Source organism: Lotus japonicus, chromosome 1 (genome assembly GCF_012489685.1).
Source record: "Lotus japonicus ecotype B-129 chromosome 1, LjGifu_v1.2".
Taxonomy (NCBI): domain Eukaryota; kingdom Viridiplantae; phylum Streptophyta; class Magnoliopsida; order Fabales; family Fabaceae; genus Lotus; species Lotus japonicus.
In genome coordinates this window covers 98,751,651-98,822,903 of record NC_080041.1, presented here as the reverse complement: position 1 = coordinate 98,822,903, position 71,253 = coordinate 98,751,651, and the positions used below count along the sequence as shown (strand labels likewise).

The following is a 71,253-nucleotide window of genomic DNA, read 5'->3' as shown; positions in this document are numbered from 1 at the left end:
TTCTTTAGACATTTTTCATTCAATTAGGTCTTATTTCATGCATACTTGTATTTTTTAAGTTAATTTATCATTTTAATAGATTTATTAGACATTTTTATGGTGTTTATTTTGTTTTGATAAAATATGAGGAGATCAAAAGAAGATTGAAGATGGACTTCAAAGATAAGGATATTTGAAAAGAAGATCAAAACAAATTTGAAAGTTAAAGTTATTTGAAAAGAAGATAAAATAGATTTAACTCAAGAACGTGGCTGCTACTTTCGTGAATTGTTTCTCTTATCACATACATTTGATTGAAGATCCGACGAGTCATATTCAATATCAATATGAACATATCAAAGTTTCAGCCCGATCCGACAGTTAACGTGTCTGCACCAGTCACTTTACGAAAATAGGTCAAAGTTGTTAACTGCATATATAAGCTTGGCTTTTGCGGATTTTATCACATCTTTTCTGTTGTTCCTTTTTTTTCATGGTTGTCTGCATTTTAGCTAAGGTATACTTGTCTGTGTCAGCATGTCGGACACGATGTTGTAACATCTTGACTATGACATGTGTCCCTGCGGATCTGATATGAGTTGGCTGAGTTTTCTGTGAAGCTGTGCTTTGATTACGTGGTATTCAAGCTAGGGTTGTTGAAGAATCTTCTGTGTGCTATCTGGAATATATTATAGTGGAATCAAATCTGCTGAAGAGGATTTGATTTGGTTTAAATTGTGAAAGTTGTTATCTTTTGTTCAAATCTTATTTGATAAGATTTGTTACTGGTTTAAAAAGATTTGTTCCAGATATGTTTTGTGGACTCTATTTCGTGCAAGCCCATTGAAGATCAAGGCCTGCAGAAGAACGAATATTTAAGGAGGCTTAACCCTAGTTGCTAAGGGTGCGTTGGGCACCCAAGGATGGTGTTTTAGGGTTTGTGTTTGTGAGTCCTTGTTCTGTGATTTTGTACACCACTCTACTGCCTCCATTGATAAATCATATGGCTTAGAGTTGGTTTGTTTTAGTTGAGTTGTAATCTCTTCAATTGTTGTTTGATCATGAGATCTGTCTTTACTCTTGTGTAAGTTTCAATCACTGTGGTTGTGATTGTGAGAGAAAGTGAGAGGGGGTTCTCATACTTAGGGGGAGACCTAAGTAATAAACCACAGGTAGGAATAGGTAGAAAGGCTGGGAACTGGGGCAATTATGTTAAGACCTTTTTGTACTTGATTCTCTATAATAGTTGATTATCTTTCTCGGGCTGAAGCCCTCCAGATGTAGGTGATGTTGCACCGAACTGGGTTAACAATCCTCTGTATTCTTTACTGTTTTTTGTTGATTTAATATTGTGCTGCACTTCTGCTGTTATCTGTTGTACGTTGTGTCAGATGTCTCAGACATTTGGTTCGACATCCGTCCTGTGCGAGAACCAGAATTTCATTTTCACATGAGAACAAATTGAGACTTCAAGGGAGGCCGTAGTGGAGATATTGAGGCTCTTCTAGAGAAATGATTTCACCGTTCCAGTTCGGTTATGAGTTTTTCTATCTCTTTTGATTTGTTTTCTTTGTTTGACATGAGCAGCTAAACTCTCATCGTACTACAGATTGATTTAGTTTTCTCTCAATATATGTTTTGAACTACATTCCAGTTAGATATATGAATTAAATTTCCGTTCATGAATTCCTTCTCCGTTTAGTTTGAACCTATTGCGCATAGGTTGTTTTGCTAATTTCTTTTCAATTGAAAAATTGGTAGATTTTAGGGATTTTGGGAAGAATTAGATATGGATCTTTGCACCTTAGGGGGTAATGAATTGTTTGTGTTGGCCTGAAATTGAATTAATTTGTAGTTAATTAGGATTATGTCCTAAGAAATTAACTATCACAAATTAAATAGAAGGGACACTAATGTAAGGAATTGGTAAGTGGACATCTAGGCATAACACCTTGACATAATTAAATGAATTCATATATACAACTGATGGGGAGAGATATAGAGAAGGTTAACGAAATTAAAATCCCTAGTGCATTTTCTCATTAATTTCGCAGCAATCATGTTCTTTGCTTTATTTTATTTTATTTCAATCAAGTTACAATCAGTCAACCAATCAATTAATCTTTTTATTTCGTCCTCTCACAATGAATTCAATTAGTTTAGAGTATAAAAGGATGCAACCATGCAGTTCGATATCGTTTATCGTACACTTGTAGAGAGGATATTAGTAACAACATGAGTCTTTCCAGCACACTTTGTCCCCACTCACACAGTTCCTTGGAAAACTCCCAAAATGTCAACCATTCCAATATTTCTCCAAAGCAAGCACACTTAAACTTGGAGTTTTTATGAGTCGAAAAAGACGATTCACCTTGTTGACATGAGTAGTACCAATCAAATGTTTTATCCCATTCTCATATGTATAGTCTCATACCTTTACATGAGTAGTACCTCTCATTCGGGTGCGAGATTGGTTGTTTCATGTGTCCCTTCGCCTAGAAGCATTGCCAAGAGCCGCTTCTTGTCCATCCATTCTCATTGCACAAACGATTACTCCTTGCCCTTGTCGGCTCCAGATGTTACATGTTCAGTTAGGTATATATATTCGACGTACAACTCTATTACATTTGGCTTACGAAAGCTTTTCAGAATATCAATTTCCATAATCTTAGGGGGAGAAAGGATTTTGGACTTTGGATAATAATCATCCACTTTTCATGGACTCTTCCTCAAAATTGGTTGGTTGTTTTGCCAGACTATATCCTAGTTCTTCTACTTTTCTTACTCACTCTTGATGAATGTGTCGAGCGGGAGATTTTTCCGCATGCTAGTTGCAAGTTGGGATTTGAGATACATGGATGGAATTTTCCAAGCTGTGTATCCTCTTTTCATTTCGTCGAAGCACGTTCTCAGCATTATCAAATTATAATGCTTCTAGAGGTGTTGGTTTTCTCAATGAAGAAACTCAATGAGAGTGTTCCCTTGTAGTATTTTCTTTGGATGGTGATTCTTCACCGGAAGGTGGTCGTCTTTGCGTTCGAACCACTGTCTTCGTAGATTTTCCCACAAACGATGCTAAATATTCTTTTTGAAATGAGATTGTTGGATTCTCCTTGTCTTAAGTGGTGATGTGCGGTTTTGTTGGCTCGGTTGATGCGATAGAGTTGTGTTGACACATCGAAGGGTGTACTGCAAAAGACACTCCGACGCTCAAGTCACTGTTAGAGCAAATAGAGAATCTCAAAGTATAAGAAGAACTTAAAGTATAACATTATGAGCTAAAGTTATGTAAGTCAACGACTATATATATATTATATATATTTAGAGGGTTGGAGTCCATCATAGTCATCTCTGAAAGGTTTAAATTTTCACAACTTCCTATTCGACTATCTTTATATTATTCCATATTGTAAAATGAAATGAATTTTGAGTTGTGATATCAAGTATGAGTAAGAAGTCCCACATTTGATGAAGAAAAAAATGTGTTGAGCACTTTATAAGTGAGAGGACTCATACACCCAATGTCTTAAGATATTGAGTTAAAGATGTGATGTTCAATACACTTATGATTTGCTCTTTATTATTGAATGTGGAGATCGACGTAGTCTCTTGCGGTTCAACAATGATATCTTAGCTGTTGGTTGGTTTGACCAGACGAATTTGGTGACCGAACAAATTTGTCGATTTTAACCCAACAAATGTGCAAGTATTTGGATGCTCCCGCTTCTGTTTGAGATGGATTGACACTTGACTGAGAGATTGTTGTAATGTTAAGTGTGAGTAAAAAGTCTCACATCAAATAAAAAAATGTGTTAAACATTTTATATATGAGTCTTGAGACTCACACACTCAATGTCTTAATATTTTAACTAAAAGATACAGTATTGATCCACTTATCATTTATTATTTAGTGCTTAACATGATGGTCCCCGAAATTTTATGTCTCTCCCGCCCAACATTTTGCCCCCACATTGCACATAAACTTCGCTTTTACTTCTTTTTCTTGATAGCACGTGAATTAGAACACTTCTTTTACGACATAGTAGGTAGAAAAGAGAGAGCATCCAACGCTAAACGCAGTAGTTGGAGTTAGCCTACCCACTATTATTAGTCAATAAATAAAATGATATTAATTAATTAATTAAATAAATGATAGAAGTGACGCTAACTGCTTGCAAGAAAGATGACAAAAATAGACTAACTTCTATAGTTTCAATGTTTTATAGAAGGTTTTAAAAAAACTTAACTCAGTGAGTGTGGATAGCATTGATTAAAAGTGTAATTGTTTATAAATTCCTAAGATTGTAAGTTCAATTTTTATGAGACCCATTCTTGGGGAAATTATTAACATTTATCATATTTACGAAGTCGAAATTTTTTGCTTTAATAGAGGATATATATGATTAATTAAACTAAAAAATAAAATAAAACGTGCCAATTGTGGCGGTTAAAATGTGTGAATTACGGCGGTTTTCATTGACGTAATCAACATAGACGTCGGTTCAGGCAACCGGCGTAATTATATCCGACGTTTGGTATCAAATGACGGTTAATAGGAAACCACCACAACAACCGACATATTATGCAAGAAATAAAATGGCGGGCATCATTTGCAATAAACGTCAGCTAGAAACGCCACAATAAAATCATCGATTTTCAGCTTGCTAATAACGTCGGTCGAAACCGACATAATGTTTAACATATACCGACGGTTTCAACTGCTGCAATTTATTGTTGTCGTCTGCAATTTGTTTATATTATAAGCACCCCATCCCATGAGATAAAACGTGAATGCACAACCCTTAACAAAGGAGAAAAGACCATCCAAAAAGGTAGGAAAACCGAGAACAACACCAAAAAACCAACATATTGAATAATTAAGGATACCTAATTAGTAATTACTAGGAAATCTCATTTGTGTAAGCACACTTTGCAAAATGACCATTCGGCCTTATGATAAGTTTTAAACATATCCAATTTAAGGGTCACTATACTCGTACTATTTGATATTTTATTTTTTATATAATGAAAACACTCAAAAGATTAGCGCATTATCTGTTATCAACCAATTCGAAACGAAAGCACTTTAAGTTCTCATATCAAATCAGGTAAAACAAATTTTAACTTATTCACAATGGTTTTAGTAATGATCTTGAACACACGATTGCAGAGGCTAATGGTTTTGGTAAAGATTTTGAACACAAAATTGCAGAGGCTAATGGTTTTAGTAATGATTTGATCCTTCATACCAATACAATGTGATAAGACAAACCAAAGTACAAAGATTGATCTGCAAGCTATGGCACTTTTTTCTTATTAACATAATTGCAATTTGAATGAATCAACCGTTCTTCAGTCTACCGCCTCACCCACCAAATAAATAAAAGCAGCAAGAAACTTGATTAAGTGGCACCAGAAAACATATAACTAGAATAGTAGTTAATGATTATTAATATCCCTATAGCTAATCTCATGAACAACCTAAGCATGTACATAGATATGTTGTCATTTTCTGAGGCAGAGGCAGTCACAACTTTTTACCAAAGTTCTTGCTTCATGTTCAAGAATTGGGGGATGCAAGTCAAAATTTCTCAATATGTTATTTGCATGTAGGATTGAAAAGTTAGTATGAATATTGATTGAATTGGGAGTAAGTTAGTTCAGTAGTTCTATGTGGTCCTCAATATGTCATGCACACCCCCACAAGCCCCACTCATATATACATTTATATGCCTTTGAGGTCAAGCCATATACTGAAAAGACAATATGTTTCTCAACTGTAGTAAGTGATTAATTGTGTTAGGGAGAGAAAAATGACTACATTAAAGGCTGATTTTATTAGGTTTAAATACTTTAGAGGTTCCTGATCTGAAAAGGAATTATATTGGGTCCTTGAAAAAAAATAGTCGAATTAAGTTATTATGTCCATGTATCGTCAATTTTGACCAGTTAACCATCCATGTGGCCAGCCTAATCAGCTGAGGTGACCATGTAGACTTATTCGTATCAGTTTTAATTCCTCTAAACTTTTTTAAATCACATCTAATCATTCCTCATTCACGTGATAGGTTTTTCATTTTGGGAGTTTTTAATCTGGGTAAGATTTAGGAAGATTAAGGTGAAAGAAGAGGATCAGATGGTTGAAGAAGAAAGATTAGATGTAATTTAAATTTTTTACAAGAATAACATCTAAAGAATTTATTTCACGGACTCAATTTAATTACTTCCTCTCACAAAATCAAAAAGAAAAAACCTCAAGCATATTTAACCATTTTTAATATATATACACACACAACACAAGGTATCCCATCCCTTTCTCCTAGTCATAATTTCATAATATATGAGTTGCATATCCAATATGTAATTAATGATGATTTAGATATAGAATTAGATTCCATGTCTGTGGTCCCAAAGATGTGACCCTTGAGACCTTTTGCAATTACTCAAAACAAAAGTAAGTGTTGATGACTCCAATAGATTCCAGAACTATGAGACAACTGCTACATGTAAGAACAAAATATATATGACACATAATTGATTGCTTGTTTATATTATAAGTATCCAATCCATTTTTAATGTATGATCGACTAACGACCATGCATGAATGAATTACAGAAAGTACAACTAGAAAGGAATAAAAACTAACAAGCTGGTTGTTAGCTCAATTGGTACATATTTAACTTTCTTAAGTAAGAAATTAAGCTTGAGTTTTGTATATGAGAAAAAAACCATCCAATAACTTTTTTTTGGTTTCAACCATTTAGTGAGGTAATTTTTGAGTCAGGTGTAATCTTTAGTGGCAACAAAACTCCTTCTACTAAATATTCAATGCACTTAAATATTAAAAAAGTGAACCTTTTTTACTAAATGTGATTAATTTTTTGTCATTATGAAAACCATGCCAACCATTAAATGAAGTGCCACTGCCTGCAGTTTATTGTCTTGATATAGATAGGGGGCATACCTTTTGTCTCACATATAGACATGAATTAGACAATAAATCACCGTTTGAGTTTAGGGTAGGAAAAATGTGGACCCAGCTGAACTATTTCTTGGCCTAACTGCTTCTCACATGCATGTAGTACAGACACAAAATTTAAAGACATGTCCCACTTGGTAAATTAGTGTATGCTTGCTTCTGCAACAGAAGCAGTATTGTTTTTTTGTTAATTAAATAGAAGGTATACGAGGCTTGAACATAAAATATTTCTCTTTCTACTACACTTGTTAATTGGCAATTGAAGTTTTCTTGTTTCCTATCTCTTGCTTAATTGGAGTATTATTTATTGGTTTTTGGTGCATAACGTTAATTTACATGTTACAAACATTAAATTTCTAGTTTATTACTCTCTTAAATGTGTAATTGTATAACGTTAATTATTAGTCTTATATGCTTGTGTTCAATTCTATTCTCGTAGTATAACTTATCATAGTACTAAATATATGTGGAGTGGCAGCGTGGATGTGTGGGGAGGAAGAAAACTTGATAAAGGTTAAGAAAATCCGAGAGAGAGCAAACTCCTGGGAGGCCTTTAATATACACAAGTAAAAACTTGTGTAAGGTTGCACAAGCACCTTTTGACCTATTATAGTAGGTTTTCAGGTTTTTTTTTAAAAAATTCAAAAAACATATTTTATTAATCACAATATTTATACTAATCTTTTTCATTATCACCTTAACAACTAAAACCCAGAAAAAAAAATTATTTTCATCATATCATCCAACAAAAACCCTTAACCATCAGTCCATCAGAGCAGAAGAAAATTCTCCATCTTCACTACAAGCATAAAACCCTAGCTGCCACCTCTTCATCTCTCCTATGGCCGTGCCGCCACCACCACCTCCTTCTCCCTCCTGACCTCATTTCCTTCCTTCTCAACCGCACCACCACCTCTTCTCCTTCTTTCCTCAACAAAACCGCGCAGCCGCCACGCGCCACGCTCCTCCCTCACAAGGTCCGATCCGACGTTGTTTGGTTGTGGAGCTCCTCAGATCTGGGTTCCATGCGGGTCTGCGGTTTGGTTGTGGAGTGGTGACCGATGGTGATGGGTTTCTGGGTTGTAGATAAAGGCTAATTTCAGGTCTGATTTGGTTGCGGTGGTCTCGCGGTGGTTCTGGTGGATTGGGGGAGCATGGAGGCTTCCTCGATCTGGAGGTTTACGAGATCTGGAAATGAAAAACCCAGATCAGTTTTTGCAAGGATTGAAGAACACCATGTGGTTCCTTTCTTATATGATTGTCGTTGGTGAGGGATCTGTGGAGGAAGAGGGCTGTTTAATGACATGGGTGCGTGTGTGTCAACTCCCCAAGGTTGTGTTGGGGGAAGGTTGAAGAGGAAATTAACCGCAAGAGGAGGAGAGGAATATTATGAATGAGATGTTGGTGAGGACTGCACAAAAGGTTTACCATATGGGATAACAAATTGCTCACGTGCCAGCATTCAAAAAATATCAAAAGTTGCTTTGTTAGTCTGAAGTTTGTATGACTCATTGGTTTTCCATTATTCTTTTTAATTGCTACTGCAGAAAGCATTAATTGCTGAACGGTGATAAGAACTTTGATCAATACAAGCAAAAAGCTGAAGGTTATGATGATTTTGGAGTTGAAGGTTCATGTGTTCATGCCTAAAACCCCACCCCATATCCAGAAAAATATTTCAAAATCCAGATCCAGGAAATGGATGATTGCAGAGGTAGAGAGCAATTTTCATTCCAGAGGAAGGAACAATGGTGATAGGTGGGGAGAGAGGAGAGAGGAGAGTGAAGTAATTAGGGATAATTAGGTTAAAATAAAAAAAAGAGTTTGATGGGTTAAAAAGCTTGAAGCTTTGTCTGAGGAATGAAGAAGTTAAATGATGAACATGAATTTGAGGATGAAGATCAACTTAGATGTGATTAACCTAAATCCATAATTAACTAATTCACTAATAAATATATTTTTTGTTTTTCAATTATTTTTTTTTAAAAAAATTTAAAAACTTACTACCATAGGTTAAAAGGTGCTTGTGTAACTTTACACAAGTTTTTACTTGTGTATGTTAAAGATTTCCAAACTCTTGTATGATTGTTTGAGAGAGTATATTTTCATTTTTTTTTTCTTTATTCCTTATCTTAAAATATGTTCCCATGACCAATTTAATAGAGTTGTTCTTGTGTAGTTCGGTTAATTCACGTGCAGAGTTAGTTGGAAGTGACTGTTGTGTAGACTGTAGAGTATTTGCCTTGAGACCATATGCATAAGTAATTCTGTAAGTTTGTTGAGAAATTTGATAAAGATGATTTTTCCTAAAATGAAAAAAAAAAATTACTGTTTACATTATCATTAAAATGTCTCTTGAGATGTTATCTAAATTTTACCATATGTTATAAGTTGAAACTGAAAAAAGCAATAATGAGTTTAATTACTTGTTAATAGATTGATATGTCTTGTTTTAAACACTTCCTATCTCAATAATATTTAAAGAGCGAGTTTTTTATAACGAAAGTAGTTAAGACTAGACTCCATAACAAAGTCGAAAGATATATTTTCAGAAGTTCATCAGTTGCATAGTTGCATTATTGAGAGAAAAAATTGCTGACAAAATAAATTGTTGATACAATAATAAATAAATTTAGGACTACAAAAGAATAAAAAATTGTATTTAAATAATTTTTTATTTATGTGAAGTATATTAATGTTTTTTATTTTATTTTAGTCCGAGAAGAAAATATGGATGTCCCTTTGTGGCAGATTAATACATTATAAAATTGGTCAAATAATGGGAAAATTATATTTAATTAATTAATTAATTATATCTGCCTCCAAGGAGAAGTCCACATATACCTCGAGAAAAACGTGCAATATGAACAAGACAGATAGTTTCCTTTTTTAAAGTTGTGTATGATTTACGAAACTGGCAATAAATTTTGAAAACATTAAGTTAAGAAAATATTTTTTTATTCTCGATATTATGTTTGTCATTATCTGTGAATTTTATTTATTGTACTATATGAATAAAATTAACGGATAACTGATTAAACTTTTAATTAGTAGTTAAATGAACTCGGCTCTGCCCCGCCAATTAAAGAAAGTAATTAAATGAAATTATTTAATACTTTTTTCACTCTGTTTCTATATTTTTTTTTAAACTCACTTTGTTTCTATTTAACTTCCCACTTTCATTTAAAAAAAAAAAAAAAACTTCCAACTTTTTTACGTTAAATAAACAAAACCTTCCCACTTTGAGAAAATTGTTTCTATTTAACTTTTACTTTCAAGATACTCATATTTGACATTTTTCCAATAGTACCTTCTAAAAGATTAGAAATAAAGGAAAATATAAATGATGAGAAATTAATGATGAGAGATAACAGTGAAAAAAAATCGTATATATAAAATAGGAAAAATTATTTATTTTTCTGAAAATAAATAAAGCTTGTATGTCTCTTCTCTTTTCGGACGGTTTATATAAGAACAACGTATTTATTTTCGTCCCCGAATGATAGTCCAAATGGTAACAATTGTGGACATATATATAGAGATCAATATTTAAAGAGTTTAATTTATCTTTCCGATGTAAAAAAAATATTTATTTTCTTTTACAGTTTAACACGAATTTATTTAATATTCAATTTAAGAATAAAATAATATTGTCCAGTTTATATAAAGTTAAGTAAACATTGAAATAACAAGCAAACCATTATAAAAATTGTCTAAAATACTGAATGACGTCTTGAGTTTTTAGTTCTTTATGAAAGTTGACTTTGATTTGATATATGGTTTGTTGCGTGTGAAGTCTGAACTAATGGTTGATGACTTGATGCGTGGTTTCTTTTCTTTTTTCTTTAACTAATTTGTAGTACATTAATATAACATCACTGTAATATTTAATTACAAAACTCCATGAGTCATGATAGTTTATAAATTTTGTTTGATAATAAACTCCATTAGAGTACCTTTTGTGTAGATTTCCTTAGAATGAAAACTCGTACGTCTTTAATAAATTCAAACTATACATAAGTACTTTAATTAATTTTTGCCTTAAAGTTTCGGCATGATGATGGCCAAAAACTAAATTTGAAAATTGAAATTATCATCATGATAGTGAAGAGATGAAAGGTAAAACATTATGATCGACTGAGTTAATTATTTATGAGAAAAAAGTGGCTTAGTCAATTAAAACTCAATTACTCTTTCATCAATCTCCCTATATTTTGAATAGATAGATTGCTTCAGAATTTCTTCAATGGATGAACGATGTAGAGTATGTACTTTTAGTATACTTTATGGCATATATTTAAGTATACTTTTACATGGATGACTGTAAAATAGTTTTATACAAACACTCAATTAAACTATATAATGATATTGAACCACATTACATATATAATTCTAAAATTAGTTACATTCATTTTTAATTAGACAATTTACACTTACATTCCATTTATTATTTTTATTATTACACTAATTTATACTCTATTTTACGAAAGCACTGACCTCTCTTCATTCATACACCTCTTATAATAATGGAGAGATATAAAAGTATCTCTAATGCAAGGTTCTAGTTTTTATTTTTGAATTAAGAACTAAGAACTGAGTTCTTAACCATTGGAGGTGCTGACATGGAGTTTTTAGAGCAACTCCAACCCCAAAATTCTTATCTGGTTTCTATTCAGCACTATTCAGCACTATTCCTGTGGGCCCGTACTGCCACATCAGACTTAAGAAACTCCTAAGAAACTGAAGCAGATTTTGCTCCAACCCATGGTTTCTTAAATTACTATTTGAAGGGTCACATCCGTGTCCCACCATACAACATAAATTAATAATATTTATTTTCACTCAATTTAGATTTAACATTTAATACTAAATCAATACTTCAACTTAAAAATAATTTAATTAAAATTAATACGAAGTTAATTTAAATTTAATTTTACTTAATATTTAAAACAATTAAATTTAAATATCGGCATTTAACTTGAAACAAAAATAAAAAAGTGCATTGTGTTTTTTATAGCAAAAACAATTTTATTGAATGATAGAAATAAAGACGAAAGAAAATACATGACAATGAAAAATAAGCAACAATACATTTGAAATGAAATACATAATAACACTTGAAGGTTAATTTTCATTATTCTCGTTTTCGGGAAGCTGCCAAATATGCTCCACCAAGTCTGCTTGAAGTTGGTAATGAATTGACCTATCAATTTGATGTGCTCTTCTTTCCAAGATATTTCTAAAAGCGGGAATAGGATCACTTACTACTTCAGCATCCAATATGTCATTATTGACCTGATCATAAACAAAATTACCTCGGTACGTGTTGCGCTCATCTTCAACAATCATGTTGTGCAATATGATGCAAGCATACATTATTGACTTCATCTCATTCGGATGCCAAAAGCGTGATGGACCACGAACTATTGCAAACCGAGATTGGAGAACGCCGAATGCACGTCCAACGTCCTTTCTTGCTCCTTCTTGTCTTTTCGCAAATTTTTGCCTTTTTTCTCCTTGCGGCATTGGGATGGTCTTCACAAATGTAGCCCACGGGGGATAGATACCGTCTGCTAGATAGTATCCCATGTTATACATTGTTCCATTCACGCTAAAGTTCACCGTGGGAGCATTTCCACTCAAAACCTCATTAAAAACCGGAGATTGATTTAGCACATTAATGTCATTGTTAGAACCTACAATGCCAAAAAATGCATGCCAAATCCACAAGTCTTGTGATGCCACTGCTTCAAGCATGATTGTGGGCTTTCCATGATCACCTCGGGTGAATTGACCTTTCCACGCAACTGGACAATTCTTCCATTCCCAATGCATACAATCAATAGAACCCAACATACCTGGAAATCCACGAGACTCGCCCCATTGAAGTAAGCGGGTAATGTCTTCTTGGTTCGGGCGCCTCAAGTATGTTTCACCAACTACTGCACACACCTTTCACAAAATTCTTTAAGCACTCAATTGCAGTACTTTCACCAATTCGAACGTACTCGTCAACACTGTCAGCAGGTGATCCGTACGCCAACATACGAATAGCGGCGATGCACTTTTGTAATGGTGACAGGCCTTGTCTTCCAACTGCATCGACAGACATTAAAAAGTACGGGTCATGAGACCCAAGGGCCCCTACAATTCTGAGGAACACATGCTTTCGCATTCGAAACCTTCGTCGGAAAAGCTCTTCCGTGTTCACAGGATTTTCTGAGAAGTAGTCATTCCACAACCGCTCGTTCCCAGCTTCACGATCTCTCTCTATCACCTTTCTTGTTCGCTTGGGCCTAACGGTGTTGGCACGTCGTTGATAAAACTCCATCTCCTCCTGCATCATATCTTCTATAGTCGTGTCATTCATAATATCGTCAATAATTACGTCGTAAATGTCCAAGTCGGCCATATTGTTTGGATCCATTCTATGACACAATGAGAAACTATCAGTGTAATTGGATAGGAGGAAGACAATATGAGAGAACAAAACAACTCTTGAATGTTGAGATGAATGAAATATGACATGTATAAATAAGAGAAACAACAACGGCTATATTCTCCAACGGCTATATTCTCCAACGGCTATATTCCACAACGGCTATATTCTCCAACGGCTATATTCTCCAACGGCTATATTCCCCAACGACTATATAGAACACATAAGTAGAAACGCAGTACACATTAAGAAAAATTCAAATACTGAAATTACAACATTAATGCAGAATACATAAGTAGAAATGTTAAAATTACAACACTGATGCAATACACATAAGTAGAAATGCTAAAATTACAACACTAATGCAGAATCAATAAGTAGAAATGCTAAAATCACAACATTGACACACATTAAGAAAGACAACAACAAGAATTAAGACATTCCTAGTTCATTCATGGCGAATTCAACTAGGCGCTGATGCGTTGCTAACTGCACCTCGTTCATTTCAGATGTGTCCTCCATAAGGATATCTTTGTATTCCTTCAATAACCGCGCCTTATGAAGTTTGTTTTTTTCCTTTCTCACCTCCAGTTCTTCGGTCTTGAGCTTCTCAAAACTCGCCAGGAATCCCAGTTTAGCTTTCCCGATGGCTATCATCTCGGAGTTAGGAACATAATCAAGATCACTTGAAGCTGTGTCTCCTACTTTGGCTTTCCTTTTCTGGTTCTTTTTTCCCAACGGGCGGGTTGCTGGTTGTGTGGCCTCATATTCGTCGCCCTCGATTGATGCACTCCAGTCAGACGATGTTGCATACACCCCATCTCCTGACTTCTTCTGCCTCGTTGAACTGGTTATCATAAATGTTCCCTTCCACTTTGGTTCATCCTTCACCAACCGCCATTCATTCTCATGTTTGAAATCTTTACCCGTATCTACATGATATAATTGATGCGCCGTAGCCATGATGTCCTTATCTGAGTGTCCACTTTTCCAATGATTGACGGCTTTAGTGTGGCAACCGACAAATTTTTGAAGATCAGCATTCAATTTATTAAAATGAGATTTCAGGGATAACCATGTCCTCGAAGGAGAGGCATCGTCGCGGTTCTTCTCATATTGGGCTTGGATCTTATTCGAAAACAAATCTGACTTTTGCTCATTTCCCACGATCCGATCGGTAGAAACGTTGAGCCATGATTGAAGAAGAAGTATATTATCTTTACCACTCCATTTGGTGCGTTTCTTTCTGGATTCTTCAAGATCAATATCATCTAGACCCCGTTGAGTAGAAAATTCAGGCTCATCGGGCATAGCCTCACATTGTGTACTTGAGACTTTTGAACTACTGCTGCTACCAGTAGGAGGTGTTTGGTATTGTGGTGGATACATGCAATATTGTGGATTGTTTGGATAAGGCATTTGTGGTGGATATGGTCCCATTTGACCCTGAGGTTGGTTTTGATGGTAGAACGATTGTTGAAACATTTGATACGAAGGATTTTGAACATTACCATCGGTGTGAGGAGGTTGGTTTTGAGGGTGACACATCTGCGGATGTTGGCTTTGTGGTTGATACATTTGCGGATGTGGGTTTTGTTGTTGGAACATCGGCATAGGTTGGCTTTGCGGGCGAATCATCTGCGAATGTTGGTTTTGTTGTTGGAACACCATCATAGGTTGGCTTTGCGGGTGAATCATCTGCGGAGATTGGTTTTGTGGCGGAAACATAGGCGAAGGTTGCAAACCTTCACTTGTAGGAGGTGTTTCATTGTCGAGCAGTGGATAATATTGCTCATAAGGATTAGACATTTTGAGAAATTTGAGAATTTTTGGACAAGAGAGAAATTGTGGGAGTAAATGCTAGTGTTTCAAATGGTCTACTGCACTATATATAAGGTAAAGAAGCTGGGAATTGAAGGTTAAATAGTGGTTTGGGCCAATGAATACGATACTTGTTGTTGTTCTTGTTATTGCTAATACTATATATAAGGTAAAGATGCTGAGAATTGAAAAACGGTAAGAAAACCGGTCAAACTGGTCAATTCAAAAAAATTCAAAAAAAAAAGAAGCCTAAACGGGCAGAAAACCGGCTCCAGCCGGTCTAAACCGGTCTGGACCGGTCCATAACGGTGGGATGACCGGCTCAGCCGGTCACCCACTATAAATACATTTTCTTTTCTCCCATCCTTCAGAACCCTAGTCGCTCCTCACCCTTCTCCTTCCTCCTAACCCTCAAGCTCTCTCCTTCTCCTTCTTCTTCCTCAAGCTCTCTCCCTTCCACGCCTCCAACCCTAGCCGCAGCCTCCCTTCCACGCCTCCAAAGCCCCTCCAAACAACCTCCACCGCCAACAAACACCCACCACCGCAACATACAACCTCCACCGCCAACAAACACCCACCACCGCCATCTCCACCTCTGTCCCTCCTCTCTATCTCTCTTTCTCCTCTCCTGTTCCTGTTCGTTATCTCCTCTCTCGGTCTCACTCACGCTCGCAGGAAGAAGAAGAGTCACGATCCACCTCAAAAAGCCAGGCTCCGCCACAATCCGCCGCCAAACAGCCATGCTCCAGGCCTAACGCCCCCAACCCGCCACCCTCTGGCCACGATCCGGCAACCACTGGCCTTGTTTCATACTATCAAGGCCTTCAATCTCGCAAAGAAGCTTCCTTTCCTCACATGCAAAGTGATCTGAGGTGAGTTCGTGTTGTTTTCTCTTTGTTTTGTTGATTTTCGTATGTTCATTACCCTTCTATTGAAACTCTCTCATCTCTCTTTGCAGATCAGAGCTTCTCAGTCAAGATCAAGATTATGTTTTTTGTTTTGTTTTTTTTTTCATGTAAAAAAAACCTCTGGTCTGTAAATTTCAGGTTCTGTAATATGCAAAAAAATTATGTTCATGTTCAATTTCATCATCTTCTTGCCTTCTGTTTTTCATTCTGTTGTTTTCCCACTGAAATCAGTTGGGTTTCGGTGAGAGAAAATATCATTTTTTAACTTAAGAAACCAAAAAGCAGAGTTCCTTGTGCAAGGAACTCTGCACTGTTGCTAAGAACTCGAAATTGCCAACTAGGCATGCTCCAACGCTGCCAGAAAATAAGGACAGTTTCTTAGCAACTCCAGCTGGGTTAAGAAACCAGCGTTGGAGTTGTTCTTAGTTCTTAAAAATAAGAACATATAAGGAGTTTTACTTTATGAGTTCTTAGCATAAAAAAATATTTTTTCTCTTTCATTTAAATTACTTTATTACTTTATGAGTTTTGTTTTATTACTTTATGAAAATAAAAAATATAAATAATGTGGTTGGTGGGACCAAATGAATAGTGGTAAGAACTAAGAACTCATGGTTGGAGCAAAATTGCTAGAGAGTAGCTTAAGCACATGTAGCAATACGGACTCACATAAATATTGCAAAAAACTAAGAATTAAGAACTAGCACTGGAGATGCTCTAAGTGTTATAATAATAAATTATAGAAAAAATCAATGCACTAATGATAAATATGCTATAGGTAAGTACAATGTTCCTAATAAATTTACACACCATTTAGAATACTGGAGAGATGTTTAGTATTATAAGAGTATAAATTTTTGAAAAATTCAATGATAAAATTCAGTGCAATGTTCATATAAAATAATTATGGTTATGCTCTTTAATCTTGTGCTTGATTTTGTATACTTTGTCTGGTTTTTTTTTTTTTTTGATAAGCCAACACATTGCATTTAACCAGCACAAGGGGTGCTAACCCAAATACAATGAGAGAAAAATCTGTCAAAAAACAGAGAACAAAGGTACAATAGGGAGAAAACAGTAAACCAGAAAATGAAAAATACATGAAGACACCCCGCAAAAAGGCTACAAATTATTGTGTCTTCACAGCCTATTCCTAGAAATCTAGCAGCAAAGATCCACCGCTGATTTATTGCCTCCATACCATCCCATTAACAAACCGCAGCAATATTGTGTGCCACCATCATACATAGCCCGCCCCAACATCCAGATAGTATGTCCAACCACTATAAAGAAAGAATGCATACCCCTGGATTCTCCTTCCACTCAAACCATGAATACATAAAGCCATCCACCTTTGCCCTCAGCCACTGCCATGCTCTCAACTGAGCCAATTCTAGAATCTGGTTAGGATCAAAGGCACCCCCCTGAAAAATTACCTTGTTCCTTGTCAACCAAATAGACCACACCAGTGCCATCCAAATGGCAATTTCTCCTGCCTTCTGATTTTTGTTAATGCCAAAGAATGGGAATTGCAACATCTGATCCCGCGGTGAGGCCGCCACAGCCGAGAAGACACCAAGCCAGGCAAAGCAAGCATACCAAACTGGATTTGAAACAGCACACCTGGAGAATAAATGCATACTTGTTTCCTCCTCTTGTCGACATAACGGGCATGTAGACCCCTCTCCCCTTGTCAGAACCTGCCTCTTGCAAAGGTTGTCCCTGGTTTGGATTCTATCCTTCAGTAAACGCCAAATGAATGCTTTGACATTAGAGGGGACTGGTGCTGACCAAACCAGTTTCAACACTGGGTCTTCTTCCTCCAAGTTTTGAGCCTGCAGAAATAAATAAGAAGAGTTAACTGTATAAATCCCCTCCCCATCCTGCCTCCAAGTCCACCTGTCCCGTCTACCCTCTGTTAAACATTTTGTCCTCAACTCCCCCAACATCGCCTCTAACCACCCCACTTCTCGCCCTCTCAGCCCTCTCCTCCATTTGAACACCCATTCCCACTCTCCATTTAACCAATGGCCCATATTCTTGACATTTTCACGTTTTTGCTGTGAGAGATTATATAGTCTCCGATAACTAAGGTCAAGAGATCCATTCCCAAGCCAGTTCTCAGACCAGAACTTAGTAGCATCTCCCTCAAGCACTGTTTTCTGTATACAAGTTTCAAACCAATTCCACCCTTCAGAAATACAACTGGCCTTGGCATCTCTCCACCATGGTGAATCCCCATATTTATCTCCCCGTGCCTTTATCACTCTACACCATAGGCTATGTGGTTCTGTTAAAAAACGCCAATTCCATTTACCAAGGAGGGACAAATTAAACAGACGCCAATCTTTGATTCCCAGTCCACCATGATCCTTAGGCTTACACACCTCTGACCATTTTACCCACGCAATTTTATTCCCCATATCCACACCGCCCCAAAGAAAGTTCCTCATAATCCCAGTACAAATACGGAGCACACCAGCAGGAACTTTAAAGAATGAGAGATAAAACAATGGTAGTGCAGAGAGCACACTCTGTATGAGGCAAATTCTCCCCCCAAAAGAAATATGTTTCTGCTTCCAAGCTGACAACCTTCCCCTCAACTTATTAACAATTGGATCCCACAGTGCCAAGCTACTTGATTTTCCTCCCACTGGAATACCCAAGTAAATAAATGGGATGCACATTATCTTACAATGGAGCACAGCAGCAAACCTGCCAAGACAATTTCTATCCACTGCCACCCCAGCCAATTTGCTTTTGTGGAAATTTACTTTTAATCCTAATATTAATTCAAAGCACCGTAACACACATTTCATGGTTGCCACATTTTGTGGAGTTGCCTCCCCTACAAATACCGTATCATCAGCAAATTGGAGCATGGAGATTACAAGCTCAGATTGTTCACCCAGTGCAAACCCCACAAATTTTCCCAGTCTGACAGCTTGGTTAAAGAGACCAGATAATCCTTCTGCTACAATTAGGAACAGGAACGGGGCCAAGGGATCCCCTTGGCGAAGACCCTTCCCCATGCTAAATTCCTCACAGGGGCTGCCATTCACCAATACTGACACTGATGCAGACTTAATGCAGCTCATGATCCATTTAATCCATCTTTTATTGAAATTCATTCTGTTCATCATGTATTCCAAGAATTCCCAACTCACTGAATCATAGGTTTTTTCATAGTCAACTTTAAATACTACAGTTGATTTCTTTGATTTTTTTGCCACATCAAGTACCTCATTTATCACAACCACGCTATCCAGCATATTTCTCCCCCCCAAGAAAGCAAACTGTGTATCATGAATCACCTTAGGTAACACTCGTTTCAGTCTCATGGCCAGTAGTTTCGAGACCACTTTATATACACAGCCAATTAATGATATAGGCCGAAAGTCATTCAAGCTCAGTGGAGAATTTACCTTTGGGATCAAAGCTATAAATGAAGCATTACTGCCCCTAGGCCAAGCACCTCTGCCCCAGAAATCTGCAAGCACTTTCTGAAAATCCTCTTTGAGCAAGTGCCAGAACTTCTGAATGAATCTAAAATTGAATCCATCCGGTCCCGGGCTTTTGTCTCCTCCACACTCCCATATTGCCTCTCTCACTTCATCTTCCTCAAATCTGCAAACCAAGATATCATTGTCTGCCTGTGATAATTGCGTGAAAGGCACCCCATCCAGAGTTGGGCTTGCCCAAGGATTTGCTGCAAACCTCTCCTCAAAGAAACTCTTCACCTCAGCTTTCACCATCTCCGGCCTTTCTTCCCATGAGCCATCCACCATCAACCCCACAATTGAATTTGAGTGTCTGCGCCAGTTAATCAAAGAGTGGAAATACCTGGAATTTTGATCCCCTTCCTTAAGCCACTGTGACCGTGATTTCTGATATAACAGGGACTCCTGCAATTTCAGAACTGACCAAAAGTCAGACGTGGCCATTTTGAGTTGATTTACTTCCTCTACTGACAGACCCATTTCTTCCTGTTTTCTGTCCAGTTCATTAATTTGATGAACCACCGTATCCCTCCTAGTCCTCAGATCACCAAACACCTCCTTATTCCAAATCTTTAATTGTGCTTTTAATCCCTTCAGTTTTTCCTTGAGCTTATACGCACCCCAGCCTTGAACCTTTTGAGCTTCCCATGCTGTTATGACAGCCTTCTCAAAACGGTGATCCTTCATCCAGCAGTTCATTACTCTAAAGGGCTTTGGACCCCAATCCTGATACATTGACCTTAGCAGCAAGGGACAGTGATCAGAAATATCTCTGTGGAGACCCAGTTGTGTACTATGTGGCCACTTTGCCAACCAGTCTGGAGACAATAGAAAGCGATCAATTCTGCTCTGTGCCTGTCCATTTGGTCTGTACCAAGTATATTTTCTCCCTGACAGCGGCAGATCCCAAACCTCCATATCCTCAATGAATGTATTGAATTCTGCCATGTCTCTCCTTTGTGATCCAGAATTAAGTGCCACGCCTTTGCGTTCATCCTCAACTCGCACTGAATTGAAATCACCACCCAAGCACCAATGCGATGCCGGATTTCGATTTTTCCATTCAATTAATTCCTGCCACATAATCCGCTTCTCCTCTAGTCTGCAAGATGAGTAAACACATTAACAATAACAGATGATTCAACCATATCGCCCCAACGTCCAACAAGCCCCAAGAAACCTGGTTTGGAGTAACAATCTTGCATCTGAAACACCCCTCGTTTCCAAACGCATAACAGACCGCCCCCTCTATTCACTGCCGGAACAGCCTGCCACTCAAAATGCGAATCCCCCCAAATTTGCAAGCATATTCGTGCATCCACAACCTCCAATTTGGTCTCCTGTATACATATAAAATCAATTTGTTCCTTCGTCACTAGCTCCCTGATGACTTTCCTCTTGGCAGTACTACCCAGACCTCTGATGTTGTAGGACATTATCTTCATGGAAAATTGTTTGCACTCCTGTTTGGCACTGCGCCAATTTGATCCCCTGTCTCCCTTGCGTCTCTACTTTCCATCTCCGCCAATCTGCTAAGAATCTCTACTTTGTCTGGTTATTAAAAATTTAGACTGTGAGGGACAGGGACGTAGTTTTACCTACTCAAGAAAATTAGTATGAGTTTGAACTTGTGACCTTGAGTTACGAAACTCTGTCACACTCCACTAAACTAAATCGGGTATATTGTAATATTGTATCATATGGTTATCTCATACTTTATAATAATCTTTAAAATTTACAACATGCTTGTAGTTGTACATACACTAACAAACATTTCCCCCCCACCCCCCTAAAATTACAATGACAAGTCAATATACAAAAAGCCATAAGTGGACCCCACCTACGAATACCATACTGCCCCAACTCTCACGTATTCATTCTTGTTTCTTCCTACTCTGTCTGTCTCCCAACAAAACCATTGCAAAAGCTCTCTCCCCTTTCACTTTCTCACACAATCCTCAACACCACCATTTCTCTCTCTCTGCCCCTTCTTTCCTTTCACTTTTTCTCAGTCTTTAATTGCTGCAAGCATCAAAATTCCGCGTTAAACTATAGTGGGTTGGTGCAAGTTTCCATTTTCCTCCTCTTTTTGGCTGTCAAAAAGATACCCAGTTGGAAAAGTCTTCATTTTTTTTGGCTCTTGTCTGTTAAAACTTGATTCTAGTTTCACTCCTAAAACATTGTCCATCTGGGTCTTGGTGATAGTGAGACTCAAGAGAATTTCAGTGAGAATGATGTACAAGAAGAGTTGTAACTTCCAGTTGGGTAAGAATTTATTTGGAAAATCCTTCATAATGATATATTGTTACTAAATGGGATTTGGATGCTTCTGTGACTGTTTTGTTGTGAAAGCTTTATTGAATTTGATTACATTCATTGATTCTATTTGTGCAGAAATCATGGAGTTGTGCTTGAATTGGTGATCATGGAATTTTGGATTTGATTGGGGGCCAAACTTTTGTGTGTTGAGCTTTTTTTTATGGGATTATTACCAAACTTTTCCATCACGTTTAATCATTCAACTTTAACTTTTTTCTATTGGAAGAAAGCGTGGGAATCACTGAACCACTGAGCTGTAAATCTGTGGATAGATGCATCAAATTTGCCTTTTCTTTTGTGGGAAGTGGATAACTGAGTTAAGGTCTCTGCATGAAGCTTGTATTGCCCTTGTGAGCTCCACTCAGTTGGGAAACTTGGGGAACTGAAATTGGAATTTTTGGATGCTTTGTGAGTGGACTCATGAAGCTGCATCTTTGTCTTTTGCTCTTTCAGCATGTTGAGTCAAAAAGTCCCTGAATAAGAGGTACTTTGTTCATCCAATCTGATTTTCCTCTACTTTTTCAGTTTTCCTTACATGCCATATTGCTAACCTCTTAATTTACTTGCATCTTCTTCCATTTTCTGTGGAAACCCAACTTTTTGTCCATTGAGGAGTTGGTGATTCAGATGATCAACTGTGTGATTGAAACATACTTGTTCATATGAAGAGATTAGTTTGTTCTGCATATATTTAGTGCATCATTTCTCCCTTGTGATTAGGGTGTTGTGCATGAGCTATGGTTTTGGGGTGATAATCTGTGCCTTTATGACTTTAATATCATTGTTTCCTTCAGGTTGAGCAAGATTATACCTCTGAGGAGTTGTGTTAAAATTGGCAAAATAAGGATATAAGAAAGTCAACTGTGCCAATCAATATGCCAAAGAGGTCCAAAAGATTCCCTGTCCAGTATGAGAAAGACCAGTCAGGTTGTATGTGGGGTTTTATCAGTATATTTGATTTTCGCCATGGCCGCTCTACTTGGAAGTTAATTGCAGATCGGAGTCACAGCAGCAGGCATGCTGTTGGTAAGAAACCTTTTAATGTCTAAATTTGTACTTCCAAATTTTGACAACATTGTCATATGTGTATAACTATATATCAATAAGGAATGTCTTTGTGTAGAAAAAATATGTTTATGCTAAATAATTTGGATGGGAAACTGATGCAATCCCTCCCAATAGATGACTTTCCCGGTGTCATACTCTGCTTTAGAAGCGTTTGTGCCATGAGTGATGTTTGTGCATCAATCAATGTTTTACTATATTTGAGTTTTAAAGTCTTTCATTGTCTTTGTATACTGATCCTGGATTATTGTCTCAAACTGTGCTGCATTCATTGAAAAGAATCATAAAAATCATTGAATTTCATATTTTTGTTTGTACAGGTTCTATACTTGCCAAGAACAAGTTTGAGACATTGAGCAATTTGGATGAAGAATATCAGGGCAATTTTGTAAGTCTGTCCATTCATATGCTTATGCAAATTTTGAATATTTTTCTTCCATCCAAAAATTTGAAGTTTAAATACATGAAATTGGCAAAATTTTAGAGTGTTAGTCACACTAGGTTATTCGCCATTTGCTAATAGTATGTCTAGTTAAGTCATTTATTGATATTACTGCATCATCTAAGTTTCAGGACAGAGTAGAGAGTAAAAGACTAACAGTGACAACTGATGCTGATAAGCTTAGTGTGAAGAAACTTATAGAAGAAGAAATGTTCATTGACCAGGATGATGTAAAGGATCAAGTTAATGCTGAAGTAGAATCAAAGCAATCCAGATCAGGGCGTGAAGACTCCCTGAAGACAGATTCCAAAAGAAAAAAGAAATCTCGCAAGAAAAGCGCCGATATGGATAGCCGTGAGTTGAATGCAACCTTGAAACCTGAGCTCTTACATAATCAGCATTTAAAGCAGCAATCAAAAGATGACATTGATTTGGACAAGATAATGGAAGATTTTTGTGATATTGAACGTGCTTGTTCCATGATGCATGAGGACAATGATGGCAAAGTTCACGCACAATCAGACCCAAAACATGTTATCTCTGAAGACCTTGCAAAAGATGCAATACATGACTTCGTGAATCATATGATATTGAATGGGAAAGATCTGGTAGAAGATAGAAAATTCCTTTGCTCACAGGAACTCGTGGAAGCCCTTCGGGTTATAAGCTCAGATAAGGAATTGTCTCTCAGACTTCTGCACGACCCGAACTCTCACTTATTGAAATATATTCAGGAGGTTGAAAATGCTAAAGGGGGAAGTGACGAAGAATACAGTTCAATTACTAGCTCCAACTTATCCAAACAAGACCATGGAAATCTGAAACAAACTAGCGAGATTGTCAACCGCAAGCATCTTAAATTTTTGAGGAAGAAGGTAAAGTCTCAATCAAAAGGTCCAACAAATAAAAATGAGAAGAGCGAGTTTTCAAACAGAATTGTCATTCTGAAACCTGCGCTAACGGGCATGCAAAATTCTGAAAGTGAAAACAACCTTGCTTCATCACTGGAATCTCAGGATATTGTCCATTACAAAGGCCCTCCAGTAAGAGCAAGTTCACATTTTTCACTTAAAGAGATAAAGAAGAAATTAAAGCATGCTATCGGAAAGGAGAGGCATGGAAACCCTGAACTCGCTGCTGAACATAAAAAAAAGGAAGCAGGAGGCAAAGCCATTGGTAAAGCTAGTCTTGGAATGAGATCTCCTAGTAAAGAACATTTCTTCATTGAAAAGATTGCAAGACCTATGTTTGATGTTATGAAAGGAAACAAGACAAGTACATTGAAATACTCTGTGGAACATGAAAGTGATGCTCCCAAAGATAGGGTTTCTAACATATATATTGAGGCCAAGAAACATCTCTGTGAAATGCTGGATAATGGAGATGAGAACACAAGCATTTCAAGCAGGCAGATTCCCAAAACCCTTGGGAAAATTCTCTCACTTCCCGAGTACAGCTTTTCTCCTCTTGGAAGTCCTGCAAGGAATATGGAGCACCATTTTGTGACTGCACAGGCGAGATTTCCCACTTCAGATAAAACTTGTGAGGTTAATGAGGATAACTCTTCTCCCAAACAAGCAACCTCTACTGGTCATGTGGATCAGGAAACAGACAATTCAGAGAACCAGACAAGCATTTATGATGAAAGCTCTAAAATTGAAGTGCAAAAAATAAAGTCTGAGTCAACTCTCTCGCGTGATCCTGGTCAAGTTTATACTAATGAAGGTATTGTGTTCACTTCAAAGTACATGATTTAAATTATAGATGCTGTAATGAACTTTGGTTTGTGCATTCATGCATGTGATTATAGATCTTTTTTCATTTATCCTCTCTAAATTTTTGTGCAGATAATTTAGAATCTACAGAAGAGAAAAGTGTTCTGGAATCTTCCAGGGATCCTACTGGCTTCATTGCAGGGAAGGACCAAAATAATGATATCTCACAAATTCCTGATAGTGCTAGATGTTCTGAATTTTTGAATGAGGTAATGTCACTCACTCAATACATAAATTTTTTATGTGAATCTTAATTAGGGGTAAATTGTCTATAATGCACGGAGTATGAACTTCTTAAGATTTCTTCCAAAGCCTAGATATCTATAAGATTTTAACTGAAGCATAAATTATTATCTGATTCTTTTGCAGGATGTTGCAGAAGAGATCCAACCATCGTCACCACTCTCACCCCCTTCTCGCTCTTCCATCCCTAAGAAACTTGAAGAGCTACCAAGTCCTGTTTCTGTGCTCGATACACTGTTCACAGAAGATGACTTCAGCCCTGGGTTCTCCAGATGTCAACCTGGTAAACATTCCTTCATACTTTATCCTGAAATTTATCTGAAAGAGTTTTCAGATATTTTGTTTGGTTTCATATCATTGTCCCTTTTCATTGCCCGCAGACAAATTAAAGTTAGAAACTATTTCTGAGAGACCAACTAACACTTTTAATTTATCATATTATTTTCAATCTGGTAACACATTCATTCTTGATTTTCAGTTAAATTATCAGCACAACCAATACAAATTCAATTTGAAGAACACGACTCTTCAACCACGGATCAATTTGATAGAGGAAAGTATCGTGTTGAAGAAAATGAATTGATATATGACTACATTAATGCTGTCTTTCATGCCTCTGGCTTGACTCGAGATCAATTGTTCATGAAATGCCTTTCCTCAGACAACATACTAGATCCTTCCCTGTTTGATCAGATTGAGTTCTTCTCAAATCTACTTCGACACGACCAGAAGCTCCTATTTGATTGCATCAATGAAGTTCTCATGGAGATTTGTTGGCATTACTTTGGGGTCTCGCCTTGGGCATCATTTGTAAATCCTAGCATTAGACCAACTCCAAGTATGAAGAAGGTTATTCTCAAGGTCTGGGAAGGAGTGTGCTGGCATGTCCTTCCCTTGCCCCCGCCACATACTTTGGAGCAAATTGTGAGGAAAGACATGGAGAGAAATGGAGCATGGATGGACCTTCGAGTTCATGCTGAAACAGTTGGTTTTGAAATGGGCGAGGTGATTCTCGCCGAACTGATCGAAGATACAATTTTGAGCCTTGTGAGTGAGGGTACAGAAAGTAGTTCTTTTCTGCTTCAATTTGAATTGAAGGACAATGAGAGGAGCACTGGCTGAAACTGCTTTCTGTCCATAGTTGGAGCTTGATACTGTTTCTGTTCACCATAACTAACTGATATCAGATAGTGTAACGTGAGTGTGAATGAGGATACTCAATAAAGAACCTCAACTCAAAGGTGAAAACAGGAAGCCAGTTGCAGTTGCTACTTGCAAAAGAACAGAACTAGGCTTGTTTTCAAAGACAAACAGAAAGAAATAGTTTTATTCGGTGTGGGACTCATTTCACCAAGTGAAGGCCCAAAGGTGTTTGGTTGTAGATTTTGTAAAGTTTGATTTTCTGATCACCTTAGCTTGTGTGTTGTAATTTTGTTTGATATCATCCTTCTTTGTATATTTGCTTTTTGGTTAACCCAGATTGTATTCATAGTGTGGAAATAATGGAATGTGAATTCAGCTTGGTGTAGCTTCAAAGGGTTGAACTAACAGAAATATGAATAACTAGATGTTAGACCCGCGCGTTGCGCGAACATATATTATTTTTTTCGATATTTATTATAAATTATGAAATGCAAAGTTAAATAGTAAGATAAAGTCTTAATTTTTTCAATGTTGATAATATTTGTCGATATTTAGAAGGTTAACCTGGGTGCTCCAGATGTCAATCGGGTAAACATTCCTTCATGAGGACTCCCTCTGGTTTTCAGTTGTGAAAGTTTAAACAAGATTTGGAAACTTCTTGTTTTCTCCCTCTAAACCCTAAACTAAAAGTAGAAATAAGAACAATAGATTGCTTGGGTTCTCTAATTTGCACTTTATCCTAAAATTTATCTGAAACAGTTTTTAGATATTTTGTTTGGTTTCATATTATTGTCCCTTTTCATTGCCTTTTATCATATTAATTTGATTTAGTTCTTAAATTTCATACTTTTAATATTCTTGACATACATTTTTGTAAATTATTTGAGTTAAAATGTGTTTTCTACAAGACTTATTTAAATATATATAGAATAAGCAAGCTTGTCAGTTGTCAATCCTAGATAGAAAAGTGTAGCGGCAAACCCCAAAAAACATTATAGCAGTATAGCGCATAGCAAGATGACCGCTACATGAAGGAGGAAGAAGAAGAAAGAAGACAAAGGAAGGAGGCTGGAGGTCGCAAGAAGGTGGCCGAAAGGTGGTCCAAGTGGCGAAGATGTAGGAGTAAGGGTCTACAAGAGAAGAAAGGTGCAAGTCAGATGTGTATTCTGTTTTTCGAGGGAGGGGGACTCTCTAGGTCATAATAAACAAAGTACGGAGTACCAAGAATACTCCAACTAATAGATCTGAAAAACCAATAGTAATCCCAACTAATAGAATCAAAAAACAAAAAATGCCCTTAAACTAATAGCCCCAACGTTCTAATTGTGAGTGCATTTTTGACTTTTTGAACCTTCTTCTCTCTTAAAAAATCAGAAACCCTATAGCAACAAAATAGCTCTGTGACAACTGTGATTTTGGCCCGCTAAAACAGCTACAAGAACCGCGATCGCACCGCTGCAGGCGCCACCTTCACGGGAAATCTCTGCTTCGCCCCGCACCACCGTGATTGCACCGCTTTTGCATGCTATTGGCAAGTCTAATAATAAGATTTGAAAAAACGAAGTCCTGGGTTCCCGCGGGTTTCCTCGAACCCAACAAGGATAGGGTTAGGTATCATAATTTCATCTCTGCCTTCCTAAAACCCTGCCCCACCTCGTTTCCATGCCTACATGGAGGAGTGATTCCATAACCTGATTTACCAATCAACACCACAAATTTTACCCGCCATCAAGAACATCACATCTTGGATAAGACCACTTGAGGCATACAAGAAACAGCAATGTATGTTCCATTAGTATCAGTTGCACAAAAGAGTACATATGCTCAAATGTTAACATGTCAAACAGTACAAATATACTGAACTACATACCATTTCTCTCTGTATAGGGGTGGGAATAGGCCGGGCCTAGGTAGGCTTTGCTTAAATAGGCCTAGCCTGTTTAAAAATCTTAAGGCCTGAGACTGGCCTATGGCCTATCAAAGGCTTTTTTTCGAGCCTGGCCTGAACCTTCCGAAAGCCTGGCTTGACCTGGTAGCCTGTTTCACAACAAGAGTTTTACGTTTGTTAACAAATTTATTTATAAAGAAGCTATCAAACTTATAAGCTAACGAGTTAAATTATACTAAAATAATCTTTTCAACAATCAGACTTATAATATTATTAGCTAATAGGTAGTGAAGAAACTAAACGAGATTATGTTGGTTTCTTAGAGTTGGAGAGCCAATTTAAAATCACACGTCATATTAAGATATTTAAATACGTCATATATTTATTTTTAAAAAAGACTTATAACTTTGAATCGTTATATAAGTCAATTTGCTTAAATATATAAAAATCTCAATAAGTATATAATATCAAGATATTATAATAAATTTCTAATATATAGACATCATCAAGGGTAAAATATATTTATACTTATCATATTTACAATTTACCAAAAAAATACTAATCATATTTACTTAAATAGGCTAGCCTGTAAGGCTTACAAGGCTTGTTGAATGGCCTGAGCCTGGCCTTTTTAACTATATAGGCTTTTCAAAAAGCCTAAGCCTTGCCTATTTACCAATTTGGCCTGGGCCTGTGGTAGGCTAGGCCATAGGCCCCTACGAACGGTCTAGCCTATTCCCACCCCTATCTCTGTACATTGTTACATGTTTCCTTGTTACAATGAAGGTCTTGTAAAGAAGGAGAGGGAAGGAGGAACATAGTCAGAATGTGGACACTGAGACTAGGATTAATCCCTCATCGAGAAGTTGGATTACAATTGGGTAGGCAAAAAGCACTTCTACTCATTTTTCTTGAGTGCACAACTAAGGGTGTGTTCGCTTTGAAATTCGGTTGAAATCAAAACAGACAATAAATACCATGAAATGCATCATGTCTTTAATTTTTAAAAAGATGTACTGGATCGAACTATGTGATAACTTACAGCCTTGCAGTAAAAAACAACTCCTACTAGTAAATGTCACTTCTGCTTTTTATTTCCCGGTATAGACGAGGTCGGAGGAGCTACTGCTTTCCTCTTGACAAATGCACTTGTTCTGCTTTCGGCATCTTCATCGTCTTCATCATCATCTAAAATATTTGATGCAACTGAAGTAGACTCTTTAGCAATATTGGATGCTTTTCTTTTTGCAGCATCCAATTTGGCAAACAATTTTCTTTCAACAGGGTCATTTGATGTAGCCTCAACTTTGGATTGGCGTGAGACTTTTGCCCCAAGACCAAGCCTACAATGATGTATAAGGGTATAGCATAACGTAAATAATCGTGAAAGACAAATAGGCATATCAAATAGATTCACAGAAGCCGAAGGATCAACAATTTAACCGTGGTGATTATGCTAACCTAGGATGTCGAACCCCAATATCCATATCTGTTGTTTCATCATCTGCAGCTTTGCTCATATTGTTAACCCATACCTCAGCCTGCCAATCAAAAGAAGTAACTATGAGCAACACACAAAAAAATCAAAATATTATAGTTAAACCCCTCCTAGCCTATACTACAAAAAAGAAAGCATTAGCGCTAAAAGGAATTTGAAGAAAGAGTTTTCCACTCACCCCGGTTTGTGATATGATTTGGATTTTAAATTGTTAACACACTTCATAGTCTTACTGTTTCCTCTTTTTTTAGGATTATGGTGGGAAATATTGATAAAGAACTAAATTGCAAATCCAAATAAATCATAGATTGATCATATTGCATTCTAAGATCCAACATAATCAATATAAACTACACATATTTCTCTCAGAATTTTTCCCAAGAGATCAACGGTGATGACTCATAAGCTGGAAGAGACTGGGAAACAAATTTCGCAGTTTATTAAAAGATCAAACAGATTTTCAAGACTCCTCTGTTTTACTTGAAATGCAGATTTTTGGAATATTTCTTTATCATATACTCCCTCCGTTCCTATTTAACTGTCCACTTTGAAGAAAATATTGTGTTCTTATATATCTGTCCACTAATAATTTCAAGAGAGCATTAATTGATGTTTTCCAAGTAATACCCTTGTAGAAACAATAAATGAAGAAAAAAATGCAATCTAAAGGGTAAAAATGAAAAACAAATAATACTTTTATGAAAACCAACAAAATTAATTGCACTCCTTAATATGTGTGTTTCTTCTCTCCCGGACAGTTAAATAGGAACGGAGGGAGTATGAATCAACACTTACTTGCAAAAAAAGCACATAAATCAAAAGTAGTAAATAAATCCTTCAGAAAGATGGAAATCATTTTCTAGAATAAGCTCTAGAAAACAAATTATGTAGTTAGTACTCAGTGCAAACTTGGCAAAACATTTGATAAAACATTCATTCACTACTGTAAGATAATATCTGTATGAATGCAGATCAATGCCATATGAAAGAATTCACCATCCACTTAACAAGCACAAAAAGGGAGAAAAGAATGTTTACCAACTTGAATGCCTTGTCCAACTTAACAATTGGGGGAGCACTGGTTTTCTTTAGATTTTCCTTAACACTGGTTTCACTCATTCCTCTTTCTGCATCGATGAATTAAAAAGAACAATTAAAATTTACCAACAGAATGAATTATTGTGAATGATAGTTACTTACCGCAAAGCTGCTTCTTCCGACAGGTAACGGAGTCCAATCTCAAAGTCGCGGTCAGCGGCGGAAGAGAGAGGTCGTCAGCGCGAGAGATGGCGGTGGAGAAGTGGAGTTGACGGGAGACAGATCCAGAAATTTTGTGGAGCCTGGGCAACATTGGATATGTTTGGATGAGTTAGGAGATTTGGATCGGATAAAATTGAATCTGACAAAGACGTGATTTACGTTTGGATGCTTTCATATGAGTAACTTTGACTAAAATTGTATGTTAGTGAAAAGTGTAATGACCAAAACGGTATATATATATTAAATAAAATCAAATACTAAACTAAGGAATTAACTTTGAGTTAGAATCCACCACCTTATAACACGTCAACTAGCTGGCAATTCCTTGCTAAAAAATGCCACTGGGCTATGAACGTTGCATCCAAGTGTATGAAAAATCCTTCAACATGATATAACATATCAGTATAATAAAATGGAAAGCCACCAGAATAATGGATGAAAACGAGTGCGAAATTGAAATAAAAAACTGGAGAGTTTGTGGATGATGTGAATCAAGAATAGATCATAACTTTCATAGCTTAAAAAAACGCAAAGCATAAAAGGGTGGAATCCATCATCAGATTCAGAGGTCGAATCTGTATGTCTCGACGACATTGTGGTATGTGTGAGCTGCAAAATTGAAGCCAAAACCTTTCTTGAGGGCCAATTGGCAGGGAAAAATTGAAGACAAAACAGAGGAATTGGAAACCAAAACCTCACTCTGTCTCTCTCACTCACTCTTTCACCATAATGACTACATGCTTCTCAATCTCAAATCTCAATCTCACAATGAAATTGACAAACCGCCCACCCACAGGCCACACCGCCACATAGCCCACACTCTCACAGTCTCACTTCTTCACTCACCCCCTTCCCACAGGCCACCACACCGCCACTCCCTCTTCACTCACCCACCGTCGCCGACTGCTCTCCTTGCTTCACTCACCGTCTCACACTCTCACCCACCCACGCCAATCAGAGTCAGAGGACAGAGACAAAGTCACAATTGATTAAGAAGTTTTACCTGCTTCTGCTTGGTGGTTTGGTGGAGGGAGCAATTGAACAATGGGTGAACAGAGGTGAAGCCGTGCGTGAAGGAAGTGGTGAAGCCGTGCGTGAGCAATGAACAATCGAGCAACTGAAAGACTAGGGTTTCAGAATTTTGTTTTTATGAACTAGTCCCTGAACTTTTCCCTTCAATAACTTTTCCCTTACCTTTACATTTGCCCTTTTTATTTTATTTTTTGTGGCGATATGGGCCAAAGAAAAAACACTGTTTTTTTGCCAGAGCCTGGGCACAGGCCCAGGGTGGCCAGGCGGTAGATCCGCCTCTCACGGGAGAGAGGGGCGGTCAGGGGAGAGGAGAGTTTGAGAGAAAATTCAATTCGTTTCAGGAAGAGAGAGGATTAGGGCTGGTGTGAGAGAGAGCAAAAAATTATATTTTATCCTTAAAATTCAATTTATCTCTTATTATTTATTTTTTTAAGAACAAATTAGAAAATTTGATCACTTAAATTAAATTTCCAGTTTCAACAAGGAAGTTGGAATATAGAGATTAGGGTGTACAAGACCCGGCCCTATCCGAACCCGACCCGATCATTAAAAGATACCGGGTTCGGGTTGATCATAGAGTTATCCAGCTTCGGGTCGGGTCAGGTTCAGGTTGACGCTCGGGCCACTCGGCCCGTCCCACATATATATTTTATAAAATTTTAATTTGTTATAATGGTTAAAATGTGATAGATGGTGCTCAAATTTATCTTACCATGTGGATGACATGAAAATGTTTAACATCTATCTTATGAATTAAATAAACGTTGGTAAAAAGATGGACATTTTCATGCTCTAACAAGAGAAAATCATGCATGTGCGTTATGCACATCTAAGACAAGTGAAGAGAGATCAAACAAAATGAGTGACACGTGTATATAGATCAAACAAAATGTAAACCTCTCAAGTGTAATAGATTATGCAAAGAATTGGATCATTTCAAGTTCTTTCTTCTAAAAAATAGTTCTCACTTATAACTCTTTTAGTATGGTATTATCTTTAAATTTGACAATTAGTATCAAATAGTCTTAGATTTATTGTCCCTCGGGCCAACCCGATCTCATCCTACATAGACCCGTCCTAAATTGAACCTGCATATTGTCGGGTTGCTTCGGGTCTAGGAACGAGTTATGGTATAAGAATTAGCCCGGTCAATATTTAGGGTCGGGTTAGGATTAGGCAAAACCCGTCATAACCCGTCTCTTGTACACCCCTAATAGAGATCTCGAAAATTCAAGAATCTTCAAACTAACATCATTATAGCACTTCAAAATCATTGGTAATGATTTATCTCTTTTATTATTATTTTTTCTTCCAATGGAATTATTTATACAAGATGTTTGGTTTTTTCGAAAAAGGGAATGTTAGGGAAATCACTTGCATGGAGCTAAGAGCAACTCCAATGACAAATTCCATATTTGGTTTCTTAACACACTATTCAACACAATTCTGCAGTATTCCTGTGGACCCATACTGCCACTTCAAACTTAAGGAACTCCTAAGAGCATCTCCAATGCAAGATTTTTAGTTCTTATTTTTGAGTTAAGAACTAAGAACTGAGTTCTTAACCACTAGAAGTGCTGACATGAAGTTCTTAGTTCTTAAAAATAAGAGCTCAGTTCTTATATAATGAATTTTACTCTTTGAGTTCTTAACATAAAAAATTATTTTTTCTCTTTCATCCAAATTATTTTATTACCTTATGAGCTTTGTTTTATTACTTTATGAAAATAAAAAGTATAAATAATGTGTTTGGTGAGACCAAATGAATAATGGTAAGAATTAAGAACTAAGAACTCATTGTTTGAGCAAAATTGCTTGAGAGTTGCTTAAGCACATGTGGCAATACGGGCCCACATGAGTAGTGCTAAGAACTAAGAAATAAGAACTAGCATTGGAGATGCTCTAAGGAACTGAAGCAGATTTTGCTCCAACCCATGACTTCTTAAATTATTATTTGAAGGGTCTCACTCGTGTCTCACCATACAACATAAATTTATAATATTTATTTTCACCCAATTTAGATTTAAAATTTAATACTAAATCAATACTTCAACTAAAAAATAATTTAATTAATATTTATACGAATTTAATTTAAATTTACTTAATATTTAAAACAATTAAATTTAAATATCAGCATATTAACTTAAAAATAAAATAAAAAGTACATTGTGTTTTTTATAGCAAAAGCAATTTTATTGAATGTATAGAAGCTGAAAATTCAAAGACTGATGCCAAAACGGTGAGAAAACCGGTAAAATCGGTCAATTCACGCCCAAACGGGCAGAAAACCGGTTACAGCCGGTCTGGACCGGTCAATAGCGGGCAGAAAACCGGCTCAGTCGGTCACCCACTATAAATTATATCTTTTCCTCTCTCACTCTCCATTCATAACCCTAGTCGCTCCTCTCTCATTTCTTCTCTACTCTCACGCTCTTTCATTTCCTCTCTCTCGCTCTCTCCTTTCATCACTAACCCTAGCAGAACTCCTTCTTCCCTTCCTCTCTCCCTCACCTTCTCCTGACTTATGGGTTCAAATCCTCTCTCCCTCACTTCTTCTCTGTCTCTCTGGCCACAAATCCGCCCCCAACCTACCACCACCGCCATCTAACAGCCACAATCCACCCCAAACCGGCCACCACCGCCGCCAAATTGCCAAAATCCTCCCCCCACAACCCTTGTTTCCATCAAAGGAGCTTCCTTTTCCATCAAATTTGTCATCCCTGTCACTTCCCTTCATCAACTTTAGCAGATCGGGGCAAAGGTTGTTCCTTTTCCACTTGATCGGAGGAAATGAGGTCCCTTTTCACACATGCACTGCAAGATTGGAGCTCCCATGGTTTTTTTTCTCTGTAAAAAATTGACTTTTGTGTTCTCTGTAATATTCAAAAAATTAATGATAATTTGTTTTTCAATTTCATGTCTTCCTATTATGTTCTGCATATTTGTGTTGGGTTCAATTTCATCTTCTAGCCTTCATCTTCATTCTGTTGTTTTCCCACTGAAATCAGTTGGGTTTTGGTGAGAGAAAATAATAATTTTTAATGTTAAGGAACCAAAAGCAAAGTTCCTTGTGGAAGGAACCCTGCGCACTGTTCAAAAAATTAAGAAACCTTAAGAAACCCTGCTCCAATGTATAAGAAACTGTCCCTTGGTTTCTTAGCAACTCCATCTGGGCTAAGAAACCAGCGTTGGAGTTGCTCTAATAGTCATGTTGCATGGATTCCAACTCGCTTGGGATGGTGGGAGTAAGCATGTGGTTTTGTCGAGCTGACTCCCTAGAGGCTATCTCCCTGGTTCTGGGTGCGCCTCCTCCACGACATAGGTGTGCGACTCTCATATGAGATATAAATGATATTGGCTCTCTCGGCAATGAGAGGTGTCAATGATTCATACTTTGAGACAGATGAATGCGTGTGCGGATTTTCTTGCCAAATATGGGGCCCTTCAGTAGGACCATTGGTGGTTCTTGATGTCCCATTGCTGGATATGACGTGGTTGCTGGTCATGGACGATGTTGGTTTCTTGCATGAGAAGGGCTAAGTTCTCACTAGTGTGGTGTTTGTTTTCCTTTCTTTTTGTTGTTTTTTCTTGCTTTCTGGGGCCAAGCCCCACTCATTTACAAAAAACAAATGATTGTTTTCTTGAAATTCTAAATAGACAAATATATTGAAACAATAATTTTCTCTAAGCTCATAGTTAATAAAGAATATACGTATATCATACCCTTAGCTTAACTTTTTTTCTCATGGTGACATGATTGAAACATTGTACCCAAAATTTATTTGGACAAACATTAATTAATGTTCCCTTTAAATTCTTAGTGGATTTTCTTTTTTCTCTAAGTTCAAAGTGATAAAAGAATGGAGGTATTATATTATACCACTAGCTTTAATTTTTTTTAAGAGTTTATTGAATATTTACAGTCAGTGTGAAACAATTTTATATTGACAATTAACCACAATATGTCATGAGGAATAATAACTTTTATTTTCAATTTTAATTAAAACAAAAATATATTTTTTGACGTGACAGAATTCAATCAGATGGCTATACAAACAAAATTTACTCTGACAGTGCACGCACCTTTAATCCTTTTTATAATGGTCACAGGATTGAAGCATTGTGTATATCTCTTTTTGTTAATATTAAAAAATCCACTTAATTCCAAACCTATAATTGCAAGTCTTGCAATCTACAGTCCATGGTGCACACTTTTTTTAGCTTCAAATTGGGCTAGATTGAAGACTACCTTTCAAGGGACCACATTATATATAATCATGGGAATTGATTTTTACACACTTATTTTATAAATTTGACACTACTTATTATTTTTTAAATAAATTATTCCAAAAGTAACTCTTTCATCAACCTACACCCACTTTGTCTACTTCAAGTCTTCAACCACACCCCTTTTATCCCTCTGAAAACAATATTCTTAAGATTAAAATTTGTCCATGAATGAAAATATTTTTTGATCGATATGAAAAATGTAGTAAAATAAATACACAGTTCTTAAATACTCTATTATATAAATACCTCTTTCAACCATTTGAAATGACAAATTTATCCTTGAATTAATTTCAAATTCCAATTATGCAATTGATGTTATTTCCACACTTTGACTAATTTACCAAAGCTCACCCAACACCTACAGTCACCATCACCGCCTCTGAGCACCGCCGCCACCTTTGGGCACCACCACCTCCGCCTCAAAGATCTTGGCTACTTTTTCAGTCCTCAAAATCACTACTTTCTTTAATACCATAGCCATATACCCTCAACACCAACAACAGATGAAGCCAAAATCCGATCCCTCAGTTTTTTCAATACCCATATCATTCAAAGAGAAGATGATCTACATAGGCTAGGCTGAAATTCAAGGATACAAACCCTAATCGTAACACAATCAATTGAATCCAACAAGTCTTGTAACCAAGCCAAGCTCCATCGCCGCTCCTCCACCAATGTTGCCAGGTTGTCTCTGCGAATAGGGATGGTGTGGGTTGCATTCAAGCCCACGAACGACACTCACCAGTGTTATCATTTCAGCGCGCGCGACCAGCGCCTCCCTTGTCGAACACAACCACTTCATTCTTGTCGCCGGTGTCAAAATGTAATACTAAATTTATTGCAATAAATCGCAGAATTTATTCGTAAATTACTTAATTTATTCTAACAAATTGTAGAATCACTCTCCGTGCATTGCACGAGTACAATGCTAGTTGAGAGAATTTGCTCCATGTTTGGAAGACATGCATAGGCGAAAATTAATGATTTGAATTAAAAAGTTATTTCATATAAAATTTTGATATAAATAACCAACAATAATCGATCCACTACTACAGAAAACACCTTTTGCCACGCCTCAATTGCCACGGTTATAGGCGGAACCGTGGCAATAGGTCAGTTACCACGGTTATACACGGAACCGTGGCAAAATGGTACAATATTTTATTATTTTATTTAGGAACCGTGGCAATAGACAATTTTTTTTGAGATTTTCACTTACCCAAAAACCCTAACCCTCTCGATCTGTTCTCTTGGTTCCCTCTCTATTCGCTGCAATACGTCCTTCTCTCCCTCTCGTTCTCACTGCAAGTCAGTCCTCCTCTCCCTCTGCTTCTCAATCGCTCTCTCTCTCCCTCTCCTTCGCATGGGAGAATCGCTCCTTCTCCTGCTCGGTGCCGCCCATTCCACCGGCGCCGCTCCTTCCCTCACACGATGATGGTGGAAGAATCTTCTGTTATCTTCTAGATACATTTCGTTCCAGATCTGTTTCTCCGTTTCCTTCGTTTCACTCGAAGAGCAGATCGGTGACGAAGATGAAAACAAAGAAGGTGACCCTCCCTGAGCACGCGACGGCGCGTCCTGTGGCGGCAATGCGAAGAGTGAACACGGTGGCTAAGGTGGTGCCGCCCGTGCCATTGCCTGCGCACCATCTTCCCAACTCATCCCGACTTGGAAGCTGGTTCCACTTTCTCTCTCTGCTGTGGTTCTGCCTCTCTTTATTTCCTCGCAGGTGATTCTAGCTTCTGGGCAATTGGATGAAGTTTACTAAATCATATTATTCATTCATTGGTAACTCTTGTGGTCACGCTATTGATTAGTGTAGTTTGCAATTGGTAGAATAATTTATGCACTAGAACTGTTTGATTAAATGCCTCACAGAAACCTTGTTTTGTATCTCCTGAACAATGCGGTTGAACTTAACTTGACTATATTTTCTTGAATATTTGTTTTACAAGTTGCTGCATTATGGAAAATCGAATTTAACCGATGGCAATACTTGAAAATGCTGCCAACAATGGTCATAGTTTCTGTCTTTCATTATGTGTGATTGGGAGAGGATCTCAATCTTAGTGTCTTATAGACAAAGGTAATCTCGAGAGTACATCTTTGATTTCATATTGTTCATCTCAGGTACTATAGACCATTGAGATGTTACTAGACTAGAGCATGGCAGCACTGCAATGGTTTTTATACACGACACTTGTTTCTTGTTCCTATAGATTAGGATGTCCAAGAAGTTTTTCCTATTCCTAAATCCAATTTGTTATTTTTCCTCTAGTAGGCATCCATATTTGGTCTTTTTGTTTCAATTGCTTTCTCATATTTTCATTGTAGCTTACACACATAAAACTTGTCTAATGAAGCTGTGTTATTGATGTCTTATTAATCTACAAACTGTTTGATGAAATGCTTGACTGACTTTTTCTCCTTTTTCTTCATGTTTTTGTTGAATGTGTGAGTATCACAAAGCTTGAAAAACGCACGGAGTCCATAACTGAGGTAGCGCACCAGCCCTCTTTTGAATTTGTGAAGAGTAAGGCAGGAGGAGAGCGCATCCAATAAATGCTTAGAATCTGGAACTGAGATATTCCGCCTGGTTTGCATAATTTGCTCTTACAATTTGCTGCTAATTTTACTTCTATAATTCGCTGATATGCTTGGACTGGTTTTATTGCAATCAAACATGTGGGAATGTGCTATGCCAAGGATGCCATAAGTATCGGGAGTGAAAATTCAAGTAGCTGAACTTATAATATATCAAGTTTAATCTTTGCATTCTGAATTTAGTTGACCACAAGGATACACACTTCACTTTCGTCAACACAACATAAAATTGGTTGCTAAATGTCTAATTAGTTATTGGCCAAACCTTTGTTCAACAAGCATGTCGTGAGTTGAGTTGTTCTGCACTGAAATTCTTTCATATAAAGTTGATAGTCATTTACTTTTATTGATAAAGTGCCAGCACATTTTGAAGAAGATTTTCCAAGGTGTTTGTTCTGGAGCTGGTATACAATCAGATTTCATGATTCGCATCATGCCTTGCTTGTTAAGTTGATTTTCCAATTTATTGAATGACTTGCACACTTGTAAATTGAGCTGTTGAAAATTCAAGTTCATAGAACATTTTGGATCCCCAAAAAAAAAATACAAGAACATGTGTCAAGATTAGATTTAAGTTGAAAAATCTCAACTTGATAATCCATGTATGATTATATGATGAAGAGTTAAGATTAATGCTTATCACCTTTGATGCTCTCACCATAAATGTGTGTTTGTTTATTTACTTCTCGTCTTAACGGCTGAATTTTACAGGTTGGGGGACTTTTGGGTTCTGGATACTGGTATGGCATTTTGTATAATATTTGTTCAGTTCATGTTCTGTGAAGACTTTGATGTTGTGAGACTTGACTTGTTTGTTGGCATGTTGGCATTTGGAACAAATGATGGTGTTCAAGATATATGGCAATGGTCTGAATTAACTAGCTTTGGTGACTTGCCTTCATCGAGGGATTTCACTGCAGCTTCAGCAATTGGAAACCGGAAAATTGTTATGTGAGATCTATAGCATTTAATTTGACTTTTTATCCTAATTGGCTGTATTAGGATCAAATTATAACATGTGATAAGGTGGGGTTTATTTGAATGCAGGTGTGGTGGATGGGATGGAAAAAAGTGGTTATCTGATGTTTATGTCATGGACACAAGTATTTTAAGGTTTAGTCCTCTTTTCCCAACATGTGTGTTATGCAAAATTCAAGTTCTGAATCAACATGTTTTGTTTGAGATAGTCTCTCAGGGTTTTTGATAAGAATTGATTGTGTCCTGCTCTGGAATAGTCCCCCAGCCCAAATAATCTCGTTGCTTTGATTTCTCTGACTTACATGTAAATAAGTAACTGTTATGAGATAATGGAGGGAGCATATATATTAATTGTTGCCATGTCAATCTCATTAGAAGTTATCAGCTGAAATGAGTGTTGTACCCTGACTTAACAGGAGGAGGTGGACCAATTATGGGCGATTTATGGGCATTGAAGGGCCTTATTGAAGAAGGTGTGTATGTTTTTGCCATCTTTATAGGTCTATCATGTATATTGCTGTTTATTTAGTTGCAGGCTGCAAGTTGTTATTGTCATGTGTTCCTTTGCTTTATTTTGGGTGCTAAATTTTCCTTCTTATGAGTTTTGTTGATTTTATTCAAATTTAAGTTTGATTCATTTTCAGTTTGAAATTTGTACACTATTAGTTTGACTCAATATTTAGCTTTTGCACCTGAACTATGTTTTGCTTAGTGAGATTGGATGGCAAAGCTTAGTGACTATGGATTGTCCATTATCTCAGAGAAAAATGATGCAAGTGGGGAGTCATCAGTAGTTTAACTTGGATAACTTCTGATCCATTTATAAATTAGCAGAAAGTCATTAGTAGTTTAATAATTTATTTGTGGATTCTTCCTAAGTTTGTCTCTTGATTTTGTCAACATGTGTAATTTCAGGCAAATGAAAAACTTAGAGGATGATGCTTATAGCTTTGGATTCATACTACTTGAGGCACTTGTTGGACCCTCAGTATCTGCTAAAAGAGAAGCAAGTGTGCTCAGTGCCACGGTATGTATAAAAGATAAAAGATTACATGATACATAGAATTAATTCTACACATAACATAAAAGCAAAATTGTAGCTCAATTAGCATTAGTTTAAGTCGTTAAGACTTAGTGCATGTTTAGTATCAAATTAGTAGGAACAAAGAGAAGAATCCTTATTAGCTTATTAGATTTTTTTAGTAACAAACCAGGTGTATGACCTATTGTCACGTTTAAAACTGTGGCAACAGAGGCCACCTATTGCCACGGTTAAGTAACTGTGGCAATAGAGGTCACCTGTTGTCACGGTTACGTTCTTAACCGTGGCAAAAGGTGGCCTCTATTGCAACGGTTAACTACGTAACCGTGGCAATAGGTAACCTCTATTGCCACGGTTAAGTACGTAACCGTGGCAATAGAAGGAACCTATTGTCACGGTTACGCTTTACAAACCGTGATAACATGCGAATCAATTGTCACGGTTCCGCCTTTAACCGTGGCAATTGAGCAATTGTCACGCCTTCTATCGTCACGGTTTAACCGTGACAAATGAGCGGTTTTAACCGTGACGAAAGGCCTTTTCTGTAGTAGTGATCACGGACTCTTGGAGTTCAAGAAGAAAATCTCATAGCATGAACAAGTGCAAATGTAACGAGATACACTGGTTGGTTTTGAATGAATGTTAATACTGCTTTGACAGAGAAAACTCTAAGGAATTTATAATTCTCTCTACATAGATTTCGAAAGAATTCCATATTAAACATGAATGAAAGTTCATCATCATTCTTCTTGATTTTTCATTATTTTTGTGTTTTATTGCTTTTGCTTGCTTTTTCTTTTCCATCTTCTTTTCCCTTTCCTCCTTTATCATTTTGTTTCTTGCTATCAATAGGAGGAGCATTGAGATCAACTTGAAGTGGAGCAGCTTGGAAATTTAATAGTAGACCAGGATAATGTCGATTAGCCACATGCTGATCTAAAACTTCTTTAGTTGAAAACTCATTGTCACACACATAACAACGAGGCATGATGAACAATTTGTAGGCACGTAACTAATATCAAAGAAAAAGTACAAGTTAACTAGCTAAAGATTTTGGAAGCTAATGATATAAATTAAGGTGAATTAGTATGGCTTAGTACGTAGCATAGAGAAGATAAATGACATCATGTTTATATAGTTGAGCAAACGATCAAGTTCTAATATGAATCTTAAATTCAACGTGACACAAGAAAATAATGATTCAAAATATGCTTAATTTCCTTATTTTAAACTTTTTATGCAATTTAGTGTAGTATCTTACGTCCAAATTTGTCACACTTGTAAAAATAATAAATAAACAAGCTCGTATGTGCGAGTAATTATGAAGGAAAACAAGCATGTGCATGTAATTATGTAGGCAAGCACGCATGTGCATGCATATTAGATATAAGCGAACCCTGGAATTAACTCTAACTCTAAGTAACTAACTTTAAGTAAACATAGAAACAGCGCCTATCAAAAAAAAAAAAGAAAAAGTAAACATAGGGCAGAGAAAGCCGAGTCCAAGCAAATCTATTTTACACGCATTGCTTATATTAACCTAGATATGCATTATCTTCACACACATGTGTGCATGTTTGTTTATTACTAGCTCCTCCGTTTCACAATAAGGTAGTGTTTGGTGACAGAACGGAACAGGACATAACAGAACGGAACGGGACAGAACAGGATGGAACAGGACAATAATGTTCTGTGTGTTGTGTTTGGTAACTCCAAGTCAATAGAACAGAACCATGATTTTAATTACATATATAACCCTGCATGTTTAATATTTGATTGAGAAAAACAAATTGAACTCAATTGAACATTTTGCATAGAAATCGTTTGTTATTGCTTACTTCATGAAATAATCACTTATTTCTTTAAAATAATCACCTATATATTATTTAAGTTGTTTCAGTATGTTATTGAAATCACTTTCTTATCTCCTCTCATCTATCATCATAGATTTTCATGATAAGCTAAAGTAACTGTTTCAAATAATCTGTTTTCAGCTTCACCTGAAATTAACACAAAAAGTGAGATTTTGATTTAAAAAGTGATTTTTTTATTAAAAAGTGATTTTTCCAAAATAAGTTGAATCAAACGCACTCTAATTTGCTCGTTTATCATTACTTACAAAAACAAATTTTACTTTTAAAAAAATAATTGATTATATTTTAATTAAGTTGATTCGTGTTTGACTACTCTAATTAAAATCACTTTTTTATCTCCTCTCATCTATCATCATAGATTTTCATGATAAGCTAAAGTAACTATTTCAAATAATCTATTTTCAACTTCACCTGAAACAAACACAAAAAATGAGATTTTGATTAAAAAAGTGATTTTTTGATTTTAAAAGTGATTTTTTTAAAATAAGTTGAATCAAACGCACTCTAATTGGCTCGTTTATCATTGCTTGCAACAAGTGGTTTTACGTTTGAAAAAATAATTGATTTCATTTTAAGTGATTTTTTTTAAAAAGTAGATTTTCATTTAACTTTGTCTACAAATATAATAAGTGCTTTCAATTTTAGAAGTGATTTTAAACTGTTTAGATACATAAAATTTCAAATACAAATTAAGGGTATTTTTGAACTTGCAAAAGTTTTAAGAGAGTGTTCCGTTCCGTTCCCTTCCGTTCCACCCTTTTCCAGGGAACCAAAGTGTCCCGTTCCTGGAGCCTTTTGTCCCGTTCCGTTCCATCTTAAAAACATGACAAACACAGAACGGAACCCATGTGTCCTGTTCCGTTCCCTTCTCACATGTCTACCAAACGCTACCTAAGTATCCAATTAGAAAAGATGCACACATATTAAAAAATGTAATTAATTTTGTTAACTTTTTAAAATATTAATTATTTCTCTATTTTACCCTTTACAATATACTTTTATCTCTCTTCATTTATTCTTCTTATAGGAGCATTATATGTAAAAACATCAACTAATTCTAGCTCTATTAGAATACTAAGTTGACAGTTATTGTGAAACAAATTTTTTTTTCTCTTAAGTAGACAGTTATTATGAAACGGAGGGAGTATATTACAACACTTACGACTAAATTATCATAACTATAATTAATTTCAATGGTTCACGAATGATAGTTCAAGTGGTAAGAATTAAGAAACATATATGTTGGGGTGTGAGAGGTCCAGGGTTCAAACTCTGGATAGTGCAATTTATCTTTCCGATCCGCTGTAAAAAAAATCTAATTTGGACATGTATTTCTCAAATATATATAACTAGGTTCAGATTTTTTTTGTTACAACTAGGTTCAGATTCACTTAGCCTAGAAATATTCTCCACTTCAACAAATTTAATAATTGAAAAATCGTATTAAATATATAATAAGGGCCTAAAATTTCATAAATTATAAATATAATTTATATTGCATACAATGACTTTATTAATTTTGAAAATATTAAGTAAATTTTAAGTATCTCATGTTTATAATATATAAATACAAATACATGTAATAATTAAATCAAATGAAAATATAATAGTATCATCTGGTTGTTTAGTTTTTAGTATTAAAATATCTTATCAAAAAAAAAGTTTTTAGTATTAAAATATGAAATTGAATTTCCATAATGATATGTTATGTGGATTATATATAGTGAATATACATATACTACATCATTTTTCATTTTAGGCCAGATCTTTTTGTTCAACGACTAAATATATGTGCCCTAAGATTGGACCAGGCAACATATTTGGAAGCGTGAGTATATTTTACCTAACTTAAAGTACAAGTGTGAAAAATCATTGCCTTTACAGTTTAGGTTGCGATTTGGAAAAAATGTTGATAATTTGGACAACACATTTTTAAGTTGTGATATTTTATCCCATACACCAGAAGCTGTTGCTTTTCAATTTTTCTGTTGAACCTTGGGTTAGGAACCAAATAACCTTGCCCCCAATTAGAAATTAACTTAAGCAAAGCTCTTGAGTTATATCACTCACTAAATTAACTTAATTTCTCTTAAACATGCATGTTTCAAGCATCCGGTATTTGAGACACATACATCATATAAGCAAATGTAACAAAAGATTATGATTTACTTGTGTGAGAATAATCATGTAGTTTGTTCTTACAAAGAATGCTATTATATTTGCATTTACATTATAATGTATCACAAGTGATCAACAAACCTAATGTGCTACTTAATTTATGGTCATTTGGATTTAAATTTGAATGATATGCTTATCTTTTACTTGAAAATTTGTTGTTTGAGTTAACCTTTTCTGTTTGTTACTTGTTGTTTGGGCTTTTAACGTCATTAGACGGTGCGGGGGTGATCAAGCGTAGAATCAGCGAGAAGCTTAAGGAAGCGAAGATGGAGATCTATGACTATTTTCTTTGACGTGGTGGCTACCAAGAAACCTTAGTTCTATCATATCGTTATCTATTCTTTTGAATTTTAGTTTTCTTTTGGTTTTGTTGAAGCACATGAGTCCAATATAAATATTTTGAATTGCTATTATATTATCTATTTAGGCTATATTATATTTGTATCTAAGGATAAGTCGTGGTTTGAAAACTTAAAATTGAAAAGTTTTATCAAGAAAGACAGCAGATAAACTTGTCTAATCTCAGGTGAGAAATTCTTGGGTTGTTCTGGCCAAGGAAAACTTTGGTACTTAAGTTGTGAATACGCACCTTACTTTCCTAAGAACTTCTCGGATGTACTTGCTTTAGTGATGATGGGTTGTTTTCGAAAGTATCTAACTTTTTTGAAAAATTTTGCGAGCAAGTCCCTAGACTTTGTTGAGTTACTAATGTGATTCCCAATTAAGAAATTTGGGTGTTACATACCTTTACTATAAATACGGGTAAATATTTATCTTTTAATTATATACACATATAAGTATTTATCATATTTATTTACCTCTTTTAATATCTTAAAAACTACATCATATAACTTAATCTTGGTGTGATAAAAAGTTCCTATCCAGACCAGCATGTGGGTTCATTCTATCATCATGGTATCAAGATAAATTTGATATTACACAAGTAGTTTATAAAATATTAAAAGAATAATTAATTATTTTCCAAATATAATTTATCATCCATATTTGAAATGAAATATATAAATTTAACATGTAAATATCAGAGTATATTTTTCTAAATGATCTTTCTATAAATCTTATTATGTATGTTAGATATAATATCAGAGTATATTCTATTATGTATGTTAGAATGTGTTAGAGAAAGGAAACAAGACATAGAGAACGAGACATATATAGATGATTATGTGGCGAGTGAAGTCACACTTTGCCTTCAGGCTCAACATCTTGTGGACTGGAAGATGACGTTCTGATCTTGAGGAAGCGCGGATCGAGACAACCCAGTTTAAAGACACACTTTGCTTTCATGCTCCGAACTCGTGTCTTGTGAACTTGTGGACTTGAAGATGGTGAGTTGATCATGAGGAAGCAGATCAATGCAACCCAATTTAAAGGCATATTTTCCCTTCATGTTGTAGGCTCGGTGTCTTGTGAACTAGTTAGAAGTGACCTAACCATTCTTTGGCGACTCCTTTATTCTTGTGTGCCAAGGTGAGCTCTTACTAATGACACACTCTGCCTTCATGATTCACTCTTGTGGACTAGTCATGAGTGACTTAACCATTTTATGGTGACTCTTGTACTAGGCGGGCGTTCTCACTACCTAGCGAGTGAATCTCTATCTGGCGAGCCATCTAATATACGACGAGTCATCAACCATGACCCCTTCATTATGTGGGTGATCTCTTCTATACGTGGGTGGTCCCACACTATTTATGTATTCCTCACCCCATGTTGTTGATTTAGGGTTGATTTATTATGCTTTGATATATTCTTCACGCCATGTTGGTAGTTTATTATGCTTTGAGCTCAAATTAACCTGGTCCTAATTGTAAGATCAAGTTTTGATCGAGTAGTAGTACAACTCTATGTTTTGATGATTACAAGTTAACATTTTAGTATGAACAATTATGGTACTCTAACGTGTTTTTCTGAGTGTGCTATTTACAGGCTCTGACCTTAATATTATCTCACACAAATCAGAAGCACTGTGCTTAAAGAGTGACCCAAGCAACGCTTTCGCAATATCTATGTTAAATCTGAACAGTAGAAAAGCTTCAGAAGATCTGAAGTTAATCAAGCTCTGACGTGGACTCAACTCACTTGAAGCTCTGAAAATCCAGACGTTCTGACAACCCAGACACTCTGAAGGTTCAGATGGTCTAATGGTGTAGAAGACTCTGAAGATCCAGAAGCTGAAAAGTGGAGACTCTGAAGTCCAGAAGCAAAATGGCTCTGAAGACCAAGTACTTCCCTCTGAGTTCAGAATCAGAAGGTGCAACGGTCAGAGGATCCATGCTTCCCTCTGACTCTGATCAACGAGCTTCACAAGTTCCAACACGAAGCATTCCTCTGATCAGAAGTCTACAAGGTTAAATGTAACGCCCCAATTTCTCAACTGAGGAGTCACATTAGTAACCTATCAAAGTCTAAGGACTATTTCATAATCCTAAGAAAACACGATAATAATTTTTTTTTCCTTTTTAAAACGACTAAACACAGTTGAATACATATCATAGTCTTAATTAAACAGCCCGTTCCTGACATATAATAATAGTGTCTTGCAATATCATAAGCAAGTTTCCAAAATAAGTACGCTCACTTAGACAAGTGGCGAAGATAAGGTTTAAACAACAGAGTTTTCAGATGGAGAAAGAAACTCAGACATAGTCCTCAAAAAAGGGAGAAGCAACTGCTTCATCCACCTTTACTCGACCGCCCACGGTCACGATCTCCAACTCGAACAGCTAAGCTTCAGCGGAAGGCTCTCCATCGCCTAATAGCGTTAAGAGCCCAAACAACAAGTAGCAAATAGAAAGGGTTAACTCCATGCAATTACCATGTATAAAAGGGAAAATCATGCTGTTCAAATTTAATTACCTGGCATGGTAAATAACTAGCAACATAACTCAACTCATATAACAACAACTTAAACATAGATTAACTCAGATAATAACAACCTCAACAATGTAACATCAAATCAGATATCAATAAGTCAATAACTAAAATCCAACAACATAGGGTCAGGTGTTAGCTCCCTATAATGCAACTATATGCTACTACCAAAATGGATCGATCAGCAACGTCTCTTAAGACGGGACAGACGTGGAACGACAACCACTGAATGCCACTTAATATCGCCTCACAAGACGGGACAACCATGTGGAACGACAACCACTGGATGCCACTTAATAACGCCACGAAGGACGGGACAGACATGTGGAACGACAACCACTGAATGCCACTTAATAACGCCACGAAGGACGGGACAGACATGTGGAACGACAACCACTGGATGCCACTTAATAACGCCACGAAGGACGGGACAGACATGTGGAACGACAACCACTGAATGTCACTTAGTTCAGCCCTATATGCCAAAATCAATCAACAATAATCACGTCTTATCCACTTGAAAGCAGTAATGACGGAAACCAGTAAACAGCCGAAGCCTCTCAGAAAACGGAGACACATGTCTCAATAAGTTTACTCGGCCGAAGCCTTCAGAAAACATTTGGCACAAGCCTCAGAAACAGTCAACATAAACAAGCATTCAACATTGCAAGCATAATAATCATAATCCAGTGCCAATCAATATAAACATCTTCATCTCAAGCGCAGGCAGTGCGATAAAAGCAGGCAAGACTGAAATGACGCTCTAAAACTGAGTTACCCTTACCTTCGTGAGTAGAAGTTGTGCATGGAAGTTGTGAACCTAAAACAAGGAAACACAATCATCAACACAGCCTCACTAGAAACAACGCTATCTAATAACACTAATCGAAATCGTAAAGAAAGCTTTTAAAGCTTCAGAGTTCCTATTTAAGCACAAATTGACAACGGAGACTTCGTTCGCTAAAACGAGTATAACTCGAGCTACAGAACTCGGAATGACACGAAACCGGAGCCAAAATTTCGACAATTGAAAGAGCTACGCAATGGCTCAAGTCATAGAGACCCAAAAATTATTTTTGGACACGGTACCCTAACAAATAGGTTTCGGCCACTCTCAAAATTAGGGTTTCCGAACTTTTTCTTCGATCAAATTTAATTCCTAGGTATTCTTAGGCGATATCTAGGCCAGGGAAACTCTCAGAAAATTTATCGGGTCGAAAACTGTCGCAGGGGTATTTTGGTCAATATTTTTAGCTCGGAAACTCAAAATCAGAATTTCGAAAAACAAATTAGATGGGGTCGACACCAACAACGATTATGACGACTAATCCTAATAACGCTAAGCTCAGTCGAGAGTTTTAAGCCCAAAGGACGGAACTTTAGCCAAAAATGGGTATTATGAGCAGAATTGAAGTTCGGCGGCATTTCGGCGAGATTCTGCGAAATGTAATCCGCTAAACATGCTTAGGGGCACACAAGGAATAAGTTTAGACAGAGAAATCAAGTTATTTGGACAGTTTTACAAAAAGCTCAAAACTTTGAGCACAGAAAAACATAAAGAAAAGCGACAGAATTTACGATCAGAGGTAAGGAAAAGCATCAGTACCTCGAGGCCTACGCGTAGCAACGAACTGTGCGACGATCAGACAAGAATCGACGAAAATCAAATCTCCTCCTCTCCTCCTCCTTGCTCGCGGGTTTGGGTGAAATGGGTGAAGGGTTATTTTGAAATTTTTTCATTTTCTTGCTATTTATAGGTTTTGGAAAATACGGAAAAATGAAAATTTCGCGATTCCGATTTTTCCTGCGCATTCCTCGGTGAATTCTAAGATAGGTTCTGGTGACAGAATTCCATAACTCAAAACAGGTTTCTTGGAATTAAGGCAAACGATACAAAGTCGGTGTAAATCGATTTAACCCGAAAAACTACTTTTTGCAGTTGATGTCGGATGAGAAAACTTCGTTCTGAAGAAAGATTAGGAACATCGAGAGAAATAGGTGTACGCGTGTGGAATCTTCGTTTGAAGCTCCGAATAGAAAAAGTCTTCATCGTCCGTTATTTTAGGTTTCTTGAACTATCAGTGATTTAGTTTCGGCAAACCTCCGAGGATTAGAATCGGACGTTCGTACATTCTAGGGTTTCGTATCGAAACGCTTATCATGGAAAGGAATAAGAGAAATTCTTATATTCCTCTTGAAGATTTTTTGGAATTTATTCCTATAGTGTTCCAAGGGTTAAATTAATCTTTTCCTAAGGTTTTTGTCCTAGGCGTAAACGAATAATACTTGCGTCATAAGTTCCGTCGATTCGAATCTTGTCCTTAACCTTCCCGTGAAATATCTTCTCCGTACATTTATTCCATTTAATAAACGTTTATCCAGTTTCCTTACTTCACGTTACATCGAAATTATTCGTGAATAAGAAATTTCACTAATTTATTCTAAGCTAAAAACTTGGGTCTCACATTAAAGGTCAAGTCACTATCCAAAGTACAAAAGCAGATGTACTATCCTGACGACCTAACCTAACATTCTCAGCCACAGCAGAAGCTGGAAATTCCAGATCTGCCCTCCAACGGTAGCATTCCCATGCAGCGTTCAAACCCTAATCCTTGGAGTATAAATAGAGGCTGAAGATTGAAAGATGCGGTTGGAAGAATCTCACACGCGCAAGGTATATTCAAATCTTCTAAGCATTCTTTCTTCATTGAATTCATTGTGTTTACTACAAGCTTTTGAGAAGCAATTCCTTTGTAAACAATCTTTCTTAAACAGTTGTTTAGTTTACCTTTAGGAGATCAAGGTTGATCGGATCCTAGAGAAGACTAAGAGAGTGAATCTTAGTGTGAGCTAAGTCAGTGTATTGTTAGTCACTTGTAGGTTTCAAGTGCAGTTGTAACAATTACCTGATTAGTGGATTGCCTTCATTCTAAGAAGGAAGAAATCACCTTAACGGGTGGACTGGACTAGCTTGAGTGATTTATCAAGTGAATCAGGATAAAATCCTTGTGTGCTTTTCTATCTCTTATCTTAAGCACTTTATTTGTCTCGAAAGATTTGTTAAAATCTTAAGGTGGAAGTTTTATTCTGAAAACGTTATTCAAACCCCCCATTTCTACCGTTTTTCATACCTTCACTAATACTTAGAGAGATTTTGAATTAGGTTTGCACTCCAGTACCATTTGCTTCAGACGCAGGTTGCAAATCGCAAACCTGTTGCAGGTCGCACAGGTACCACAGGTCGTGCATCTACTTCTTCATTGTGTGAGATTGTTGTGCGTTGGGCTTCTCTGAGGCACAATCTCATCTAGGTTAACGTGGACGCTGAGTTGTAATAAGAGATGATGATGCTAATGTTCTCAGGGAAACAACCAAGAAAAAAGTCGATCAACATGGGTGTCCTAGTGGTTGAAGCGTTAGCGATAAAACTTGGCTTACCTCTTGCCTAGACTAGGTTTTCAACATGTAGAGGTGGAATCAAATTATGAGTATGGTGGTGAAGGCTATTTTGCATAATGAGTTACACAACTCTTACTTAGAAAAAACCCTACTCTTTTTTAATATTATACTATTATATAAGTTTCCACTTTACCTTAATAAAAACCCTTAAGAGTTAAGACAATAATGTTGAACATAAAAAGAAGGCTTAATTGCAGTTTTAGTCCCTGATGTTAGACCCTTGTGCAATTTGAATCCCCTTTGTTTAAAACGAGCAATTTTGGTACACGAAAGATCAACATGTGACAATTGGATCCTTCCGTTAATTCTCCGTTAATAGTTAACGGAAATCGCTGAGCTGGCATGTCCATTAATATTTTATTAATAATTTTTCCACTTAAGCATTTTTTTTTTACATATCACCTTCTTCAACCTTCATACCTCCTCCTCTCCTTCAAACACAAATCCAGACCTTGAACACCTGGGTTTGAAAAAATTATGAACCTAGAAAAAGCATAGTCAGTGAACAAATCATTCTCGTCTTCCCCTTTCCTTCTCCTCCCTCATCTCCAATCACCCCCAATCACCCCATACCCTTTTCAACCTAGAAATATCAATCTTCAAGAAAATCATAAAGCCAACATCTTCCACACACTTTCTTAATCTCATTACTCGCTCCCTTGAAAAACCCATCAACAATACCCACAATTTTTACTGGCAATCAATAATACTCCGCTTTCTGGGAAATAATACCATGCTTTTAAGCCATGAAAAGAAGACTAAGAGACAAACCCTAGCCATCAAGAGGAGACAGGAGCGAAGAGAAGAGTGTTTGGAGCGAGTGACCACCATTCTCCGCCACCACCTCACGCTTCCACCCTCTGCTCACTCGTCCTCTCATCCCTCTTCCTCTCAACCTTAAAACCCTCCATCCTCAAAACAACAATGGGTCTTAGTGTAGATCTGGGTCTGAGATCTGAGTTTCAAGGTGTAGATCCGGGTTTGCTCACCGGAGGCGGAACTGACAGTGTTGACTGCGCCGGCGGTGATGAAGACGACGTCGACTTGGGCATCGACAACGACTGCGAAGTGGAGATCTGAATCAAGTTGAACATGTTGTTGTTTAGGTTAGAGGGAGGGGAAGAAGATGAAGAAAGTAGAGAAGATGAAGATGCAGGATTTTTTTATTTTGTTGAATATCAATTTTTTTGGTGATAAAGATTCAGTTCATGTTTAATTTGACAGTAAGGAATTAGAAGATTTTGATAGGCTTTAATTTTAAGATTATATTCTAATTAAGTTTTTATATCCTGTTTAATTAACTTTTTTTTTTGAACGGCTGTTTAATTAACTTTTTTTTTGAATTCACTGTTTAATCAACTTTAAGTTAAGCAAATTTTGTTAATTTTTTTATACTTAATGATGTGGCAGTCTAGTGGCAAATTTTGTCAGATCCATGTCACTGATGAGTTCCACATAGACTAACTCTGTTAGCAATTTTGACGGAAGAACTTAATTGTCACAGGTTGATCTTTCGTGTACCAAAATTGCTCATTTTAAACAAAGGGGATTCAAATTGCATAAGGGTCTAACATCAACATCAGGGACGAAAAGTGCAATTAAACAAAAAAAAAAAAAAGAAAAAAATTATGTTATGCTAGATCCTTCACCCTTACATGTTGATGTTACTCAGTGACAAGAAAACGAAAAACCCAACACCACAGTCATCATCGCCACAGTCAAAGCACTCTTAGCACACAATAGAGAACACCCTCCTCCTCCCTCTGCTTTGTTCCTCTGTTTCTCTCTCCTATTTTCTCACACTTTCCCTCTCTTTCCGTCAAAGTTTCAATTTTTCTCGGCAGGTATGCATGCCCATTAACTTCTTTGTTCCAAATCTTCAATCTCTTGTAATTCCCCAGCATTATTGTTATTTAACAAAACTCTTCTGTTCTGTTTTGCGGAATTGTCAATTCAAAACCCTAGCTTTCTTCGTTCTTCAATACCCCCAATTTCAATCTCCACATTTAGCTCTGGCGTGCATTTCCGAAGTTGGATCGTGCTTTGGAGTTTCAGTTCCGAAGCTTTTTCCCGCATTAGATTTGATTTTGTATGTTTTTGCAATTGGGGTGTTGGGGTTTATGTATAGTATGCTCAGTATAGCTTGATTTGATGTTAAAGTTTAGATTTTTAGACTATTCAGCTGGTGGGTTGTCACTATAATTTTTGCAATTTGCATCTGAAGAAGTTTCATTTGATGTATATGGGTTAGTTTGAGCAGGGAAAATAAGTTGAAAAATGAGGGTGTTTTTATGTCTTGGACATGCTTGGGGAATGGGGATCAGAAGTGATTTGAATTAAACTTGAATCTTGTGTTGTCTCTCATAATTTATTATTTTCGGATATCGATTGAAGACTTGAAGTTATGATTCTGTCAACTCTGAAATGGTTGCCACTAGTATATAAATGTTAGAACTTCATGTAGATGATGTTTTCTTTTTTTCTCCCTCCTTTTGTTTTGATTTTGTTGAACTTCATATCATATGTAGAAAGATTTTACGTGATATTTCTTACTTTAATGGTTATTAGTTATCGGTATCTTACGATACATACGGTGCATTTCTCGATATGATACAAATTATTGAGGCAGTGATACGTATCGTAGTGTGAATCTAAAATAAACATGAATCTCGTTATGTATTTCTGAGTCGGAGCCGAATCTTATGATTCACAAATCGCTGCTGAATCTTACGATTCTAAGTTGCGTGCAAGTTGCACTTTAGTTGGGTCACATTGTGTGAGCCAAACAGATTTCTGGTGCTTTTTGGACTGATTTTTTTTAAGTTTCTACAAGAAAGGCTAATATTCCTCAAAAGACCCACGACACATTATTAAAAAAATTCAAATCCTACTTTGGTCCTCTCTACTATCAATCAAAGAAATGTGTCGAATTTGTTTTTTTGTTTTTTGTTTTTGAAGGGTTGAATACTTAAACTTCACGCAAGCGCCCACTGTTTTTCTTATTTTGATTTATGGCTTGAATCTTGTATTATTTTAAGGTTTATTATATGATATATCAGCTTATGTTTCCATTTATAACCTACTTTTTTTGTATCATGCATCTTACGATACATAATAAGATTTGATTTATGATTTGGAAAGTAGGTCTCTGATTCACGATTCGAGTCTCGTTTTAATAACCATCAAACTGCGTCAATAGCCATCAATTCAGTGAGTTGTATAATTGTTATGATCGTATTTGTGTTAGTTTCACGGGTGGTTCTTTTCAAGGTGTATTTAAAGTTTCTAATATCGTTGTCACTATTTTTGAAGAATGATTTACATTTAGGCTTGGGGGTTTGGTGTTAACTTTAGTTTCCGAATATAAATGTGAAGCTCCATGATCTATATCTAAGAAACTAGATTCACTGTGGGCAACAGTTTAAGATCTTATTTTCTTTTATTTTCCAATTTTCAGAATATTTTATATTCCTGACATTTGAATACAATATTTAGACTAGACTAAAATTTTAAATTTTTGTAGTATGAATATTTCCTTTGAGTTGCATTCTTCTGATGCAATCTTGGTGTTTGTTAATGGTTCTTCTTAAGTTGCATGTAATGAATACTCTTTTAATTCATTATTCATTGTGTGCCTACAGTTCAGAATCGTACCACTCTGCCTTACACATTTGGGGTCCTCAAATTGGGTGTCAAGTTTAAGGTACACTGTTTTCGGGGCATTTGGATTTCAGTGCATATCCTTTAGCAGTTGAATGCAGTTCAATAAGGCATAGATTTGATGTGTAAGTTCATTTGATCTATTTACGACTTCAATTATGCTTCTTTTTGTTTTTCTTAGATATTTATTTTTAGCTTGCTTAATTGCTTTGGTTGGAAATGACACAGGGCATTTTCAATGATGAAGTTCAGCTATCTCAGCTACTTGTAGTGGCTTGTTGCTTAGGGCAGTATGCCAGTTTTAGTTTTTGGAGATGCAAAGGTATCATGCTGGCAACTGCACTAGTGCAGTCAATAACAGTACAATTGGTGGGCCATCAACTAGGGACATTGGAAGAACTGATCCATCATCCTTGCCAGCTAACTTTCCTATAAGTTCAAGGTAAGTTTCTCTCTGCCGACATTGTCCTGTTAGAATCTTATTAACTTTTTCCCATTGTGTCTGCTGCGTTTGTGACTAATTTACTACATATTCTGATAGTTGTGGTTGTGGCACATCTTCTCATGCTTTTAGTCTCTTTAGCTATTAGCTTGCTCTAGTGATTGGTTGTCTTTACTCTTTACTTGATGTCATTTGAAACTTGAAAACTACTTCTGCGTAGGATCATTAATTATCTCTTGATTGATTATAATATTCTAGTTATTGGTTTAAGTATCTATTACAAGGTGGACCAGTATTTATTTCTTTGATTACGTTAGTTATTACTTTTATTTCTAATGTATAAGTTTAGAACCTATTTTGATCGTCTATCCTAATATATTTCAAAACAGTAGTTATTTTTTACCATTTAAATAATCAAAACATTTTATTATTTATTATTATTATTATTGTTGTTGTTATTTCATCCTTTTCATCTTGTTATTATTATGATTGTCATTGTTGATAATGATGATGATGCTAGACCATAGCATTATAGTTGCATAGTTGTGTTATACTTGATGGGTGAAGCTTGTCATGCGGCGGAGTTTTTTTATTTTTTATTTTTTATTTTAATTTGTGTAAGATACAGTGGGAATTTTTAAATTATGTTAAAAAATTAAGAAATTATTTTAACGGTCCAAATCCAGAATCCAGATGTTGTAACATCGGCTTTGGTAAGTTTTTATGAAAATAATTAGATTGGAGTTCACAGGGAGTGAGTTTGTATTTGAGTTAACAATCAGTTACTAAGAAATTCAGTCTCATTTTATGTCTACTTTTCCTTTGAAAATTGAAACACTCCTTTAATTTAATATTGCCAATTTGCAATAGTTTTTCAATTTTATTGAGTTACTCTTTTTGATACTCCATAATAAAATAGATTGTGTTATGCTTAATCAGTTATCTGATGCTGTTAATCACTTTAAACACCATGGTTTGTTTTTTTGCAGGCGCCAACCACCGTTATACTCATACAAGTTGAAGTGTGATAAAGAACCTCTGAACTCTAGGTAGTTCATTAAAGTTATAGAACCTGTTCCCTAGTTTTTCTTGGGGTATCATTTGCATGTTTTTAGTTTATATCCCAAACAATTGTTGATATACTGTCTCGATGCCCTTGTTTGTTAGCATATCTTTTATTTCTTGTGTTACAGTATAGCGTGGCATGGATTTCAACTTGGTAATATTTAGTTTTGCTTTATGTTTCCTTATAATCTAGTTTTATTAATTATAAATGCTACTTTTTAATGTCAGGCTTGGGCCCCCAGACTTTCACCCCCAAACACCAAATTGCCCTGAGGAGACTCTGACCAGAGAATATTTGCAATCTGGATATAGGGACACAGTTGAGGGGCTTGAGGTACATCTTTGAATTTTACGTGTGTTTATGTCTTAACATATTTTGTCAAATAGCAATTTAGAAGCTATGAATGATTGGGTTATATAGCTTATAGGTGTTATCCAATTATTGAATTCCTTTAAGATTTGAACTTCTTATGTTGAGCTCCCCATTATTTTATACAGTATGGTAAAGGGACCTAAAGTTTGTTAGTTCTATATGTTAAGGGCATCATAGTTTGTTAGACGGCTGACCCCAAAATTACTATAGCGGGGTTAATTGTGAAGCAGATGCTATAGCCTATATGGTACTTGTTTCAAGGTATAAAATTGTATTCTTTGGAATGATGTTCCTGGAAATATTATGTCTAGGGATGTGTGGTTAATATTTAACATTGATGGAAACATGTTTTCAAAATTCAAAAAGTAGAAGAAAGAGGAGACAAAGGAAGTTATTGTTTAAGATAACTTACATGTAATTTACATTTCCATGTCACGGGCCATGAGAATAGAAATGGGTAGAAGTATGGGCATATATTCCTGTGAATGAATAGATATCTTTGAACTTTTATTTGTAACGAACGTGGGAATATTTTATTCCTATGTTAACTTTCCCTGGAGTCATTTTATATACCCTGAAACAAAACACACTCATAAGTGAAAGAGAGTGGGTACAATGCAAATAATTTGTGAGACGCAAAATAGATGCTTAGAGCTAAGAAAGTACTCAAAACTCGACATGTCCATCATTAGTACTCACAAGTCATAGCTTAAAGACACCCTTCATTAATCTAATCCCATGGCATAACTGATAAGTCAATTTTAATAAAAACCCAGCACCAGATCCTGAGTAAGTTTAAGGTCTGTTGAAAGTGAAACAGAGGCTGAACAGTGCTAGAGCTGGAGGAAAGCGTCCAAAGCTAGGGATGGAAAGATGAAGCACTCCCATAAATGAGGCTATGCGAAAAGGATCTGCATGTGTCAAAGAACTGTGCGAGATAGAGGAATAAGTGGGAGCAAGGTGTGTGGGCTATGTAAAACAGGGGTTAGATGGTTATGTGAAACGGGTTTGATGGAGGAGAGGCTGTCTGATGAATATGATCTCTTTCTGATATCGAGGAGAGGCTTGAAAATGGTAAAGTCAACTAAGAGGTGCGATGTGGTCAGGAATATAAAACCCCCCTTCAATAATAGAAAGAATTTTTTTTCTCTTTAGCGTGGGCTACATAGAGATTTTCAATCTCAGATGAGTATAGTACATGCAATGGCTGAAATGCACCATAATAGCAGCCATGATGGCTGCAAGAATTGAATTTTTTCCGTTTATGACATAGCATTACTTTCTTGGTCTCAGGAAGCTAGAGAAATTTCACTGACCCAGGTTCCGAATTTTAACAAGTCAATTGTCCTTAATTGCAAAGAGGTGAGTCCTTTATCTTTGTGAGGGATTCATGCCCTCTTGTTTGTATAGCTTTGCCATGAGTTTACTGCACATTCTTCATATTTAGTTTTGTATTCATTGGAAGTCTTTGTAGATTAATTCTTTAGTCTTTCATCTTTTCTCCAGGCCATTAGAAAACGTCTAAGGGCCATAAATGAATCTCGTGTTCAGAAGCGGAAGGTGATGACTTCTTATCTTTGTTCTACTATTTTATTATGCTTGCCTCCCGAGATATGTCCATATTTTTATATGTTTTATTTTCTATTATTTGGGGTCTATTCGACCATTTCTATGCCAGTTTGTCATGACGGTATATGATCTACATGATAGTGCTTACTTTTGCAGGCTGGTCAAGTCTATGGAGTGGCTCTTTCAGGATCACAACTCACGAAGCCTGGTGTTTTCCCTGAACAAAGGCCATGTCCTGAAGACTTCCGGAAGAAATGGATTGAGGTATTAATTGAAGTCTTGCTGCTCCCTCTCTACTCTTCACGAAACTTTTTTGTTTAACTTCCCTTATTATTTGTTTGAATTAAAATTCTTAGAAGTATAATATAAAACCATTTATATACCTTTGTCAAACAGCTTAAACTTTTGGGATAGTTGGTTCATGAGTGTGAGACCATCTATGACCATTTGGTGTAGAGTTTAATCCTTGATGCCATTCTTCCAATAAAATGTTGAATTTAAGCACAATGTTGGTGGTTCTGTGCATTGTTTACGCTTCAAGCCCAGAGGCTCTCATGTGAGGTGGTGTGTTAGAATTATAATATGTGGCTTCACATAATAACTTAAGCTTTTGGGATAGTTGGTTGATGATAAGAATATCAGGATTATTGGTTTACTATTTGGTAGCTTGTCTTGAACCAGTATTGAATAGGTTAGGGTATTGTATACACACATTTATCAATATTCAGGTTACTCTTGTATGCACTTTTGATATAATAGGGCTTAGGTAAACAAAGATGGAATGGAAAAGAGAGAACATAAATGCTACCAACACTCACTTTGACACTCTCTTCCCAACACTCTCTTTATTGATTGAAATCCATGTAGGGTTCACTAGATTATATGGGCTCCACTCCCAATTTGGTGGGACCTAAATGTACTTTAACCTAGTACTCCTCAGAGAGAGAAATACTGCTAATGTTATGATTGTGAGACACTGAGACTCATTAATATTAGATGTTATGCAATACCTAATTTGATGCTCTTATTTATACTAATAATTATCCAAGTATTAGTACTTCTAGTATAAGCCCAGGTCTACTAACGAAATCCAGTAACCTTGATTTTACAACAGTTTCTAGCAATTTTTTGCTGAACTTATATGAAAACTGCGTGCAGGCTATAGCTATTCATGAATTTAGAAGAGCCAATGTTTATAAGTTCCTAAGTTGATATTCCTGTTAAATCCTTGAATACTTCAAATCTTACTTGGTAGTGCTTATTTTCTGCTGTTACTAGTTCTTTTACAAACTCATTGTTTTTATAGGGATTATCTCAACAGCACAAGCGATTACGTACTTTGGCTGATCCTGTCCCTCATTATAGAAGGAAATCAGTATTAGAGGTTCTTATTAGGAATAATGTTCCTTTGCTGAGGGCTACGTGGTTCATAAAGGTTACTTACCTCAATCTGGTAAGGATGCCTCATGTTTTTATTTAATTTTCCTTGAGTGTCCCTCCCTTTTCAATGTTTGAAGGTAGATTATGTTTTACTTAGCAGGTTCGTCCTGGTTCTGCCAGTGTTCCTTTTGGGACTAATGATAAAACTCAGTTGTCTTGTTCTGAGCTTTGGACCAAAGATGTTATTGAATACATGCAAACTCTTATGGATGAATTTTTCTCCAAAAATACATCTCATTCTACTCCTCACTGTCAAGATCGATCATCCCAAATGCCTTATAGTGCACCGCTTCAGCACAGAAGTGACCAATTACTATCTGTTTTTAATGGTGAAGAACCATCTTTACATTTTAGATGGTGGTATATTGTTCGGCTTCTGCAATGGAATCATGCTGAAGGGTTGATTCTTCCTTCTCTTGTCATTGACTGGGTTTTGCATAAACTACAGGTAATTAATTGCATGTAACAAATCGCGTGCTCATGAAAATAAAATTGAACATTTTTAGATTCTACTAATTCTAATCCTTCAGACTTCAGGTTTTGATCTGTCACGCTTCTGTTTCTTTCAGGAAAAGCAATTGCTTGAGATTTGGCAGCTGCTATTGCCTATTATATATGGCTTTTTAGAAGTTGTTGTTCTATCTCAGACATATGTACGCACTCTCGCTGGAGCAGCTCTTCGTATTATTCGTGACCCCGCTCCTGGTGGATCAGATCTAGTAGATAATTCCCGGAGGGCATATACGACTACTGCTCTGATTGAGATGCTCCGGTATTTAATACTTGTGGCACCGGAGACTTTCGTTGCTTTGGATTGCTTTCCTTTACCATCCTCTGTAGTCTCACATGCAATAAATGATGGGCATTTTGTACTTAAAGCAACTGAAGCTGCAGGAAAGATAAAAAATAGTTCAGAAGATATTGTGTCTGTATTTAGAAATAAAGGCCTTGATGCACAATACCAGTCATTGGCATTTGATTATGTTATTTCATGCATTCAAAAGCATGCAAATGATCTCTCAGAGGCTGTAAGTCCAGGGTGTCCGGGTCACTGTCTGGCTAAAGCTGCACAGGCCTTGGATAAATCTCTTTTACTTGGTGATACATATGGGGCATACAGATTTCTTTTTGAAGGATTTTGTAATGGAACTGTATCTGAAGGTTGGGTTGTAAAAGTCAGCCCTTGCTTAAGGTTATCGCTGAAGTGGTTTGCGACTGTAAATACATCACTTATTTGTTCTGTGTTTTTCCTTTGTGAATGGGCAACATGCGATTTCAGGGATTTTAGGACCACACCTCCTTCTGACATAAAGTTCACAGGTAAGAAAGATCTTTCCCAAGTGCATATAGCAGTCAGACTTTTAAAGATGAAGCTGAGGGATATGCAGATTGCACCAAGAAAAAAGAATGGAAACACTCATAGAGTCAGTTATTTAGCAAAGTGTTCAAGTCAGAAGAATAATTGGAATTCTATGACCAATGCATCCAAAATAAAAACTAGTTCAAAAACTATGGATCAGAGTATCTATTCTTCAGTCATATTTGAAAGCCCAGGTCCTCTACATGATATTATAGTTTGTTGGATTGATCAGCATATGGTGCAAAAAGGGGAAGGCCGCAGACGCTTACATCTACTTATGGTGGAACTCATACGTGCAGGCATCTTTTACCCTTTAGCATATGCGCGCCAGCTGATAGTGAGTGGGATCATGGATATGAATGTAAATGCGGTTGACATAGAGAGACAAAAGAGGCATAGTCGAATCTTGAAGCAGCTTCCTGGTAACTTCATTCGTGATGCTTTGGAAGAATCGGGGATTATTGAAGGGCCACTGCTTATTGAAGCCTTACAAGTTTACTTGAATGAGCGACGCCTTTTACTTCGTGGTTCCTTGAGTGAGAACCATGTCAATGCCACTAGTGCCGAATCTTCTGCTGTTAAGCAAAAACACTGTGCATCTTCAACAAAAGATGGAGCTTCTACAGTGTCAAATGATCTGTTGAAAACTGTTCCTTCTATATTATCTTCTAAAATTGTAAAGGATGACACTAGTGTTGAAGAACTGAAGAAAGTCATCTCAGAACTGTTACAGCTACCAAAAAATTTATCTAATTTGAGCACTACTGGATTGGATGAATCTCAAGGCAGTGTTAGAAGTCCAATTAGGTCTCACAGCAAGATTGATCTTGCGGAGGCTACGCCTGGGTGTGAAGAATGTACAAGAGCAAAGAAACAAAAATTGAGTGAGGAAAGAGGTTCCTTTGCTCAAGCTGATTCTCTAGTACTTGCTGATGATGAAGAGACGTGGTGGATGAAGAAGGGGCTGAAGCCAGCGGAGCCTCTGAAAGTTGATCAACCACTTAAGACAACCAAGCAGGTTACTAAGACTCGGCAAAAATCCGTACGTAAAACCCAGAGTCTTGCTCATCTGGCAGCTTCTAGAATTGAGGGTAGCCAAGGGGCATCAACAAGTCACATGTGTGATAATAAGGTAAAGTGCCCTCACCATGGAACATCTAGGGATGGAGTTACGGTAAAGTCTGTTGATGGAATTCGAACTAGTAACTCTGAGGATATTATTTCAGCTGGAAGAGCACTGAAATGCCTGCGCTTTATTGAAAAAAAGGAAATAACAGTTTGGCTGATTACTGTAGTTAGACAGCTTATCGAAGAGACTGAAAAAAATGTTGGTAAAGTTGGTCAGTTTGGCAGGTCTTTTGCTACTGTGGATGATAGAAGTTCAATACGATGGAAACTTGGTGAGGATGAACTTTATGCTTTACTTTATCTGATGGATATCTCGGATGATTTAGTATCGGCTGTCAAGTTCCTCCTGTGGTTGCTCCCAAAGGTTTACGGTAGCCTGAATTCTACAATTCATAGTGGAAGGAGTGTTTTAATTCTGCCAAGGAATGTGGAGAACCAAGTCTGTGATATTGGGGAGGCTTTTCTGTTATCGTCACTGAGAAGGTTGGTTATGCAGTTTTTTTGGCTGCCTCCGCTGAAATTTATTATTTTATTCACTAGTCAGTTTCTGCACTCTTCCTCCATCAACTTTTTCTTCTAATACACTTAGAGTATGTTTGGTAATGCGTCCCCCTCCTTTTCAACGCGTATTTTCCGAATCAACAATATGAAGCTTCCATTTAAATGCCTATTTCTTCCATCTCCAAACGCAGACACCAACAGACAGTTAGTTTTACTGTTTTTTTTCTTAGCTTTGTGCCTTTTGAATATGTGAATATGCTGTGTTATACTTAAAATTATTTTAATTTATTTTAAAAAGTGCACGGGAAACCATTGTATCTCAGTGCTTTCCTTTTGTGCTTACTTTTTAATTATAACTAAGGCTAGTTTCATTTAAATTTAATTTTTTCTCCACATCACAGTCTTATTTTCTATAGGTTGACAACAAAAATCAATGTTTGTCTTTTTATAGCGATTGATTGCTAATTTCAATATTTCATAACAAAGTGCAAGTTTGACCTTAAGTTATTTTTCCATGACTTTGTATGAGCTTTCCGGTTATAACCCATCTCTGATATTTTTTCTCAGATTTTATCATTGGACAACTACTTTATTACTTTTCATCTTTATGCTAATGTTGAAAAGTTCTTTTTTTTGAGGGGGGGGGGTAGGATATTCAATTGTCTACTCTGTCTAACATTTTTTACTCAATGCAGGTATGAGAACATCCTTGCTGCAGCAGATCTTATTCCTGAAGCTCTGTCATCTTTAATGCGTCGTGCTGCGTCTATTATAGCATCTAATGGGAGAGTTTCAGGCTCAGGAGCCCTAGTTTTTGCTCGTCATCTATTGAGAAAATATAGCAGTGTGGTCAGTGTCATTGAGTGGGAGAAAAGTTTCAAGACTACATGCGATAAGAGGCTTGCTTCTGAACTTGATTCTGGACGATCAGTTGATGGAGAGTTTGGGCTTCCCCTTGGCGTTCCTGCAGGAGTTGAGGACCCTGACAATTTTTTCCGTCAGAAGACAAGTGGCGGACGATTGCCATCCAGAGTAGCTTCAAGCATGAGAGATGTTGTACAGCGTCATGTGGAAGATGCATTTCATTATCTTTTTGGAAAAGACAGAAAGCTCTTTGCTGCTGCTACACCAAAAGTTTCTGCTTTAGAAAAATGGGATAATGGATATCAAATTGCTCAACAAATAGTTATTGGTCTGATAGATTGCATAAGGCAGACTGGTGGTGCTGCTCAAGAAGGTGATCCCTCTTTGGTCACTTCTGCTGTTTCTGCCATTGTTGGTAGCGTTGGTCCTACTTTAGCAATATTGCCTGATTTTTCAGCTAGCAATAATCATTCCAATATGTCATTGGCAACAAGTTCATTGAACTATGCTAAATGCCTCCTGCGAATGCATATAACTTGTTTGTGCTTGCTCAAGGAAGCCTTGGGAGAACGCCATAGTTGTGTATTTGAGATTGCTCTTGCAACAGAAGCTTCTACTGCTCTTGCGGGAGTTTTTACTCCAAGTAAAACATCTCGAGCTCAATTTCAAATGTCACCTGAAACTCATGACACTAGTACTATTTCAAATGATGCTGCAAACAACTCTAGTAAAATTGTGGTTGCAAGATCAACAAAAATTGCTACTGCTGTTTCTGCACTTCTTGTTGGTGCAGTTGTGTATGGTGTCACCAGCTTGGAGAGAATTGTAACCATTCTCAGATTAAAGGAGGGCCTGAATGTAATACAATTTGTGAGAAGCACAAGATCCAATTCAAATGGAAGTGCACGTTCAGCTGGGGCCTTTAAGGTAGACAGTTCAGTTGAAGTTCATGTCCATTGGTTTAGATTGCTTGTTGGAAACTGCAGAACCATCTGTGAAGGCTTAGTGGTGGATCTCTTGGGTGAACCATCCATTGTAGCTCTTTCAAGGATGCAACGCATGCTTCCTCTAAGTTTGGTCTTTCCACCTGCCTATTCAATATTTGCGTTTGTTATGTGGCGGTCCTTCATTATGAATGCTAATGTAGCAGTTCGTGAAGACATAAACCAACTTTATCAGTCTCTAACAATTGCCTTAAGTGATGCAATAAGACATATGCCTTTTCGAGATGTATGTTTTAATGACTCTCAGTGTCTTTATGATCTTATGGCTGCAGATACATGTGATGCAGAGTTTGCGACTTTGCTAGAGTTGAATGGCTCCAACATGCATTTAAACTCGAAGGCATTTGTTCCCCTTCGTGCTAGGCTGTTTTTAAATGCTATGATTGATTGTAAGATGCCACAATCCTTTTGTACAAAGGATGATGGAGGCCGTACTGCTGGGCGTGGTAAATCTAAAATTCATTTTACAGATAGTGAATCTAAGCTTCAGGATAAGCTTATAGATATTTTGGATGCTCTGCAACCTGCCAAATTTCATTGGCAATGGGTTGAACTCAGGCTTCTTTTAAACGAACAAGCCCTCATTGAAAAACTGGAGACACATGATATGTCCTTAGCTGATGCTATAAAGTTGTCTTCACCTAGTTCAGAGAAGGCTGGCGCTTCTGAGAATGAGAACAATTTTATTGAAATAATTCTGACAAGGTTACTAGTTAGACCTGATGCTGCACCCCTTTTCTCAGAGTTGATTCGTCGTTTCGGGAAGTCACTAGAGGATTCTATGTTGTTGCAGGCTAAATGGTTCCTTGGAGGTCAAGATGTTCTATTTGGTCGTAAGACCATTAGGCAACGACTAATTAACATTGCAGAGACCAAAGGATTTTCTGTTAAAACCCGGTTGTCGGAGCCCTGGGGTTGGTGCAGCCCATGTCCTGATCCAATAACTGTGAAGGGGAAAAAACGGAAATTTGATTCTGTTTCTCTTGAAGAAGGAGAAGTTAATGAAGAGGAGGTAGATGTGAAAAAGTCCACAAAGGGGTTCTCTCAAGTAATTGACTCTGAAGGCTCAAGCAGTAAACAGCAGCAAGGCACTGAGAGGGCTCTTCTTGAGTTAATTATTCCTTGCATAGATCAAAGCTCTGATGAATCTCGTAATTCCTTTGCAAATGATTTGATCAAACAATTAAGTTATATTGAGTATCAAATAGCTGCAGTTACTCGTGTGCCAGGTAAGCTGGTGGCAAGTTCTCCTCCTGTAATTGAAGGGCAGGGAACTAAAGCAAATAGCCGCAGATCTTTAAGAGGTAGCAGCCCTGGATTAGCCAGACGTCAAACAGTTCCGACAGATTCTTGTCCCCCACCTTCCCCTACAGCTTTACGTGTCTCAATGTCATTGCGTATGCAGTTACTCATGAGATTTCTTCCTACTCTTTGCACAGACAGGTGATTGAGACTAGAATTTTAATATTTGTGAGCTTTTAATTGGATGTGTTGAAGAATTTTTTTTCTTTCCTGTATTGTTGCTGCAGTAGAATTATATTTTTCATCTGGATAAGTAATTAGATTTCTTTGAACATGTTTATGTAATTATTTGTTGTGAGGGTACAAGTCTGCATTTTCAGATTTCTTGTTTTTTTTTGGGTAAAAAATTGTAGAACGGAGAGAAAGCACCTCTAGACGACCGGGCATGGCGCTAGTGGCATGTTGGGGAGACCAGCAGAGGCCCACTCCTAGATAGGAGCGCCAGGGGATCTTCCTGAGGAGGGTTGCCCGCTAACTGAGATTTTACTGGACGCAGGGGGTTCTAACCCTCAACCTATGGGGAGGTGAGAGTTAAATCCGAAACCTGTGGCCAATTGTGCCAACCCAAGTTGGCCATTTTCAGATTTCTTGAAATGCAGAAAAAAAGGAGATAATGCAATATGAACATTTTCTGCAGCTTTCTTTCTTTCTCTCTTCTTTTTATAAAGAAACAATGCAGTTTTCTATTAAAAAAAAGAGAGAAAGACGGAAAGCTGATGACAACTCATTAGTTCGGGGTGTTGAAAGAATAAATTATTGCAGCTTTTAGAGGGAGGGAGTACAGGCATCCAAGCTATTAGTATTGATGATGATGTCGACTCATTATTTTGTGCCTTATATCTTGCAAGAATAAATTTTGGTGCTGAAATCAATTAACTAATTATCTTTTTAGAATTGAAGTATGGATCTTGGTGCTATGAAGGCATTGGCTTTTGTTCTGATGTATTCCACATTAATTTATCAAATATTGGCTGATGATGGCTGTTTAACTGTATTCTAAATTTTGCAGGGAGCCCTCTGTGCGGAACATGAGACACACACTTGCCTCTGTAATTCTTCGCCTACTTAATAGTCAGGTGGTTCATGAGGCTGCAGGCATTTCAGGGAATGCTATGCACTGCTCTCTGCCGAGAGTAGAGGCCGAATCACTTTCTGAAGCTGCTTTTTCTGCTTCTTTTGTAGATTCTTCTGTTGAGGGCCTGTTTGATCGTTTGTTGTTGATTTTGCATGGATTGTTGAGTAGTAGTCCTCCAAGTTGGCTTAGGTTGAAACCTGTTTCAAAGACAACTATTGAACCTACAAGGGAGTTTTCAGGATTTGATCGAGAGTTTTTGGAAACTTTGCAGGTTTGGTCTTTCAGCCTATGAATGTGTAGCTTTATGTGACTGATCCCATATTATAGCAAAGGCATTTTAGCCTTGTTTGATCTAGAACACTAAGCTTGTGGGCTTCTTGTTTTTCTGATGGTCTATTGTGTAATGCAGAATCACTTGGATTGTACACAACTGCCTGATACTGTCCGGTGGCGTATCCAAGCTGCGATGCCTGTACTCCCTCCCTCTACGCGGTGTTCTTTCTCGTGCCAGCCACCAACTATCCCAATTTCTGCTCTTGCACCTCTTCAATACAGCATTACAAATTCTGGGTTTAACTCCAGCAGCTCCACTATGAGAAACCAGGTTCCATTATCAAAATCCACAGCATCAGGGAAGTCAAAACAACAGGACAATGATCTGGAAGTTGACCCTTGGACACTTTTAGAAGATGATGCTGGATCTTGCCCTTCTGCAGGTAATACCGCCACCATAGGAAGCGGAGACCGCGTTAATATTCGAGCTGCCAGCTGGCTTAAAGGGGCCGTAAGGGTGAGACGAACCGACCTTACATATGTCGGTGCCATGGACGAGGATAGTTGATTGACAAGATTTTTGATTGGTTTGGAGAATGCAATTGCGAACCCCTCGGCCGGTGTACTTGTTGTTCCATTATGTATTCCTGGTGCATGACTGCCATGAAGGTGCCATTTTGTGCTTGACCTTCTGTTGAGGGGACATCAAATTGAGAATCAGGTGAAGAGACAAGTGCTTTGATGAAGAAAAGTGAAGATTTTTGCCTAGTTGAGTACTAAGTACTAACCTCTTGATCACCCTCTCAGTCTCTGAACTTGTGCATTTTCCAGGCATAGTTCAGAGGTTTGTTTGTTGTATATATAGGATTATTGTTTTAATTTCTCAATTTATTTTGAGTAAATTAATATATTTAGCTTTTTGGTTCTCATTCATGTGCCTGTCTGTATCTTTTGGGGGCGGGCTGCATGCACACATGAGGACAAGTAACCAAAGTTTTGTCTGTATATTCATATAATCAAATTTTTATGTGCATTCATCTGGAAAATTCAGCATGAAATGCAGCATTCTGTTATTATTTATTGCATGTCCAGAGAGAACTTTATAAGGAATCATGTCAGCATTTCTGTGGTGTTTCAAATCTTCTTTATAATCGTACGAGTCATCTGGAAAATTGCTCTCTCTCTCTCTCTCTCTCTCTCCCTCTCTCTCTCACATCAGATTCCTCATTCCATCATACTTCCTGATGAAAACACTATACAAGCTTCCTCTCTCCTAAGGAAAAGATATGTTCATTGCTTTCCAGTCAAATGTATCTTGGATATTAGAGTAGAGAAAAGTTAGAAATGTTATTCTTCTTTAATCCAAGATGTAATTTTCCTCGGAAGTTATTCAATCACCTATCATGATGAAGTAGTCTCTTTCTCCATCCCATAATTCTTCATACTCCTAATCTTAATCCTCCGACATCCACTCTTTAAGACACCACCAGCATCCCTAAAACAAGTCATAACACAATTAGTAGATAGCTCAACTTCTTAAGCATTTAGTTGAGAGTTCAATCCCTAGGCAATGTGTATGGAGAAAAATTTGTTCAAAGATACTTTACGAGTTAATGTGATTTCAGAGCTTCTAGAAAAAATTTGGCCTATATTGATTCTTTTATCAATATACTATTTTGCTTTAAAAAAATAAAAATAATTGTACACGTTTTCTGCTTTTCATATTTGAAAGTGTCATTATTTAAATTTTAATTATTAACCTAAACGTGAGAAAAAATGTAAATCATTATATATAAGCAAACGTCACTTTACTTATACATTCATAATTTTTTTTAATTTTTTATCAATAATATTTTATATTATTCATTATATTTGTTACTAATTATTTTTTTTCTTCAATTTTTCAAATTTAAAAATGAAAAATTATCCTTATTTAAATTTTAATTGTTATTCACAACTTGAGGAAATTTAAAAAAAAAAATAATGATAATAGTAATAATAATAATTTCAATTGACTTCACCTTTACATGAAAATCAATATTAAATAGTAGTCAAAAATCTTATATAATTGTAAACTTCTCAATTTCTTATAATTAAAACTTGAGAAAGTTTTTAATAATGATTATAATAAAAATAATCTTAATTGACTTGACCTTACCTGAACAACCTTTTAAATGGCGCTATTATTTGGAAATGATTATTTAAATATATTTTTGGTATATTATATATTATAACATATAATGTTAATAATTTTATTTTGTTTAAATAAATTATTAAAATTTTAAAATAAATTGATTTACAAAAATAAGTATATCTATAAATTGTTTTTAAAAAATATTTCTACCAAATAAATTATTTGTGAAGGATTTTGTAAAAATTATCTATCAATCAATCGTTGTCTATATATAACAAAGAATCACAACCCATAACACTTCAACACAATTGCAATATCTCTTTTTGTGAAAAATGTTCTTTTACTTTCCTTTCTTATGTTGGCATCATGCCCGAGTTCATTTTCAAAAACACATGTGAGGACAACAAATTCCTTGTATGAGAATCTGGACCTAACCGTTCACTGCAAATCCAAAGATGATGATCTTGGAGCACATCTTATTGATAAAGGTTTTTTCCTTGTTAGTACTGCTTTGGAACTAAACCCTTATGATTCAATCATAGCAAAGCAGATACAGGTTTATCGTCCTCAGGGATTGTGTGAACATTAGTTCCACCAGTTAAACATTGATCTGAGCGGATACAAAGATGTTTGATAAATTGTTTTTGTGATTTTGAATATAAAAGAAAACAGTAAAAGAAGGTTTACTGAGGTAACAAAGAAGAAAACATATTTAGATATGTCGTCACCTAGTCCTTTGATTGTTTTCAACTCAAACACTTATGTCATGGTTCATTTCACTTATGATGCCGAGAGCTATCCACCTAACTATCCCTAGCCTAGGTGAATCTATCAGTTGGAATTCCTAGACGTAATCCCTTACCATCTAGAAAACCCAAAAGGAATAATATAACTCAAGTTCTCTCTCAAAGACATTCCCAATGACCAATCTATCCTAATACAAGGTATCCTAGGCTTGCGAATCTCCGTTCTCACCCGGAAACTCCTGTTAGAACTCAGAACCCCACCTGTCACGTGGAAATCCACTATTGCTCTTACCTAAGATATTCTCACCTTAAGACAATTGGTTCAGTGAGTGGTTTCTCTCTTGAACCGGACCCGCAATTATCTCCCGATCTCATGCTAGTCCTTGGAAATCTAACGCAAATCAATCGATACTTGAAGCGAAGAAAGTAAAACTTTAACACAGTGTTGTGACCTAAGACATAGGCGCTCTACTTTCATTTATCTAAGCATTCACCAACTCATATCAACCTCTCGATCTATTTACAAATTAGTGAAGCTCATTTGACTATCAATTGATTGGTTAGAAGCATGAAGCATAGAAAGAAACACCATACATGAAATATTATCATTTACATTCATGAGAAGAGCTTACAACAGTCAAAGCATCAAGTTATAACATCCTAAATACAAAAATAGAAACAACATGTACAAGGGATAAGGAAGAAGAGA

At 36.6% G+C, this 71,253-nt stretch overlaps 4 protein-coding genes and 1 long non-coding RNA gene across 15 annotated transcripts; 3 read left to right on the top strand and 2 right to left on the bottom strand.

Moving 5' to 3' along the window:
• Window positions 1-12,664: 12,664 nt before the first annotated feature.
• On the bottom strand, window positions 12,665-13,399 carry LOC130732317 (uncharacterized). The gene has a single exon (XM_057584387.1). The coding sequence runs from the start codon at window positions 13,383-13,385 to the stop codon at window positions 12,891-12,893; it is 495 nt and encodes a 164-aa protein (XP_057440370.1). The 5' UTR covers window positions 13,386-13,399; the 3' UTR covers window positions 12,665-12,890.
• Window positions 13,400-21,521: 8,122 nt separating this feature from the next.
• LOC130728258 (uncharacterized) lies at window positions 21,522-26,998 on the top strand. Of its 2 annotated transcripts, none has more exons than XM_057579658.1 (8): window positions 21,522-21,891; window positions 22,021-22,429; window positions 22,740-22,971; window positions 23,331-23,398; window positions 23,584-25,177; window positions 25,300-25,436; window positions 25,597-25,753; window positions 25,949-26,998. In XM_057579658.1, the coding sequence occupies exons 3-8, from the start codon at window positions 22,821-22,823 to the stop codon at window positions 26,590-26,592; spliced, it is 2,751 nt and encodes a 916-aa protein (XP_057435641.1). In that variant the 5' UTR covers window positions 21,522-21,891; window positions 22,021-22,429; window positions 22,740-22,820; the 3' UTR covers window positions 26,593-26,998. The 2 variants fall into 2 exon arrangements, with proteins under 2 accessions (XP_057435641.1, XP_057435640.1); XM_057579657.1 differs by having other exon boundaries at window positions 23,578-25,177.
• An 833-nt stretch (window positions 26,999-27,831) lies between these two features.
• Window positions 27,832-32,420, bottom strand: LOC130728261 (uncharacterized). 3 transcript variants are annotated; one of them, XR_009015624.1, is made up of 8 exons: window positions 32,263-32,420; window positions 31,555-31,638; window positions 31,200-31,339; window positions 31,038-31,126; window positions 29,963-30,042; window positions 29,544-29,844; window positions 28,484-28,650; window positions 27,832-28,370 (listed from the first exon to the last, which is right to left on the bottom strand). XR_009015624.1 is itself a non-coding variant. In XM_057579662.1 (7 exons), the coding sequence occupies exons 4-6, from the start codon at window positions 31,116-31,118 to the stop codon at window positions 29,580-29,582; spliced, it is 426 nt and encodes a 141-aa protein (XP_057435645.1). In that variant the 5' UTR covers window positions 31,119-31,126; window positions 31,200-31,339; window positions 31,555-31,638; window positions 32,263-32,420; the 3' UTR covers window positions 28,380-28,650; window positions 29,544-29,579. The 3 variants fall into 3 exon arrangements, 1 of the variants encoding a protein (XP_057435645.1); XR_009015625.1 differs by having other exon boundaries at window positions 27,832-28,304; XM_057579662.1 differs by lacking the exon at window positions 27,832-28,370 and having other exon boundaries at window positions 28,380-28,650.
• A 5,212-nt stretch (window positions 32,421-37,632) lies between these two features.
• Window positions 37,633-41,185, top strand: LOC130728262 (uncharacterized). 3 transcript variants are annotated; one of them, XR_009015627.1, is made up of 7 exons: window positions 37,633-38,310; window positions 38,537-39,177; window positions 39,897-39,925; window positions 40,040-40,131; window positions 40,233-40,298; window positions 40,580-40,636; window positions 41,079-41,184. It is a non-coding gene; the product is annotated as an uncharacterized LOC130728262 (long non-coding RNA). The 3 variants fall into 3 exon arrangements; XR_009015626.1 differs by having other exon boundaries at window positions 37,635-38,310; window positions 40,040-40,136; window positions 41,079-41,185; XR_009015628.1 differs by having other exon boundaries at window positions 37,644-37,732.
• Window positions 41,186-53,261: 12,076 nt separating this feature from the next.
• On the top strand, window positions 53,262-68,770 carry LOC130728257 (mediator of RNA polymerase II transcription subunit 12-like). 6 transcript variants are annotated; one of them, XR_009015623.1, is made up of 15 exons: window positions 53,262-53,452; window positions 55,250-55,393; window positions 55,497-55,710; window positions 56,700-56,759; window positions 57,004-57,109; window positions 58,442-58,510; window positions 58,655-58,708; window positions 58,874-58,981; window positions 60,024-60,170; window positions 60,255-60,605; window positions 60,727-63,128; window positions 63,842-66,457; window positions 66,670-66,840; window positions 67,326-67,392; window positions 67,499-67,516. XR_009015623.1 is itself a non-coding variant. In XM_057579655.1 (15 exons), the coding sequence occupies exons 4-15, from the start codon at window positions 55,583-55,585 to the stop codon at window positions 68,230-68,232; spliced, it is 6,810 nt and encodes a 2,269-aa protein (XP_057435638.1). In that variant the 5' UTR covers window positions 53,268-53,452; window positions 53,574-53,697; window positions 55,250-55,393; window positions 55,497-55,582; the 3' UTR covers window positions 68,233-68,770. The 6 variants fall into 6 exon arrangements, 3 of the variants coding, with proteins under 3 accessions (XP_057435638.1, XP_057435639.1, XP_057435637.1); XR_009015621.1 differs by lacking the exon at window positions 66,670-66,840 and adding an exon at window positions 67,801-67,935 and having other exon boundaries at window positions 53,263-53,452; window positions 67,499-67,662; XM_057579655.1 differs by lacking the exon at window positions 66,670-66,840 and adding exons at window positions 53,574-53,697; window positions 67,801-68,770 and having other exon boundaries at window positions 53,268-53,452; window positions 67,326-67,662.
• Window positions 68,771-71,253: the final 2,483 nt, after the last annotated feature.

Excerpts from the sequence above, each read along its gene's own strand:
- LOC130732317 (XM_057584387.1), bottom strand. The coding sequence starts at position 13,385 with ATGGATCCAAACAATATGGCCGACTTGGACATTTACGACGTAATTATT.
- LOC130728258 (XM_057579657.1), top strand. The coding sequence starts at position 22,821 with ATGCCAAAGAGGTCCAAAAGATTCCCTGTCCAGTATGAGAAAGACCAG. Across the intron at positions 23,399-23,577 it reads AAGAATATCAGGGCAATTTT|TTTCAGGACAGAGTAGAGAG; the intron begins GTAAGTCTGTCC and ends GCATCATCTAAG. Across the intron at positions 25,754-25,948 it reads GTTCTCCAGATGTCAACCTG|TTAAATTATCAGCACAACCA; the intron begins GTAAACATTCCT and ends CTTGATTTTCAG.
- LOC130728261 (XM_057579662.1), bottom strand. The coding sequence starts at position 31,118 with ATGAGTGAAACCAGTGTTAAGGAAAATCTAAAGAAAACCAGTGCTCCC. Across the intron at positions 30,043-31,037 it reads TGGACAAGGCATTCAAGTTG|GCTGAGGTATGGGTTAACAA; the intron begins GTAAACATTCTT and ends TTTGATTGGCAG. Across the intron at positions 29,845-29,962 it reads ATTGGGGTTCGACATCCTAG|GCTTGGTCTTGGGGCAAAAG; the intron begins GTTAGCATAATC and ends ACATCATTGTAG.
- LOC130728257 (XM_057579654.1), top strand. The coding sequence starts at position 55,583 with ATGCAAAGGTATCATGCTGGCAACTGCACTAGTGCAGTCAATAACAGT. Across the intron at positions 60,171-60,254 it reads AGGTTACTTACCTCAATCTG|CAGGTTCGTCCTGGTTCTGC; the intron begins GTAAGGATGCCT and ends TGTTTTACTTAG. Across the intron at positions 66,458-67,325 it reads CCTACTCTTTGCACAGACAG|GGAGCCCTCTGTGCGGAACA; the intron begins GTGATTGAGACT and ends TAAATTTTGCAG.